This window comes from Curcuma longa, chromosome 4, assembly GCF_044706935.1.
Source record: "Curcuma longa cultivar G26 ecotype Majalengka, Jawa Barat chromosome 4, ITB_CL_G26_1.1, whole genome shotgun sequence".
Classification (NCBI taxonomy): Eukaryota; Viridiplantae; Streptophyta; class Magnoliopsida; order Zingiberales; family Zingiberaceae; genus Curcuma; species Curcuma longa.
In genome coordinates this window covers 18,649,049-18,719,841 of record NC_133864.1, presented here as the reverse complement: position 1 = coordinate 18,719,841, position 70,793 = coordinate 18,649,049, and the positions used below count along the sequence as shown (strand labels likewise).

The window sequence follows — 70,793 nt, the reverse complement described above, 5'->3', positions numbered from 1 at the left end:
TGTCACTGATGGTGATGTCACACCACCTAGTGAATATGACATATTAGGAATTAGAAATTTTGCATTAGCTGGAGCCTAGGTAGATGATGATGAGGTACTTTTTTGGAGGTGACAACCTCACCCTTAGCCTTAGCCCCAGCCACCACCAGCAACAGTCGTTGATGTAGATGATGATGATGATGATGATAGCCTAGATTTAGAGCTGCTCAAGCTTCCTACACCTCAGCCTCCACTTACCACTGATCAGCGACTAACCCGACTTGAGGAGACTGTCCAGGGTTTCCAGCAGACGATGCTCAATCGATTCGATGATCAAGACTCGAGGATTCTAGAGATAATGAACATGGTTAGGGCTTGGGGCATAGGTCATCCACCACCACCACCCCAGTAGACACACTTTTGGACATGATTCAAACTTATTGACATTTTGACTAGTGGCGTACCTTATGTACATATTATCATGGTTTACTTATGCATTCTAGACTTTGCATAGTTTATTTATGTGCATTTTTGAATATCCTAACTGTGCTGGGTAGAATAAGAAAAATTCAAGTTTTTAAAAACTCGTTTTTAAAAATCTACTATTATTATATAGTTTTTCAAAAGTTTTAAAAAGGTTTATTTTTTCTTTTAAAAACAAAAACTTATTTTCAAATTATTTTATTTCAAAAGTAAGGAAAGGAATGATTTAGCCTTAGACTAGAATCTTCCCCCTAGAAAGCATGTTTCTATAGATCTAGGTGGAGCATCTCACAAAGCACACTAGATACCTTAATTGTAATTGTGAAACTTAGAATGGTGTGAGAAGCATAGGATTCTAGCCTAAGTATCAGATGCTTATGTTAGTACATCAAACCTTACTTGGGCTTTAAACAACACATTAAATCAAATTAAGTATTCCTAAGCATAAGCTCAATGGAATGATACACTTACACTTGACTAACTGGATCAAGCTACTACTTTTTAGTAGTTAGCTAAAACCTAAGTTGGGCACTCGCCCCTCGAATAATATTTGTTTGTCTAAGTATTTTATATATTATTAACATGCTTGGACTCAAACCCTTTAATTATTTTTTTGATTATGTCAAAGGGGGAGAGAATTATGAGATTTCAAGTCTTTAATTATTATGAGATTTCAAGTCTTCAATTTAATTTTTTTCTCTTCTTTAAAAATTTAAAGTTTAAATATAGTTTTTAAAATAAGATATTTTTGAACTTAAGTTCCAAAATTTAAATTTTTTAAAAAGCTTAAAAGTTTTCAAAGTTCTCAAAGTTCTCAAAAAGTTCAAAACTTTTTACAAGGACGGGAATAATTTTGCTTCAATTTGATCAAAACTAGTTATGTCAAGTTCAGGGGGAGAGAACTAAAAATACTATTTTTCAAAACTCTACTTGTCTTTCAAATAAGTATAAATTCACAGGGAGCCCTGAAAGTAGGGAGAGTTAATGTTAACACAATGCATATCATGTTGCATTTGCATGAAAGATTATGTTGAACTTAAACTCTTGTTATTATAAAGTTATTTTCTTAACTTGAAACTCGAGTTGTCATAATCAAAAAGGGGGAGATTGTTAGTGTGGGAAGAACCAGATGATCGAACTTTGATTTTGATAATGGCACGAGATTCAAATTAAGTGTGGGGTTGGACTAACAAGTTGATCTAGTGTGCAAGGAGCACAGGAAAGTCCTAGTTGCGGCTAGGTAAAGCAAAATCCTAGTTGCGGCTAGACAAGGGCAAGTCCTGGTCTGGAGGATCAGGTTGAAGACTTAGCAGGTCAAGTGCACCAGGTGCAAGTCCAGGCAGCATCAGGAGGACCGAAAGAATGGTGAAATCCAAGCAAGTTAGGAGGATCAAGGCTTGGTGGAAGTCTAGGCGGTCAGGAGGACCGGGAGCCTAGTAGTAAATTCTTGGGGGTCGAGGACCACAGCTAAGCAGGAAGTCCAACAAGTTCGGAGGACTTGCTGGCAACTCAGGTGAATTCTCTCGAGGGGAGTGGGTAAAGACGTGTTTCCGGAGTGGAACTATAGACGTCGGTCTAACCCAATGTTTCATTGAAAACTTGAAGTTAAGACCAATTAATAGTTCTTCGAACTGTTATCCAATCTATTTTTTTTTAATTTTGGGACTAACTTGTAATGCAGATTGGAGAGGCAAGGGTTTTGACTCCAAGCGACTCTATCTGGAATCCAGTCGATCGGACGGTCCAGGCGCCTGGAAGGTGGAATCCAGGCGACTCGGGTTTAGATAATCACAGTAGAAGTCAAAGTCCATCCATATCCTCCACATCAGCACGAAGTCGACCGGAAGGGGAATCCAGGCGACTGAAAAGACGAGTCAACCTCAAAGATGGCGGATCAGCGATCTATGTGGAGTCGCCTGGAATGGAAATCTAGACGACTAAAAGGCCTTATAAAAAGCACGTCGAATAGAGGGTTCGAAACATCAATTTAAGATATTCAAGAGCAAGCCGACGGCACCCTGAGTGAGAAGGAACACCCGAGCAACTGTCGTAACGCCGAAGTCGCGCTGAAAAGAACAACGTCTTCATCTTCGGTCTTGGGTAACTGTTTACATTATTGTATTGTTTAATTACGATAAGAGTTTTTATCATATTGGCTTTTATAATCGTTACAACTCTTTTCTGTAAGGAAAAGAGTTCAATAGTGGATTGTCCATACGAAAATGATCAAAGATTGTGGACCTTGGAGTAGCAGCTATTGGCTGTGAGCCAAGTAAAAATAAAGTGTGCTTTTATGTGTTTGTCTTAAGTTTATTTTTATCATTTCCGCTGCAAATTAGTTACTTTGATTTACGAACGAGCACAATTGACCAGTTTCAAATCCGGGGGAAAACCGCTAAAAGATTGCGTTATTCACCCTCCTCTAGCGCTTATTCGATTCTACAATTCCCAACAGTGCTCAAAAGGTTTTTAAAGTTTCAGATTTTGTGTCAATTGGCACAAACTCATAACTTCATTTACAAGGCTCAGAACCAGGGTTGCACACCATATCTATCTTCTCCACACTTATATTTTCCATTTCATAGTCATTTTTCATAAATTCAAATCCCCTAAATCCATTAATGAGTTTCAGTCAAAACTTATTAATCGACTTAGCAAGCTCCGATCGGACCCATTCCATGTCCAGCAGGTTTCTGCAATGTCTCGTAGTCCAAATATGCCCTGAGTTATCAACTTGAAGGCATTCCTAACACCACAATGGTTCTGCAGTGCTCAAATGGTTTATAAAGTTTCAGACTTTGGTTCAGTTCTTCAAATAACAACACCACAATAGGGTTGATCCTTAGAAATCAACACCACTATTTTTTATTTTTGGAAACATTGGTTCTAATTTTGCAAAACTAGCACCATCGTTTAAAAAATTTCATCATGCGTGTCAATTGACACAAACCCATAACTTCATGTAGGGGGCTCAAAATCAGGGTTACACATCATATCTATCTTTTCCACACTCAACTCTTCCATTCCATATTTCAGAATTTCAAATCCTCTAGATCCATCAATAGGTTTCTGTCCTTTGTCAGCTCAGATGGGAACAAATCTAAGTCCTATAAGTTTATGCAGTGCTCCTCAATGTCATTGTGTCTTAAAGTCTCAGATTCAAGTTCTTCATAGCCCTGTACAGTATGTTTTCAAAAATTCATTCTGGGACCCATAACTTGTATAAGGATAAGAACTATAGTTATACATCATCTCTACCCTAGTCTATGTCATTGTTACGATTACAAAAAAAAGTCAGGGAAGATTGCAAATGAATTTCTCTCATTTTTTGAACATTAAATCAATTTTGGAAGAGAGACAGCAAGCCACTCAACAATCCATAAATGCCTCCCCAAGTAATATTTCACGTTCTTTTAGGTATACTAATGTGGGGAACAGAAATAGAAATACAAGTAATTTGATATTTGATCTAAATGAAGAAGCAAATATATTAGAAGATTAGATATCAAGTACTAGTATCGTATTTTGAGAATATTTTGAGCCAACATGGAGTCAACAGGAAGATCATGATATTTGGATTGCACAACAATTAAAATGCAATACAGATTCAGAAGAATTTTTAGCTAATGAATCCAATTTGACCAAGTTAATTTTAATCTAGATTAGTACAGTGACTTAGAGGAGTTCCCAATAGCTGATGATCCATATGTTATAAATTCACGTTTAATACAAAAGACAATTGTAGATGCAACAAATGTTGGAATTTTGCAATTTTCCTAATGTCGAGAAATCTCAACGTATGCATCGTCTATCCAATTCTTAAGAAACAACAAGAAGGAAAAATTCGGAAGCGTACCGGAATCCATCGCTAGCAGTCGAGGATGATCTTCCAAAAGGGCAGAGTTCTTTAGGTTTCCTTAGTTTCTCTGACGATGGAGATTCAGCGAAAGATTTTTTTTCGCTCTGCCTTTTGGGGACCATAACCCATTATAAGGATTGACATATTTCTAATTTGGCCCCTCATCAAATTAGAAATATTACAAATGATATCCACATTTATAATTCATAACAATTATGCCCTTTAAGTCAAATTTCAAATAAAATTTAGATCACAAAATTGACTTAATTTATTTGATGATCATATATATTCATTTAATTATATAATTGTCCCATTAGATGCTAACGATCTCCCACTGGACATATATATAATTAAAATGAATGATATATCCTTAATGTGCACAATATTGTCATCAAATTCGAGGACATTCCTAACAATCTCGTCCATTAGTCATATTAACATAGGATCAAAGCGGTCTTCGTTGTATCAATCACAACTAAACCTATCAATGGTCACATACATCAACATAACTAAATGACATAGATCAATCATGAATTTAGTGGCATGAAAATTACATGCAAGGTGATCTGTTCATGTCAATTTTCAACTGGTCCAACTTTAACTTTAGTGAGATCAAACTTTAACTCAATTGTACAAAGTGTAATGAACTGAATGATGCTTTAGTACTGATCAGAATAACAAATACATGAGTATCTATAAAACAAACTGAAAAACAATCATAATTATAAACTCCCACTCAACCTAGAGATCATCCATCTCTAAAACTCTCATACGAGCAGTATGCTCAAGAAAGACATTAGGTGGCAAACTCTTTGTCAGAGGGTCAGCTACCATGGAGTTTGTACCCAAGTGTTCTATAGAAATCTGTCCACTTTGTACCCTTTCCTTCACAACTAGGAACTTGATGTCGATATGCTTTGACTTCGTTGAGCTCCTATTGTTGTTAGAATATAATACAGCTGATTTGTTGTCACAAAATAATCTAAGGGGTCTTTCAATCCCTTCTAGAATGCGCAGCTCCGTGACAAGACTCTTCAGCCATATTGCATGATTTGATGCCTCATAACATGCTACAAATTCTGCTGCCATGGTGGAGGAAACTGTGAGTCCCTGTTTGGAACTCCTCCAAGAAATGGCTCCACCAGCCAACATGAAGACATAGCCCGAAGTGGATCTCAAACTATCTTGGCATCCTCCAAAATCAGAGTCAGAATACCCAATGATCTCAAGACTATCTGACCTCTAATACGTGAGCATGTAACCTCTAGTTCTCTTCAGATATCTCATAACCCTTTTAGCTGCTTTCCAGTGATCCATACCTGGGTTGCTTAAATATCTTCCTAATACGCCAACTATGTACGCAATATCCGGACGCGTACAAACCTGAGCATACATAAGACTTCCAACTGCCGAAGCATATGGAATCTTTTGCATTTCCTGAATTTCAAGATTTCCTTTAGGGCATTGTTTGAGACTAAATTTGTCTCCCTTAACGACCGGGGTGTTTCCTGGTTTACAATCTTGCATGCCATATCTTTTTAGTACTTTATCGATATAGTTCATTTGTGACAATCTAAGAATACCTCGAGAACGATCCCGATGTATCTGAATTCCTAATACAAATGAGGCCTCACCAAGATCTTTCATCTCGAAATTTCTTGACAAAAAATTCTTGGTTTGGTGCAATAAGCCTATATCATTTGTGGCAAGCAAAATGTCATCCACATATAAAACCAAATATATGTGTTTACTCCCACTGAATTTGTGATACACACAATCATCAATTAAATTCGCTCCAAAACCAAATGAGAGAATTACCTCATGAAATTTATGGTACCACTGACGAGACGCTTGCTTAAGCCCATAGATGGATTTCTTTAATTTGCAAACCATATTCTTTGGATCTCCTGACACAAAGTTTTCTGGTTGCACCATATAGATTGTTTCATCAATGTCTCCATTGAGAAACGCCGTCTTTACATCCATCTGATGTAGCTCCATATCAAAATGTGCAACAAGTGCCATGATTGTCCTAAAAGAGTCTTTGGTTGAAACCGGAGAAAAAGTCTCTTTATAGTCAATCCCATATTTTTGAGTAAAGCCTTTTGCCACAAGACGAGCTTTATACTTTTCCACATTACCTCTTGAATCCCTTTTGGTTTTAAAAATTCATTTACAACCAATAGGTTTCATATCTTCGGGTAATGGAACAAGTTCCCAAACTTTATTGTCTTGCATAGACTTATACTCTTCATTCATTGCATCAATCCACTTTTCTGAAATGGAACTATCCATGGCTTGACGAAAATTGATGGGATCATCTTCCGTCATACCAGGATCATCCTCATGTTCCTGAAGAAATACATAGTCATCCGACATAGTGCTTCTCCTTTCTCTTGTAGATCGTCGTAATAACACTTATTCCTCAATAACTTCTTCTTGAGATTGTTGAGTTTGAACCTCTGGAAGATTAACATTGTCTTGATTTTCTGGAATTATTCCGATATTTTCAATGACCGGATGAGAATCCTGATCATTGTCTAAAGAAATTGGAATAGGAATCAACTCCTCGTTAACCGAAGTAGAAGTTGATTCTTCCTCAAAGACAAAATCCTTTATTTGATTCTTCCCCCCAAACTCAATATCCTCAAAAAATACAGCTGTACCTGTCTCGAAAATCGACTTTAAGTTGGGATCATAAAATTTATAGCCCCTCGATCGCTCAGAATAGCCAATAAAATAGCTGCTAACTGTTTTGGGGTCCAATTTATCCGTATGAGGTTTATAAGGCCTTGCTTCAGCTGGACATCCCCAAACATGGAAATGCTTTAGGCTGGGTTTTCGCCCTAACCAAAGCTCATAAGGTGTTTTAGCAGCTGCTTTTGTTGGTACTCTATTTAGAATGTATGCTGCAGTTTTTAATGCCTCACCCCAGAGTGACTTTGGTAATGAAGAATGGCTAACCATACTCCTTACCATATCCTGTAGAGTGCGGTTTCGTCTTTCCGCTACACCATTCATGCTTGGAGAGCCCGACATGGTGTATTGTGGAACGATACCACACTCCTCTAGGTATTTGGCAAAAGGCCCTGGACGTTGTTCACCTGAACCGTCATACCGACCATAGTATTCACCACCACGATCGGACTTTACTTTCTTTATCTTTCTGTTAAGTTGATTTTCAACTTCAGCCTTAAATGACTTGAACACGTCCAAAGTTTGAGCCTTTTCCTGAATAAGAAAAATGTATGCATATCTAGAGAAATCGTCTATGAATGATACGAAATAGCGTTAACCATTCCAAGAAGGAATTGGAAATGACCCACATACATCCGTATGTATCAACTCAAGGACTTCCGTAGCTCTATATGCATTCAATTTTCTATCTTTGGTTTGTTTTCCTTTAATGCATTCAACACAGACATTAAAGTCCGTGAAATCAATGGAATTCAGGATCCCATCTGACACAAGACGTTCAACTCTATTTCTAGATATGTGACCTAGACGTTTGTGCCATAATGCACTCGAAGTATTATCATTTAGTTTTCGTTTAGTACCTCTTGATTCAATGTTTAGGGTTTCATTATATGAAGCATTTGTATTAAGTAAATATAGATTGTCATATTGCATTAATGAACCAGTTCCAACAATTGAATTACCAATAGATAACTGAAACTGATTGTTTCCAAATGAACAAGAGTAACCAGATTTGTCCAAATAACAAACAGAAATTAAATTCCGTCTAAAAGACGGTACCACAAAAGTATCTATTAAGTCCAAATATTAACCAGTACTAAGCAACAATCTAAAGTGCCCTATTGCTTCAACTTCTACCGATTTTTCATCGCCCACAAAAATGCGTCTTTCAGCATCACTTGGCTTTCGGTAGTTTAGACAACCCTGCATTGAAATACTGATGTTAATAGTAGCACCGGAGTCTAACCACCAAGTATTTCCAAGTACTGAAGCTAAATTTACTTCAGAACAAACAAAATTAAGAAACATACCCTTTTTCTCGCGCCATGCACGATATTTGGTACATTCCTTCTTTATGTGTCCAGCCTTATTGCAAAAGAAACAATCTCCTTTGTTTTGTTTCTTTGCACTTGGACCTGCAACATCCACATTCTTCCTTTTCTTGCTCTTATCCTTAGAGGTGCTTGCTAGATGAGCACTTTCAATCTTTTCTTGCTTCAATCTCTCTTCCTCTTGAACACAATGAGAGATCAGTTCATTCAAATTCCACGTTTCCTTTTGACAGTTAAAACTGACCTTAAAGTGGTTGAATTGAACTGGAAGAGAAATCAGAATGAGATGCACAAGTAACTCCTCATGCAAATCAAGCTTTAATGCTTTAAGTTTTGAAGCAAGATTGGACATCTCCATGATGTACTCCCTTATATTACCATTGCCCTTATACTTCATTGAAATCAAGCTCTTAAGAATAGTGCTTGTTTCAGCCTTATCACTTTTGGCAAAGCGCTTTTCAAGTTCTGCAAGGTAATCTTTAGCATTGGTGGTGTCCTTAGACACTGCACCCCTGAACACCTCCGGAATTGCACGCTTAATGATCATTATACTCATGCGGTTAGAGCGTTCCCACTTCTCAAATTTAGCTTTCTCTTCAAGAGAGCTAGCTACCGTAGGAGTAGGGGGTTGCTCTGTCCGTATCGCAAGGTCCATGTCCATGCATCCGAGAACTATCTGAATGTTCTCCTTCCAGTCCTTAAAGTTGGAACCATTAAGGACCGGTATTGAATTTAAGTTGGCAGAGATATTTGCAACATTAACTGAAAAGAGAACATAAAATAAACTGTAAATAACATGCACACTACTTTAATTTTTCAATTTAGTTCAAAATAATTAGCAAACCCATCCAAGATATCTAATGCACCATTAATTTCAAGTCTTTGGACAGTAAAATTAACTGCTAGTAATATCCTTGTTGTAATAATCAAACACTAACAATAATGCACGACAAATAACAAACCCCTCTTTGGATTGATTTGCTATTTTCATGTGAAATCCTTATAATTGTTACGTGTTTACTATCACAGGTAATTTATGTACTTCGGTCAACCATTGACCGTCCTTTGGGTCGATCAAATGATCACATGGAAATACACAATTACAAACATTCAAAATTTAAAATTAAATAAACCAAATTAGAGAGGTCACTTTGGCAACATCATAATTTAACTTATTTAATTTGAATAAAGAACTAATTGCTAATTAAAGAACAAGATTTAAAAATGAAAGTTAAAAAATTGAAGAACTCTTTAAACTAAGTAATTCACAATCCATATAATCCATTTAAAATTTAAATCTATATTATAAAATAAGTTAATTAAATTATTTTATCAAAATAATTTAATTAAATTATTTTATTTAACTAATTAAATTTAATGGATTAATGTCTGTTTAATCCTGCAATGGCACGTCTCTTTCCTTTAATTAACCAACTGTCCATTTAAAAAAAAAATGCCACGTTGCCACACGTTGCCAAAACCGATGCAACGTCTGGTGGTTTTTTTTTAATCAAAATTCAAAATTTAAAAAAAACTAAATGTGGTTGTCAGTTTCAAACCAAACCACGAACATGCCCATATCCTTTGAAACTGACGCCACGACTCCACATCTATACATTTAATTTATGTTATTATTATTATTCTTAATTCCAAAATTCCCAAAATAGTTTGAGACGAGATCGACCGACGCAACTTTTCACAGCCCCCATCCCTTCGGCTGCGCCTTCAAACGAAGGTTTCTGCCGCCGCTAGCTTCGACCAATCGAAGCATCACGAGCCGACACCAAGTTGCGACTGTTCATCTCCTTCAAACAAACGACGCAGATTATCATTCCTTTCGGTGAAACCACTGCGACGTTCCGACGATCCATTTCCAACGGATTAATTAACTTATTTTAAAACCCACGTTCTCTGCCCTAATTGAGAAACGAGCGTCACGAGACGTGGACAGTGCCGGTGCGCTGCCGTGTTCGTCGTCGGCCAAACTCGCAGAGAAATCGTGAAAAACAGAACAACAAGGTGTTCGGGAAGGAAAAATTAGAACAACACAGTAGAATTTCTTAAGAACTGAGATAACTTGGCTCTGATAGGAATTTTGTAATTTTCCTAATGTCGAGAAATCTCAACGTATGCATCGTCTATCCAATTCTTAAGAAACAACAAGAAGGAAAAATTCGGAAGCGTACCGGAATCCATCGCTAGCAGTCGAGGATGATCTTCCAAAAGGGCAGAGTTCTTTAGATTTCCTTAGTTTCTCTGACGATGGGGATTCAGCGAAAGATTTTTTTCGCTCTGCCTTTTGGGAACCATAACCCCTTATAAGGATTGACATATTTCTAATTTGGCCCCTCATCAAATTAGAAATATTACAAATGATATCCACATTTATAATTCATAACAATTATGCCCTTTAAGTCAAATTTCAAATAAAATTTAGATCACAAAATTGACTTAATTTATTTGATAACCATATATATTCATTTAATTATATAATTGTCCCATTAGATGCTAACAACAAATACAAATGAACGTTTTATTAGACAAGTTTATCCCTCCTAACAAGAGTTCAAGGATGCACTTCTAAAGCATGTTACGTTGAAAAACTTCAAATACAATCCAGTTGACACCCGGCTAAATAGAATTAAAACTATTTGCTTCAATCAATCATGTACATGGAGAGTAGTTGCTTGGGGAAATGCAAAGTTCACCGTTACAAAATATATACAGGAACACCAATGTGGCACCGTTAGGAAAACACCTAATCACCAATGTTTCTTCAAAACAGTACAACCAAGGATGATTCAAAGAGATATAAAAGCTAGATTTGGTGTTTGCATATCATATAAGAAAGCATACGTAGCACGGGAGAAAGCATTCAAGAAAGTGATTGGTGATTATGATTAGGCTTATAGAGATATTCCAATGTATTTACGTGATTTAAGAGTGAGAGACCCTCATACTTATGTGGCATTACACAGAATTGGTGATAATAAATTCCAATGTTGCTTTTGAGCTTTTGGTGTGTGTGGAAGACTATTTAGGTCCTATCTAGAGAAATTGATTGGAATTGATGTTACACATCTTAATGACAAGTATCCTGGTGTGTTATTGATGGCAACAACAATCGATGGTAACGACAACATCATCCCAGTTGGCTTTGGAGTTGTTGAAATTGAATGTGTGTCTGCCAGAGAGTGATTTTTTAGATCATCTAAAAAATTTCTTACTATCGATCCATAGTTACTGAGCATTGTATCAGATAAATATTGAGACATTATATCAACAGATAGAAAAGTTTACCCAACTACCCATCATGTTTTCTGTTGTTGCTACTAACATGATAATAGATATTCGGGATAGACATGCTTTAGGCTTGTTTTGGGTGACAGTAAGAGCTAATATAACATTCTAATATGACTGAGTAATGCAATCTATACTTGAAACGCATCCAGATGCGTATCTACAAAACATTGATCCTTAAAGATTGACTAATGCATACTTTACTAGAAGAAGATACATAATGTTAATCACTAATTATTCAGAGAGTTTCAATGTTTTATTCAAGGATACATGTGAACTTCTCATTAACAGTTTAATTGATAATACTAGAAAAAGGTAGTTCTTTGATTGTAGGGAGGAAGCTTCAAAATTTTGTGGTGTTTTAATTTGACACCTTATACCATGAAAGAAATTGATTTAAGGAGATAATATGTAGTCTTCCCATACTCCCAAACTAAAATAGAAGTACAAACATCGGATGCTTCCTACATTATTGATTTGGAAAGAAATAGTTACAACTGCGAGGAGTTTCAAATTTCATAACCTTACTAGCTCACATGTTATCGCTGTCATTACACACCGGAACCTGGATCCACAACATTATTCTGAGAATTATTTTGTATAAAAAAATTGGAAGGACACTTACATGGATCATATTTTTCCATGCCGAAACAAGAAATTTTGGACTAATGGTTTACACAATATTCTAGTTCTACCGCTCCATAGCCTTGTGTAGCTAGGTAGGAGAAAGAAAGCATGCATTGAGTCCAAACATAATGGGAAGGTAAAAAATAAATGCAGCAGACGCAAACAACTTGGCCATAATAAAAATCTTATAGAATGTAACTAGCTAGCTATTGGTTCTTGAATTATTGCTGTTATATATATATATGTAAGTAGCAATATTTTACTTGATTTATTATTGTTGTAAGCCAAATTGTAAAAATTAATGCAAGTGTATTACAACAAACATTTAAAATTATAGATATGAGGTTGGTGGTCATAGGTGTTGAGTGTAGACATTGCATCTGTGATAATCTTCATATTCTATTTTTAACATATGTGTTGTAACACCCGTATTATTTTCCCTATTTTTAGACTTTGATTAGATTTAGCATAGGAGGAATTTCATTTGGTAATTATGTTATATATGTGGCGAAAAGATTCGTCTCGCGAACACGAATCCAACAAAACTAGTTTGGATCAAATCGGAGGTCGTTTGGTTAGTGAACCAAGCGAACCAAAATTGAACCCGGTTCGCTACAGTAATAGATTCAATTGGTTAATAAACCGAGGTTTTAATTGGGTTAATTGGGTTTAGCCGGTAATTTAGATTTAATCGGGAGGTTACTGTACACTCCTCATTAATTAAGCCCGCGCCACTCGCTCCTTCCGCGCCCGCGAGACTCCGTCCGCGTGACTGCGCCCGGCCCGCCGTCGCCCGATTCCGCCGGCGAAAAACTCGGAACAGAGAGGGCTATAAGAGGAGGCCGAGATCCCAAACCCTAGCCAAACCCTCCGCCGCGCCCTTCGCCGCCGGCCGCGTGGAGAAGCAGAGCAGGGGGAGCAGCCGACGCCGATCCCCTGTTATGCCCTGCTCGTGTGAGAAGACCCGCGTCATCCCCGGCGCTGCGTGAAGAGAAGCGGAGCCGCCGCCGTCGCCGCCTCCTCTCTGTTTTCCCCTCTACACAGTCTGGTCGCGTCCCTCCCTCCGCCGACGCCATTGCCGCTGCTTTCCTTAGCCGGAGAAGAAGGAAGCAACGCCCGATCGCCCTGCTGCTTTGCCCTCTCCTCTGTCGAAGCCACCGCCCGCGCCGTTGTCCACCGCCGACGGCCTCCGCCGGTGCCCAACCGCGCCCCCGCCCGTGACCTGCTGCCCTGTCCGCGTAGAGAAGACAAAGCAGAGTTTTAATTAACTAGGTTAATTAAATACGGTAAGTGATTAATTAAAGGGTTTTAATTAGAGTAATTAATTAAAATCAAGTTGATTAATTAAGAGTATTAGTGGATTAACTTAAATGGTAATCAGATTTGATTAATTATGGTTAGGTTGACTAATTAAGGGCTTACTTAATGATTTATCTAGTTTAATTAAGTTAATTGCATACTAATTAGTACTTCATTAGGTTAATCAGCTTAATACTTAGTATCTGATTAATCAAGTTTACGAATTAGCAATTAGTAAATAATTATGATTTAATCAGTAATTAATAGTTTGATTAGTAATTTGTTTGTAATAACTAATAGTTCATTGCCTTAATAAGTTTAGTAATTAATTAGTATATATTTAAGGGTTAAGCTAAATAATTGATTAATAATTAATTAAAGTATTGAAATTTAAATAATTAATGGACAATTAATTGAAGGATTAGCTTAGGTTAATGATTTGGATTAAGCTGTAGTTATGATTTCTTTTGTTAAGGTCGCGCGAGGAAGGTGCTAGAGCATCTCGGAGAAGGTCTTCGATTTCACAACCTTAGCATTTAAAATCCCGTGAGTCGACAAGATAAGGTAAGTGCATCTCTCACCTGCAGTATGAGTAGTTCCGTTGTTTCTGTTTTTCCATAGTATGATTTTATTAAAGTATATGCATGATTTTGTTAAAGCATATGTAAATGGTAGAATTGCATGATATAAGAAGTATAAGAAAGGTATTTTACTTTTAAGAGGCGGGTATCGGGCACAAGGTTCGCCCATAAGAAATGCAAGGCATAAGGGATTCCGAGCACAAGGTTCGCCCACAAGGAAAGGAATCCAGGGCACAAGGTTCGCCCATAATGAATTCCGGGCACAAGGTTCGCCCATAAGAAAAGGAATTCAAGGCACAAGGTTCGCCTATATAAGAGATGTCTGCATTGATACCTCGCTGGGCTCAAAGAAGGATGTTTATTTATTTTCACTTATATATAGTATAAGTTTTCCCCTATCATTTACCAGCATTTTCTTTCATATAATAGCATATGTTATGACGAAGTTTTCTATGATTTTTGTGAGTTAGATGATGTACTTACTAAGCATTGCTTATAGTTTGCATTCCTCATATTGCAGATAAATGAAAGGAAAAGTTTTAGGAAAGAGGAGGCAGCTGGAAAAGTGTTTGATGTGTGGTGTCGGCGGAACCACGGAATAAGATCAAGAATTATATAAATGTTTACTTTACGTCCAAGAAGTTTATTTTTATTTCTTTTGCTTCCGCATGCTAGAAAAAAAAGATTTATCGAGTTATTTTCATTTAATAAGTAAAAGTAATGAAAAAGTTTAAGTACGTAACGTCTTCCTATTAGTATAAGAAAGAAGGGGGTTGTTACATGTGTTTACTTGTAAATGGTGATCATTTCATTGTATCTCTACAAATCTTCATATTCTGTTCTTAGCATCTCTGTTTACTTGTATTTATATATTGTGTTTTACACTATAGAGGCTCTATTTGAGATTTACTTAGATTTCACATTTTTTTAGTTATGGTTAGTTGTTTTACAAAGGACGTGTTTTTATTTTTAATAACCGCTCTGTGTTTTACTAACTTCTATCTTTAAAAGTAAGGTGGTGCTGGGTTTTGAAATTCAGGACCATTATAGTGCTGATTTTCTAGAAACAAAATCACACTCCTTTGACTTCCCTGTCTTCAAAAATAGGGTCATGTTGGTTTTTGAAATGCAACACCATAGTGGTACTGGTTTTTCAGAAACAAAACAACAGTGCTCTAACTTATGTCTTTAAAAAATAAGGTGCTGTTGATTTTTGAAATCCTATAGCTGATTTTCCAAAAACAGAACCATGTTGCATTGACTAGTGGTGCTGATTTTAAAAATAGTGGTGCTGATTTTAAAAATGCAACACCACAGTCAGTGGCGGATCCAAGGGGGGCGAGGGGGGGCTTGAGCCCCCCCTGAGATCGCGGTAGCTCCCTCCTGGAGCCTGGAGGTCCACTGGCGCCGGAGAAGGGCAGCGGCGGATCCCTCCGCTTAAGCACGTATTTGCCTTCCCCCTACTTGTTGCTGCAACAGAGAATTAGCTTCGATGCCTGATTCCGAAAATGGCAAGTGGTGATAGAGAAACTACCTTGAGATTCTGATAGAAGCGAGCGCAATGTATGCCGAGCGGCGGCCGGCGGCAGCGTCGTGGATCCTATCGAAATCTCCAAGTTTAGGGCTTCAAGACGGGAGCCGGTGGCTCAGTGGGTATTCCTAAAAGACCAAAATACCTTCGTATTTGAGTGAGATTTAATTAAGTGATAGGAGTATTTTGGTAATACCGATAAGGTTTTGGACACACACGGCCACTCTCACTGTCACTCACTCACTCGGATCACGAGGATAGAAAAATTGTCGATTTTGCCCTCAAAATTTTAGTTTTTTAGAAGAGGTTTTCATTTTACCCCAAGATTTATCTTATTTCTTAAAATACATTTTTTTCCATTAAAAAAATTATTATAAAAATTAATAAACTCATTTCTTCTGGTGGAATCCGTCACCTTAGTGGTCCCACACGATCAACCCCACACGATCGGCCTCACGAATAAACTCACTTCACTCCTAGGGTAAACTAGCCTAACGGAAATAAAATATGTGCTATTTAAGATTATTTGATAAGATAACTGAATTAAATCAAGTTGAATCTAAAATGAATTCATTCATTGAAATTGTTATTTAAACTTGATTAATTTTTAAGTTTAATTTGAAATTAATTCGCTAAGACGAGCTCTTTAATCTGATTGTTTCAAACTTTAATATTTTTTCAGTCGTTTACTTAGTTAATGAACTACAATCTACATTTAAATATAATTCAATATTATTCATAAATAATTTATAATATTTATTTATAAATATTAACAAACTGAATCTACATTTTAATCTTCTTTCTACTGAAATCAAGCAGGTTCACTGCGATGCAACTATTGTCTTCCCCCTACTTGTTGCTGCAACATTTGCAAGGAAGATTCACGAAATAGCCAACATCGAATTATAATTCGGTTTGATTTCCTTTCGACGATATACTTACGGAATCTGAATATCTGGAGTTGGGAGACTATTCAAGGTTGTTCAAATTTTTCGAGCATCCGCAAGGATCGGAAGCTCGAAAAATTTTGCAGTCGGTCTGGTTGAAAAAATTGAGCCCCGGTTGAAAAATTAGTCTGGATCCGCCACTGACCACAGTGGTGCTGCACTTACTTCTCCGTCTTTAGCAATAGGGTGGTGATGATTTTTAAAATGCAGCACCATAGTGGTATTAGTTTTTCAGAAATAGAACCACGTTGTTATGACTTCTCTGCCTTTAAAAATTGAGTGGTGTTGGTTTTTGAAATGTAGTACTAAAGTAGTGTTGGCTTTTTAAATGCAACACCATAGTGATATTGATTTTTGAAATCCAAAATCACTTTGTTCTGAATACCTGATAGGAGGCATAAGGTGGTGTTGTTCATTGAAATTCAAGACCAAAGTGGTGTTGGTTTTTGAAAAATAGCACCACAATGGTGCTCATTTTTGAAATCTAGAACTACATTATTCTGAATACATGATAGCAACCATAGGGTGGTGTTGTTCTTTAAAATCTAGCACCAAAACGGTAATGATAACTTCAAGTAAACCCGACCTAAACATGACCCATTAACTTTAAATCACTCTTCCCCTCTCCTTCTTAGGTTTGCCACCCTCGAAGTTGGTGCTTGTCTATCTTCCCTTTCGAGTTTTTGTTTAGCGATCTTTGCCCTGACCATCTCTTTTAACCGACCATAAGTGATGATCGAGTGGTTGTAATAGTGATTACACATATCTGACTATTTGACTTTTACCATGTAATTAGCTACTTATTAAAAATGTAGATTAAAGGGTAAATGATATATTTTGTATACTTAGAATACTTATTACAATATTGTTTCTGTGAAAAATTGAAAATCTAGTTTGGTTTGATAATGTTGTTTGGAATCTCTTTATGTAGATGTTGTGGAACCACATTGTAACTAAGAAGCACTGTAGAAACCCACACGATGAATTTGGTCCCATCAACTATGGCTAGGTTGTCAATGGATTTTAGACGAAATTTATTGATGGACCAAGGCTATTCGGATTTCACATATATGGATATCTACTGCAAGATGGGTGTGTGGAGAAAGTAGAGATGATGTACAAAGGGTTCTGAATCTCCGACACAAAATTATGGAGCAGTCACGATGAGGGACGAAACATTACTAGGGAAAACATAGTTTCATCACTAACGAAAAGGAAAGGAACATGTTAACAACAAAAAAAAAACTGATTAGGATATGCCACGGTGGCAGGTGTCCACAAGCACGCATATATGGGTGAGCAGCATATCATCGCTCGATATATATAATATATTTTATACATTATTTATATTTTATATAATATATTTATTTAATATATTATTATTTAAATTTATATATAATTTTTTTATAAATAATAATTGATAAAATATAATTGAAATTTTATAAAATTTAAAAAGAATCAATACAATATTAAACAATGAATTCTTATAAATCATTCATGAAATACAATGTAAAATAATTAAATATATTATAATTAATAAATTATTTTTTCACTAATTACGATTATAGCGTGCCCAAATATGCTCAATCAAGTCGGCTCATAGATGATAATGCAGTTGACTATCACGTAGTTCGTAATTTCTCCAGAAGTAATTTTGTAATTTTTGAATGGAATCCTGAAATATTTGTGACAAAGGATCTCATTCATTATCCGACCAATTGACTATTGCATCCCCTCATCCTTAATAATCATGTTATATAAAATAATGTATATATACATGATGTCCTTTAAGTTATCCTTGTACTAAAATCATCCTAGACCTCTGATCATTGTCCATCAAAATTGAAACACCCCAAATGTCCACTCGACATCGTTTCTCGCGGCCTCCTATCGTTCCTTGAACATCTTTCTCTTGAGATCTTGAGGGTACAAAAAGCTCTTGACGAAAATAGCTCATTCTGGATAGATCTCATCGGTTATACAGTAGCATTTTGTATATTGTGTATTATAAAATTAACCTCTAGTACATTTCCTTGTAAAATTAATCATACAATTAAGCATGTCGATATCATTATGTGACCTTGCAATCCAAAAAAAGACATGTCAGACCCACAAGTCCACAGATGCGACCGCTTCAAGCACAATTGTCGGGACGCTAGGATCACCTCAAGTAAATTGGCCTTTCCAAGAAGTAACATGGCAAAATTTCCATTGCCAATGCATGCAATCAAGATTACCCAACATGCCAAAGGAAGTCATGTCTCTGCTCATGCATTTCAAGCAAGTGTTGGATGTCAGTAGCATCGGGTCTTTTTAAGTATTGGGTCCCAAACACTTGAATCACACATCGACAATAGTTGAACAAGCATTCAATAGCAATTGTTTCAGCAACTCATAAGTATTTATCGTAATGGTCGGTAAAGACTCCGTACGCCAATTGACGGTAGTCGTCGTGCATCTCTAAAGTGCCAACAACCCTTTTTTTCCCATGGCATCGACCCATTGAAAATATTCAAAATGATTTTTCAAGGCATTGCTTATGCAAAGGAATAAGCCTCTTTGCATTCTGAATGACATCGGAATACATCATCAGGATATACAAGTTCATCGGAGAAGTAATCATTGAAAAAATGATCGTCTTCGCCTTCATGATCCCAGTTCAAATACCTTCTCCTCTATGTTCTGCTAGAAGAAGTTTTAGCTATTTGACTCAGCATGTGCCATTGCTCATATAACCGGAGCATGATTTGTTCATCTATATCCTCTGCATCTTCCATCAATTCATTTCTCTAGAATTCACAAATCATGAATCTTTTAGATCGATCTAGATTTTCAGATATTTAGAATAAATGAAGATATTTGTGTGGTTGAGAAGACATTATTTGTAGAATACAGGATTCTAGTTTCCTTACTTGTATATATAAGTTAGTTTGTACGGTTAGTTTGTAACGGCTAATATATATATAACGTCTAGTTTGTACTGACTACTTTATAACAGTTATTTTATAATGACTATTTTTAACGGTTGGTTTATTAAATTCATATAATTACAAGTATTGAATGACATTAATAATTAAAAAGTGGATTACATAAATGTTGCAATACATCCAATAAAAAATAAAAATTATAACAATATCTAAAGATCAACTTAAACACATCTACATCAGGTTATGCCTCTGTTTAATTTTTTCAACTATTTTCTCATGTATACAAAGTTGTCCCGGTGTCATCTCACTAGTATCCTTCATAATAATTTCATAATCCTTATGAAGTACCTTGGCTTCCCGTAAAATTATTTTTTTCATTTGATATTCTTTAATATCTTGCAAATTTGTGTCCATGCTTTGTTCCATTTTATCACTCTCTCTAACTTTGGATTTGCCCTTCCTCTCCATCACCTTTTGCCCTATTGGATGAATACGGACTTCATAGTCGTCCACGTCAACACTCATATCCAGATTTGATGTGGAAGTGTGTCCCTCCTAATTTGGATGTCCTTACTTTCTTACTAGAGTGATGACTGATTGTAGAGCATATTTCTCATACTCTTTGAGAACCCTTTACACATGCATATACTTAAAGTTCTTGTTATTATTATTGACTTTCCACATATTCAATTTGTTCTCTAACACATTCTCGTCACTCCAACTACTTTGATGATAAGTATAAAAATTATTATAATTTGTAGAAAATTCATTCACAATCGACGTGAACTTATAAACATGATTTTAGTCGCTTTTAAATTCTTAGTACAGTTTCAACGGGTTGATGCTTGTTGTAGTAATCAACAATAAATTTTTAAAAAGTTTGATCTTTCTGTTCATTATCAATGACTGTGTCGATGCTGATAGGACACATGACTTCATAAGAACCACATCTTCATCGGAAAACCAAACTATTCATTTCGAGTCTTCTATCTCTGGTTCGTATCCACGCTCTATGTGTGATGAGTATGGTGGTCATTGAGTTCCTAGAACAGATGATGACATTACAGCTTCTTTGTTACTAATAAATGCATGGACACTAACCCTTTTTGATTCGTTTGAAGGCATGACCAATGGTTGAGAAGGAGAAAATACGTATGACAGAGCAAACATTCTAAATTGACTGCCCATAGCTGACTAATCTTGGGGTGAATATATACAAAACAACACTAGGGCGGTGTTTTTCGGATTTGTCAAAAAATTTTGAAAACTTTGAAAATTTGGAGGATATGGTGGAACATATGAAATATTTTAGAAATTTGAGGGTATTTGGATAAATGCGAGTATTTTGGGAAGATGTGTTTTCTTCCACATTTAAAGAATTCAAAAGATAGCCTTGAAATTTTCATCAATCTGGAATAAAAACACAAATATATAATGAAAGGAATAAGAAAAAAAGAAGTAGAAAATGGTAGGATGAATGAAAAAATAAAATATTAAAGATGCATTTATAAGAAAAAATTTAAAAATTAAAAAATTAGAAGTTCAACAATGACTAATTTTTATATTTTATAGATTTTATTTCATTTTTAAAAAAGTCATTATCAAATTATAAAATAATTTAGTTTTTTTTAAATAAAAAGGAAATGGGGAGCCGCTCCCAACATTAATAAAATTAAACGAGCTCCCTCCTATTATGAGAAGAAGCTCGTTCTATTTGACTTGTCATCTATAGTGGGAGCTCAAGTGCTCAAAGGCTCCGCAACTTATTGCTGATAATTAGGATTTTTTACTAAAACAACTAACATTGATTACATATTTGCTAGATTTATTAGATAAAAATAATAAATTAAATTTTTTTACATCACATTAATTTATCAGTATTTATAATAAATATCATTTGAAAAATTGAAATTGATTCCTAATTTCACAATCTAGGTTTTATATTTTTTTAAAAAAAATGATTAAACTAGAAACACTCTGTAAAATTGTATTAGATCTATCTTTTGAAATGTTGAAGTCAATTCCTAATTTCACAAATTAGATTTTTAGTTTTAGAATTTTGATTAAATTAGGGACACTTTTAAAAATTGTAATCTAAGGTATATCTTAATCTACCGTACTTGTTTAAAATTAGAAAATTAAATTCTTAAAAATGGGGAAAATGTTGTATCTTAGAACTTAATGCCGGAGTTGCAATGAATTGATATAGTGAATAAGAGGACAAGTTTAAGATTTTGAAACTTAAATTGCATTGGAATTGTAGTTTGCTAGTTCATTTAATGGTCCCTTCACATAACATGAGGATGCAATGTGAGGGACGAGATGAACGTAATCATCTGTTACTACAATAGATGGAGATTGACTTTTCACATTGGTTCAAATTAAGGTCGAACGTTATTGACATTTGAAAATTTTATGACCTAACTGAGTTTGAATTTGATTTCCCTTTCCCATTAAGTTACAACTTATAATTTTTTATTTTGAGATATGACCATATTGGAGATATCACTATTAAAAGTGTCTAGTAAAGTGAACTCGATGATAAGGAACCTAAAGACAAGCATCTTTGAGCAAATTGTAAAGTCCTTAAGGTAAGAAATCTTTCGGCTAAAAACATAAAGACCTAGAGGCGAAAGTCTTTGGACAACATCATTGAGAATGATGTAGAAGTTAAAAAATTCTACAAGTTGTGTGAGTTATAAGAGATTATGGGTGAATTACAAGATATGAATAAGGAAGAAGAAGAACTAGATATTGCTAGAATTCTTTTAAAATAAAATTAATTTTGAAAAGGTTTATAAGATATGAATAATAAAGAAGAAGAACTAGAGCTCTTATACCTCTTAAGATCCTTAGAAGAACTTAGTCCGAATATAAAGTTTAAAGGGAGTTTGTTCAAAGCACATGATGATGGTTTTAGGACATTTTCAACACATGATAGTTTCGAGTCATCTGCAATGTACATAGGTAGTGTGATGCATTGCACGACATGTGGATGCACATATGCTAGGGTCACTTATGTTAATAGGGTTGAATTCAACCCAAGCAACTGACTCAACATGTTTGGGGTTAATCAATGATTCAAACTTGTGTGATCTCAATTATTCAAGTGATGCAATGACCTAGAATAAACCTAGATATGCGTTAGCTAGGAGTGAATTGGACAAAACGACTTCCAATTCATAGCAACTAGCAAGCACCTTCTTTTCCCTTAGCAAGGACCTTCTTCTTCCTATAGATAAACCTTCGACCACTAAATATTCGACGATCTTATCTCACATAAGCTCATCCTCAACAATGCAAGTATAAAAGAGTAGATATTCTTATCATATCTTAAAGGAAAGGAAATTTATGGAGGAGCAAATGAAGCCCTAAAAAAAATTGACTAAGGAGCAACTTACTTCTAATTGGTGGGATTTGCTTGATTGATGTTGACAAAAAGATACATACCAATTTATAGTTTTAGTTGAATTAAAACTGACCTAATTGAATCCTTCCCAATTGGATTATATTCAATGCCAACTAATTAATAAAATAAATAAGCCACCTTTTCCCACCAACTGTAGTTGTTGTGCAAGAGAGGTAGATTTTAGGACAAAAATATTGAAAGAAGACAAGCACCAACTTGTTGATTCAGTGAGACATACAGTAGGATCTTAACTCAAATTTGTTATCATTGATGAAGGACACCAAAAAGGGCAAAAATCCAAATATAAATAGTACCTAATAAAAGCTTGCATGGATACATATCTTTATCTAATTTGAGCTTCCAATAAAGGTGAATATTATTAGAGCAAGTTGATTCAATTTAGGTTGAGAATAGAAGAGACATGGATGGAAGATCTTTGGATGAGTAGGCAAATAGCATGCATATGGTGAAACTAAAGGTAATGTTGAGGATTCAAGATATTTGATAAAATCTTATGTCTATTTCTTCTTCTTCTTTTTTTTAATCTTAACTGAGAGATAAAAGATATTATAGATAACCTAATTATTAGTAGATCTCTAATAACTTCTATTATGTCTATAACTTTGTTATGGATAAAAATTTATGTTAATATACCCTCATGTCACACATACATTGGCTAAATTTTCACCTTAGCGTCTAGGGATTTCATAGTAAGATTAATTGTGATCTAATATGTTCTTTCTCATGAGTTTCATACATTATAATCAATTATAAAGAGATGAAAAAAATATCTTCTACCTAATAAATTAATACAATTATGAGTACAACTAATCCTAAAAGTAGATGGTCTTTCCTTCTAATTGACCTATCAAATAAATTTAGAATGTTTATACACAATTAAAAATCAACTTCTAAAATATTCATTTATAATAAGATTCAAACTTCAATCTCCATATTCTATCCTAATAATACATTTCAACATTTCTTTTTTTTTTTTTCATCTTCACAATTTAGTCTTTGTAGTTGTCTCTAATAACTCAATCTTTTCTTAAATCTCTTGAGCAACTCATAAACTAGGGTTTATGATCTTTATCTTCTGTAAAAGGTGGATAACATCACCCCAGCGGTCTCACACGATTAGTTTCACGATCATTTGTATTTGTAAGGAAGTAAATCGAAAAGTTACAGTTACTACAATAGAGAAGGATATTGTGTCAAACTCTTACACTCTTCTGTAATTCTACTATAGACCAACTCAGTTACGTCCCGAAATAGATTTATGATCTCCTATCAAATATTATGATGCAACACTCAATGTTAAATCATAAGAATAATAACTCAGTATAAAAGGAGGAGCAGGAGCAGCACAGAAAGGGTAGGCCACAAAAGCCAGAAGGAGCGAGCGAACAAGATTCAGCAGCTGCAGTAGAGAAGCAGGGGCGGAAAGCGAGGTAGAAACAAGGAAGAACATAAACGAAGAAGAAGATCTTGAGCCTTGTCCTCCTCCTTCAAAATGGATAGAGAAAGAGAAGCTTCCTCTTCTTCCGCTGCTGTTGCTGTTGGGCTCCGGCCATGGGTCACTGTTCTCCTCTTCTCCCTTCTCATTCTCCTCTTCCTTCCCTCCTCCTTCCGCGGCTTCCGCCTATTCGCTATCAGGAACGGTTGGGACACTCTTAACGTCCTCCTCGTCCTTTTCGCCATTCTCTGCGGCGTCCTCAGCCGCCGCCGCGGCACCGATGACGGAGACAGGCTCCCCCGCCCGGCTGAGCATGGGGACTGGCACCGAGCGCACTCTGGATACCCCCGCGCCGTGGAGGCCTCTCCGGCGGCTGGAGGTCTTCGGATGCATAATGGCGGCGGTTCCTGCCCTGTTCTGAGGCCGTCCCTGGACGCCGGTGCCGAGGAGTGGCGTTTCTACGGTGATGTCCAGCATTATCGGCAGGATTCGGAGTCCGGGGCGTGGAAAAGGGGAAAGTTTGGGGATTCAGAGGCGAAAACGATAGCCGTGGACACATATGTTGAGCGAAGATCTAGATCTCCGCCGAGTCCGCCGCCACCGACGCAGTGGCTGCTGGGGAGTAGGGCGTTGAACGAACTTCCTGAGAGGCACGGGCAGAAAGATGAGATCTTTGAGCCGGAAAGGCCCCACCCGCCCTCCCCGCTCCCGCCTGAGCGCCAATCGCGGATGACCAGGCGGAAGAGAGTTGGGAAGGTTGCGGAGGAAAAGGAGGTGGAGCAAAATGAGATCTTTGGGCAGGAGAACTACCATCAGTGGTTGTCGTCGCCGTCGCCGCCTCCAAGGCACCGCCAGCCGAGGAGGAGCTTGAAGAAGTTTCGGAAGAGCAATGTGGGACAAAATGCAATATCCGAGGCGACGATGACCGGCATTCCCCTACCAGCGCCAACGAAATCGCGGCATCGGAGGAGGAGAAGCGTCCGTGATGTTCCGCAGTGGGAGGCCGAACAAAATCCTAACTTTCTTGTTGAGAAGCCTCATACGCCGCTGCTGGATCCGCCACCGAGACTTCCGTCTCCGCCACAGCTGCAGGAGTACGGGGAAGAGGAGGCGGAGATGATGGTAGAGAAGACGAGCCATAAGAAGCGAAGAGGCAGCGGTGCGAAGGACATCGCGGCAGCCATAGCTTTGTCCCATCCAAAGAGGAAAGGGAGCAAGACGAAGATATCTTCAAACGACACAACATTTCCATCCGAGGAACCTGCCTCCTCCGCTCCGCCGCTGCCGCCCCCTCTTCCTTCCTCTGTCTCTCACCACCTGTTCTACCAAAAGAAAGGAGGAAGCAACACCCGGCGGATACACTCGGAGTCAGCAGCACCTCCACCGCCGCCCCCGATGCCTCCGCCGCCAGAACGACAATCCACGCAGCAAGCTATGCAACCTCCACCTCCGGGATCAGCTCCTCCGTCACATAACTGGCATCACAAGGGAAAGGAAAAAGCTTATCTTTACGAGTCACCTCTGCCGCCGCTTCCACCGGCTCCGCCATCACGGTCAGAAAAATCCAATCTTTCGAAGCGCACTGACTGCGCTTCCTCTCCCATGTCGCCATTACCCCCGCCTACGCCTCCCCGGACACCTTCTCATTTCCATCAAATGGTCACCGACGAGGAGGTGGTGCTGGTTAACCACAATCTGAACAGAAGAGTCGTCGAGGGACAAGCGACGAAAGCGAAGGAAAGAGAAGCCGTGGCAGTGTCCTGCCCGAACCCGAACCCGAACCCGAACCCGAACGTGGACAGCAAGGCCGACCTCTTCATCGCCCAATGTCATTTGAACTGGAAGCTCGAGAAGCAGAACTCCATACGCGAGAAGGAGCGCCGCAAACAACGAAGGCAACAGGAAGCGGAGATGGGACGCGCTTAATCTTCAATCCAGGCACCGCCGCCGGCGACGTGATCTCCGGCAAGGTGCACAAAAACTGATTCTTGACAGCTGAACCATTGGATCAGTTGAGGACATTGGTTGATTAAAATTCGCAGCCCGCTACAATCCCAGCACGAGAAATTTCAGAACCGGTGAAAATTTCCAGATAAGCTTTTGGGGGCTCAAGCCAAGTAGCCTTCTGGTCAAGAAAGCTTTTCGATAATGGAAAGAACGGGCTTTGGAATGAATTTATGAAAAAAATATATGCATTTTTTAGACCTCTGATCGGTTCTACCTAACAATTAGACTTGTTCGATCAGATCAGACTTCCCTCTGGTTCTTGATTATGACGCATTCGGTGCATCACCTGCAGATAATCCTTCCTTTTACAAGAGGTAATAAATCGAGGTTAGCACCTTGAAGAATAATGTCTCTTCGCCAAACCAATGAGATTTTACAAGCTCTTTGTAAGCATGATTCTAGTTGAGATTTCATTCACAAACAAACAAATTCTGACCTCTGCCTGAGAGATGAAAGTGAAAGACTAGGGAATTATCAAGAGATCTCGAAGGAGATGTCGAAATCTTCAACCTAGAACCAGACTCTTAGATTCTTTTGGGCACCTGATATTGATCAACGCATAAAATTTAAATATTGAATGCGTTAAGGATACAAAAGCTCTTTAAAAACATATACATCCAAGGCTGACCTTTTTATGCCTCTAGTCGATATTGGACAACTCCAATCTAAATGTTGGACTCCAATATTTATATCACAAGTCAATTAAAACCCTCGCTTAACTGACCGGCAACCATTCAATTGATCATCAATCCTCGGCCAATCGACTAGTACTTAGACAACTCATAGTGAGCCTCTACAATATCAAAGACTTTAGTCTATTAACAACATAACTTGAAAACACTCCCAAGGCCACAAAGCTACAACAGCCAAATCTTAGGTAGCTCACCCACTACCTAAGCAATCATTCATTTTACAAATCACTAATTGTTCTCCCACCACAGTGAAACTAGCTATGGCATGTGTTTAAAGGTCTTATTCAACTTGTAAAATGCTTTGCTGCTATTCCGAGCTCCAAACAAAGTCTTCCAACTTGAGGCCGTTCTATCTGTTGCTCCAAGTTCTCCAAGGATGATCGGGCACAGACCCTTGCTGGCTTCGATGATGCCGAATTCTTGTTCTCGGATACCTTCCCCTTGAAGCATTCACAACAGACAGTTAGCTTGATATTTTTTTAATGTCACCCCAAAACTTCCTTCTTCTGGTAGCAATATACCTATTGCAGCTATTCATTTTGTTCAAAGGTCCTGCAAACTTGCACAGCACAGATGCACCTCTAACTCACAAAGAACTAACAGTTTGCTTGACCTTGTTAAGGCAACAAATATAAAGAACTAACAGTTTGACTCATATCCTGCATAGAACGAGTTTAAAGCGAACAAATAAGTAGATGAAAGGGTTCCCATCTCAGTTTCTAATCGCCCAACAAGAACAATTATTACATGCCAAATTCTAAGTGGAAAGCCAAATGCACTCTTTGAGTAGCCAAAACAATTTCAAGCAAAAACTGAGCAAGTCAAGATGATGCAACCATCATGAGTTCCTCAACTTCAATCAGCGTACTAAATTTGAAATCACAGGCCGAGAGTCCCATGTCAAGGCTTGAGCAACAAGGACAATCCAACCTTGGAGCTCTTATCGATGGCCTTGGTGTCCACCTCCCCCGAAATGGTCAGGAATGACTTTGGCTTCCATTCATGCTGAATGAGAGCACTGGCCTTCCCGTAACTGTCGAATCGTGTCTTCACTAAGGTCAAGGGGTCCAATGCATGCTGAGTCCCGAAGGAGAGGATGTTCTCATTAGCTGAAAAGCTGCGAGTGAACTCTGCACCAACTGCTGTGTTTGACAATGGGCTGACCAAGTGGTAATATGACGCGCTCAAGCTATCACCTTTGTTGTTCCTGCATCCAAATCAAGTGTCTCAAATCACGCTCAGATCAACACTTTAGGGCATCTAAATATCTGAGATTACTCTGAGAAACTGCTCACAAAGTCAACGAAGCAATAAGATCAGCATTGACGAAGCTTAACCCAGCATTGTACTTGGTGAAATTACTAGATGCTGTATCATAGGCTACATCAGCACCAACCGCAAGAGTTTTAGTACCAACTACACCTGAGAGATTGACAACAGGATTGGCATTCAACCCAATGCTGGCATTAACCCCTGTATAATCATGCAGATATTGAAGTTCAACCTGCAACACCAGTATAATGAAAACGTAGTTGGAATTACAAAATGACATGTTCGAAAACCAACTCAACCCTCATGCAACCATGAGAAAGAGCAGACACTTCCTTACCTTTCCAGACCTTTGATCTGGAACAACAAAGCTAAAAATTGTCTTTAAACCAGGTACAGTGAATTCATCGATTGTAACTGTTGTTGTAACCTAACATAAATTGCAAAATAAGCATTAACATCGAAGGAAAAAAAAGAAACTTCACATTGAAAGGATATAAAGATTGTATAACCAAGATAAATGCCAGAAAAACAACTTGATAAAAAATAAAAGACAATAACAGGTACATGGCCCATCATACACATTATCAAAAGGCAATCAACTGGAGAAAAACAGTAACTGATAAATTAAAGGGAAAATATGTCAACAAGAAGTGTTTACATTTGAGTCCGACTTTGCCTTCACGTCGAATGTGACATTTTTGTTCTTTATCTGCGACTGAATCTCCCCAAAAATCAAATCACTTTTCTTAGTTCCAGAAGCAGTGATCGCCTGCAGCAGCAAAAGAAAAGAACATTGTTATAATTACTAAACTGCAAAATAGCACAGTTAACATACAGTCAAAGCACAGGAATGCTCATGTAAAAGTATAAATAAGAATCAAATAGCAATGGCCTAATTGTTTGGGCTATTATCAAGTAAGATAGGTTGTAGCCAAGATATTTGGTGATAGTGTCATTGCCAAACTTAAAGTCATTGCCATGTTAATATTGGTACAGATTTTTACTTGTGTAAACACGACTTATCATTACTAGATGATGTCGAATATAATTTGCTTAGTGTGTTACAGTTGATCATCCAAGCAACACATTGTAGTCGTTGGAGCTGAAAAACTTCTATTTCCATTGGCTTAAAATATATTTCCTACCTTTTCGGACATGGAAATTCTAACCAACAATGTTATTAATGTTATTAATGTTATTATGCTTCCTTTAATTCTAATGCACATATGTATCTCCTTCACCATTCAAGAGCAAAAAAGGGCCTAACACAACAATGACAAACCCATAATGCTAGTATCAAATGATGTGATCCATATAAACAAATAGCATGGGTTCAATGAGATAAAATAAAATAAATATAAATAAAAAAAAGAAAATGTTGCAGGCTAAAAATACATAAGATATTCAGTGCAAAATGGAACTTCCCTCTGCACATATTTCATTTTTAAAACTTTAATTTGCAAAAAAACATCAACACAGAACAACCAGCAGATTGTCCTAAAAATACATGACAACAACATATCTTGATTACATCCACTAAAGTATCTACAAAAAAAAAATCCGGAGCTTCTTGAAAAGTTACTAAAAGACCACAAGGGATCTAATCCACCTATGAATCAAATATCCGCTACAAAAGAACAACCAAGCCCAAAAAGGAATAAAAAAGACAGCCCAGAAACTAACAAATTAATAGGCTTAATCACTCACAACGCCGGTCGAGGTGTATGTCGTGACTGTAAACTTGTGATCTGTCTGGTAATCCTTGTACAGAAGATCTGTGTCAACAAATAAGGGAAAAAATATATTAAAAAAATCAAAAAAGGTACTAAAAAAATCCACCAGCGAGAGAGAGATAGGCACCCCTAGTCCTCTTGCCAATGTCGGAGTAGAGACCTGGAGCCATCGCTTCGCTCGATCGGGATACCAGAGGCGGCGCTGCGTGGAACCAAAGACGACCGAAGGAAGCAGCTCTTTCGATGCCTATAAAGAAACCCCACACGCTGTTAGGTCTCATTTATTCCCGTTATATTCGAATGTATGGGGTAGATGGAGCGACAGGCTTGATTCTGGTCGAGTGTCAATTATGAACCGTTCGATCGTCTAAGGTTTCTACCGTTACGTTATATGTGCGTTCGCATAACGTAACGGAGAAGGGAGTGGCTATTTTGGTTTGCGGAGGACAGGGTGAGGAGCAAGGCACGTGGGCATCTAAAATGTTTTAAACATGTTTAATTAATTTTATAACATATAACAGAAAAAATATTTTACCTTTTATTTTAAATATTTTTCCCCTTCCCTTTAATATTATTAATTTGATTTCATTAATGTTCAAGAATGAATAATCTATAAATGCAAATATATTGTCCCTGGGGCAATGGTACAACGGTAGGACATCCGGGTTGTGACTTAAGGACCCGCGGTTCGATCCCCAGCTACGACGTATTTGCATGAATTTTCCTCCAAATGGGGAACGCAATCAAAGGATGCTGGACATCTCGGATTGGCCGCCGTATGCACTTCTCGATTTACCCTGATAGTCGGTGGGAAACTTCCGTGGGACCGGACCGGCCACCCCCAGGGATTGAGTCCATGAGACTGACTGGGAACTTATCTAAATTTGTGTAGTTTGTTTTTGTCATGACCAACTACAACTTCTTGATTTACCCTTTCATAGATGATAATGAAATCGATCGTATGGAATTGTGGGAATGACGAATTCTATCTTCTTGATTGCTTTTAGAGCTTCTCTAATGCAAAACCTCAAAAGTGAATTTTTTTTTATGTTTTCCTCAGTCATCCCACTAGTACCTTTTGTAATTCATATTATCTCATGCATGCTTTTGCATCTCAATTCTCTCTCTTTGTAATTCTTCCATTTTTATCATCTATTACACATCATTAGTATCTCTAGCTTTAGATTTGTCATTCTTCTTCATCGTCTTTTACCCCATTGGATGATCACGGACTTCATAATCGTCCATGTTGATAAGAGCATCTGGATTGGATGAGGATGGTGCCCCTTTCATTCGAAGATCTTGGACTGTTTGTTAGTATGATAACCAACTTTCTGTAAAGCATATTTCTCACCATCTCTAGCAACTCATCAAATATGTTTATAGTTGAACTTGTTATCATGATTTTCCTACCATATTTTATGTGCTCTCATGAGCACATCCTCGTCACTCCACTCACTTTCATGATATGTATAAAAGTTATTGTATATGACTTCAAATTCATTTACCAGCAGATAGAGCCTATAGAAATGTAATTTTAATTTCGCCCGAGGTTGCTCCACGCATCCATCAACTCGATACTTAGATTGGATCGGTGCTAATATTTATCCATGTCTTTACAAGGTGTATCTCTTAGTCCATTGACTACTTTGCTCGTTTGGTGTCATGCACACTCAAACTCGCTTCATTGCCCAATTTTGGAATCTCATATGGTGTTATTAGTTCTTTCACTACAAGAATATCGAGCGCTAGCAACAAAATATTTCATCGCTAATCGGTTGTTATTTGTAAATAGTGATCGATTAGCGACCGATTTATCTCATCTCTAAAAAATCGATCAATGATATCATTTAATGACAAATTTAAATTTCCATTGCTATTTAATTCTCCTCACTAATAGTAACAACAGAGTTAAATAGCAGTCGCTAATATTAGCAACGGATAATTAAATTTGTTGCTAATGTTAGTGACGGATATGAAATATATCGTCGCTAATTAGCAATAAAAATTTAAATTTGTCGCTAAGATCGTACGCGAATGCATTGTTTCGTCTCTAATCTATCGACAAATGTTTAATTTCGTTGCTAATTAGTAGCAATGGAAATAACGGAAATGAAAAGTCCGTTGCTAATTAACGATAAAATATTTAATATTTTGTTACTAATTAGCGACAAACTATTTAATATTCCATCACTAATTAGCAACGGACATCGCTAATTTCCATAAAAAATTTTACAGAACCTTTCAGTTTTCACATTTTCCTTGTTTATATTTATATAATCGATCATAAACTATCATAAATGATGGTTTTCATAATACAATTACAATCCAATATACAACAATACGAATCACAAATCAATCTAACAAATTAACTACCAAGATACAATAAATTAACCAACACTACAAAAAAATAGCTAAATTTAGGATGAATATCAGCGACGAAAAATACTCATCACAAAATTACATCAAATTTTATGACGAAAGTTATTTTCGTCGTAAATTTATGATAAATTTTGCGAGGAAAATAACTTTGTTAGCAGAATTAGCAATAAATTAGATTCATCGCTAATTTCATTGTGAAAAATATTTTCATCGCCAATTAACGATGAAAATATGTTTCGTCGCTAATTTATGATGAATAAAATATTTATCACAAATTTAGCGATAAAAAATAAATTTGTTGGTAATTTGGAGATGAAAAATAAATTCGTGGGTAATTTGGCAACGAAAATATTTTTCGTCGCCAAATTTAGGGCATAACCCTAAATCCCCCGATCTTATTTTCTTTCTCTCCCATTTTGCAACCTCTCCTCTCCGGATCCCTGCACCCCATCGTTGCGCCATCGCCATCGTCGCCTCTCCACTCCCAGTGTCGGATCTCTCGAACGAGTGAAGGTCATCGTTGCTTTAGGTATTCTCCCTCTCCTCTCCCTGCCACATCTCTCCCGTCGATGAGCTGCCCCTCCCCGCATGATGTCGATGGCCCACCGTGGGTTAGGTGTCGAGGGCCGGCCCCGGCTAGCTAGGGGCCACGAGCTGCAGCCCGGTTGCCATTGGCCAGGGGTCATGGCCCGCAGCCCGTTAGCCGTTGGCCAGGGGTCGTGGGCCGCAACTCGACGACTGCTGGTAGGTCCCGCACGCCCAATCGGGACCCGACAATCGTTGGTAAGGGGTCGCGGGTCATAGCTCGACAACCGTGAGCCATAGCCCAATGATCGGTGGCCAGGTCTCGACGACCGCTAGTCAGGGGTCGCTCGCTCGATGGGGACTTGGCGATCACTAGCTAGGGGTTGCATGCTCAACTGGAGCCTGGCGGTTGCTGGCCATGGGCTACAGGCCACAGCCTATCAGCCGCTGGCTAGTGGCCACCTGCCGCAGCCCGACAGCCACTAGCTAGTGGCCACCTACTGCAGGTCGATGGGTGGCAGCCATTGGCTAAGGGTGACCCCTGCAGTCGGTGTTGGCACCTACCGTAGCTAGGTCGATGGGTGGCGGTCGCTGGTTGTGGTCGACGCTGGTCATTGATTGTGGTTGGTGTTGCTACTGGCTGATAGTCGCAGGCGATGGTCGTTGCGGTCAATGGTCGTGGCGGTCGGTGGTCGCTGGGTGTAGTCGGTGGTCACTAGTCGTAAGCTCGGTTGGTCGACTGATTGCAAGCTTGTCTGTTTACGTGTTCATCCCTCGCCATGAGTTTTGTTAGCTTTGAACTAATTAAACTCTGAGTAGCTTTAAGACTTATATTTTTTTAGGATATTAATTTAGTTTATTAAAAGTATTTCTTTGTGCACATTATATTTATAATTGTTGGTTTTGTAATGTTGTTTGTGCATATCTATAATTTACGTGGACTTAAAGTAATTAGAAAGATACTTATCTTTGTTTACTGACTTTAGTATATTTACAATTATAGTTATTTTTGAATAGTGAAAGTATTTAGTATTTAGTAATAACAGTGGTTATTTGAATATTAATTTTTGTTATTATATTTTAGTAGGAATTAATTATGTTTATGTAATTGATGAGGAGGTTATACTAGTTTTAATTTAGTATAAATTAATTATATTTTAAAATTTTAAAATTTATGGATTTAGAAAAAATATAGAAAGAAAGATGTATAAAAAGAACTTACCTGAGCGTAGGAGTTTAACTGATGAATTTATTGTTGTGTTATAATAATTTTTGGATTTTACTTTAAGTAATGTTAAGTTTATGGATGAAGATAAGATAAGATGTTCATGTAGAAAGTGTTAAATTAGTATGATAAAGTTCGAGAACATTAATAGTGGCTTTTTGACGGGATAATTTAGGGTTATATTGTATTATTTTGATTATTTTTTATATCATAAATTGTGTTTCTAGTCTATTTCTTTAACTTGGATTAATTTCATGTCTTCATTCTATTTCTTATTAATTTGAGGTAATTTACGTGTATTAATTTATAGTATTTAATTTTATAGAAAATTAGGATGAAGATAATAATTTTTGGATAAGTGTAATCAAGCCCAATTAAAAGAATTGAAATCAGCCTAAGAAAATCAATTTAGAAAATCCACGAACATGCCTAATTTGGAGAAAATCAAGTCGGGTTTGGGTCTAATTCAATTTGAGTCCGAATCTGGTTCAATTCTAGCTCAATCTGGCTCAACCCGATTTAATTTCTGATTTAAACCAACCAGTTCAACACTGGCTTAAAAGGCCAGTTTGGTTCAGTGAATAAAGGGGGGCTCACCCAGATTAGGTTTCATCTGTGCAAAATTGCATGTCCTTGTAGCCTATCATTTCTTCTTCATCGTGATTTCCACCGTTGAGTTCCCCTGCATCGCCTCCTTCTCCGATCATCTTCTTCTTCTCGATTAGCAACAAAGCGACGATTGACGTCCACAAAGGTCGATGAGTGCCAATGCAACTGTAGGAGACCTTGTCGTGAGCGATTTGCTCCGGTGAATGACTTCTTCACCCTCGTCGATCATGGATTTGTCGTCGTGGGTGGATCATCTCCGACGATTGGCGACCGACGACATTCCGCATAGCAGGGACGCGCTGTCATGAGCGGTTTGCTCTGGCGGAGCTCCCTATCCATCGCATCCACCGGAGTTTAGCAAGGGACGCCCTACTTAGCTCTGACTGTTAGATTTGAAGGGTGTCCTAAGGTAATCGCCTTATGGTTATCCTATTTATTGGATAAATAACAATTCACTATTTGAGTGCACATTCGATATGTGTTTGATTGAATCTTAAATTCAAATACTGAATATCCGCAATACAATTCATAGCATGAGAGAATTTATTATTGGATCACAACTCGTGAGCATATCTACATGTGTAATTATGAATGTATTAAAATTATACCTAGTCGAGGAACATGATGAGCACGGACGTCATCGATTCTGTTGAGACTAGCACGTTTAGACTCCTTGGTTAACCAAGTAGTCGATCTCACTACTGGAGACATTGGATGTTGAAAGTTAAATGTGGATGCTGGTTAAAGGTAACCATTTCATTAGAGTGACCTGCCTTGAGATTTCATATGGTTCTATACATATGTCAATGAAAATCTCAGTGCAGCTTAAGTGCGAGTTTCCTTTGACTCGCGATATTCAAGTCATCTTGGTCATGGAGGCTTATACTTTAACATTTTAAGCAAGCATCTCCGAGGAGGTGTGAACCCGAGATAATTGGGTATAAGTTAAAATGCCCGAAGGTGTTTGAATAGCCCTTAGAGGATTCACCGCTCCTTGAAAAAGGAGGCGTATACCTTACGACCGCTTGTTAGGATTGTTACTAAAAATCTTTGGCCAAAGCATTACATGTCAAGAGTACGGTACTCTTGGACACATGTACAAGTAACTTGAATCCACAGGACAAGCAAGCAGCTTGAGCTAGGTGTGACGTAGTCAGCCTAGTGGAGACTGACACATATACCATATCCTGAACCAAGTAGGTATAAGACGGTGAAGGAACAAAGCACATTTAATTGGAGCTGTTGAAGGGTTTAGAAGATGTTTTAGAATCAATCATTGATTTTTTGATCAATTAGGGATCATGATGTACTACTAGGTATCACTCATGATCGTTTCGTAATTAATGGTTAATTATAGACGACTCACATAACCGAAAACCTATTGGGTCACACACACAACAAGTTCTCAGAAGGACTTAAAATAAATTTGAGAATTGAATTCTCAAAATGAGAGAAATAAAGTATGATTGGATTAGACAATGGATAAAATGATGAAATTCGTCTTACGAAGATGAAATGAATGAAATTGATTTCGTTTAAATCAGAGGTTGTTTGGTTAGTGAACCAAATGATTCAGTTTTGAATTAAATTGAATTAACTTAGTTTGGTTCATGGTGGAAGAAGTTTTGGTAGAATGGATGTGATGAAAAGCTTCGTCTTGAGAAGACGAAATGAACAAAACTGATTTGGATCAAATCAGAGGTCGTTTGATTAGTGAACCAAGCGATTTAGCTTTGAACCAAAATTGAACTCGGTTCGGTTCGCTACAGTTCCGGTCCAATTTAAATAGTTTTCGAGTCATTGGGTTTTCAGGTTTATTCTTCTTCACCTCACGATTTAAGGGCAGATTGCGATTATCTCCTATTGATGGTCTCCCCTGTTGAGCGCGGCGCCAAAGCTTTTCTTCCCGTGGGAGCACTATTGTCGCCGACCGCGATTCTTCCTCCCCGCCGGCCATGATCGAGCCTCCCGTTTGCCTGCGATCGAGCCCTCCAATCCGACCGCGATCCAGCCTCCCGCAGGCACGATAAAAATAGAGGAATCACGATTTCTCCCCGACAGTTCTTCCCCTTCTCAATCGCGTGGCGTTGGAGAAGGAAACCGTAAAAGTTCACTGTCGCGATCTCTTGCTCCTTCTCTTTGTTTATTGCAGCAAAGGTCATCGGCCTGTGAGAGAGGGAGAGGAACCCTAAACGCTCGATCGCCCCTTCCCTGATCACGCGAGTGTTTTTATCTGAATCGCGGTTTTAATCTGTTGTTGGCGATGTTGGTTTTGGGTTTCATGGTTTTTCATCTTTCTCCTGAACCCTTTCCTTGGCATGGGCAGGGCCGCCCATTCCCTATTTTTCAATCACGTGGGAGAGAAGGAGAAGACACTGAAAAGGTTTTATCGTCGGTACAGTCGTCAGAAATTGTTTGGACAGGTTATCCGATCGTTGTCTATCAATTCCGATCGTCTGACGACTATCCGTCATCTTCTCAAAAACTTATGAAGTTTCAAGAGAATTTTCCATCAACGTTAGAAAGATTTCAACCAATTTATCCTAAATAGTTGGTTAATGTTTGATCACCGAAACTACATCAGAAATATGATTTTTGGTGATAGTTAGAAAGTCCCGGAACGATCATGATAAACGTTATTGTGCAGTTTCCAGAATAAGGCTTCTCTTGATTCGATCGTCATCGATTATCGACTAGCACCGAAGACGATGACGCAACTCGTGGTTTCCGAAGCTGTCTGGACGAGAGCTTGACGTGGATCACCAGTAGAGGCGTGACTCCAATGAGGACCGCTCGATTGATGCCAACACCACTCAACGTCATCATCCACGAGGTATGCGCTTAGAATAATCTTTATTCTGAAAATTTTAATTTCCTATCATGCATTATACATGTTATTTCCTGCTATGCATGTGTGTGTTGTGATAATAATTAGTTTAATTATTTGTTTATTTCTGCTGCGCACGTTTACTAAATGTGTAAACACGCGCATTGCACCGGGACGATCTTAACAGTGGTATCAGAGCTTGATAATGCAAGGCCCACGCGGTATCAGAGCCTGATAATGCAAGGCCCACGCATAAAATGATTTTACATGTAGTAGTTAGTCGTGAATCTAATTTAAAAAATTTTAAGATTTAATTTAGAATTTTTAATTATAGAAATTTCATAATTGGTTAGGAGATTTCGTATTAGGAAATTTATTTCCTAATTAATTAGATTTTCTTAATTAAGAATTTTATTTCCTAAAAAAAAGGAATATATTTAGATTTAATTTAGAATTTCTAATTATAAAATTTCTTAATTTGTTAGGAAATTTAGATTAGGAAATTTATTTCCTAATTAATTAGATTCTGTTAATTAAAGATTATTTTCTTAAAAATAAAATATGTGATTAGATATAGAAATTTATTTCCTAATCTAATTAAAGAATCTTGATTTGTAAAATCAGATTCTTAATTATATTTTATTAAATAAGATTTACGATAACTATGATTAAAAATAGTCATAATTAGTTACTTTAATTATGTCATGTCATGTCATTTGTCATGATTAATTGAATTAATTATGTCATGTCATGTCATTTGCCATGATTAGTTGCATTAATTATGTCATGTCATTTATTATCATGTCATGTAGATAATTTATTATTTGTATGAAAAGAGGATGAGACTTGAAAATCTCTTACAAAATTATTAAAAGTAACACCTTTCGCTAATATGATTAGAACCGGAGTTTAATTTCTTGTTTGGGTTGTTGGACTCTCTCCAAATCCGGTTTAAAATTAAACTTGTTAGAACCATCGAGATATGATCTCACGATTAGTGGGTTGGCTTTAACTTGAAGCGTTGATTTGTTGGACTTTCTCCAAAGTCAATGCGGATAGAGATGAAGTCGAGTGTTATACATATGATGTATATGTGTTAATGTGTTAACAACTCGATGTTTATGCGAACATTCAATTAGTTGATAGCATAATGTAATAGTTATATATACGTGATATATAATCGGTATATGATACCTACCATTGTAGCTAAGAATTGCTTGTTGGACTCTTTTCAAGGTTGTTCTTATTTATATATGGATATCAACTCATTTTGAGAATACCTACAATCTTTCAGATTCAAAGTAAGAGCTTTTAAATTTGTAAGAAAAATGGGATTAATTAATGTATGTAAATACATTGCAAATCACTTCTCTTATTTACTTGATTGTATATCTAGATTTAATTGATTATGCATGTTATCTTTTGTTGTACATAATTTAGGAAACCAACAATTTGACTGACCCTAAACTTTAGGTCGTATAGAAATTTGAGAATTGTTCTCAAAATCTTAAATGGTAAGTTTTATCTTGAGTCTGTAAAAGGAAAATAAGCATGTGATGTCTCTTCTGCTTGTGGTAATTTCAAAATTGAATATCATATTATTTCCTCGTCCACTCGGGTATTGGATACTGAGTGAGGCTCTTATATATGTGATAATATAGAGCCTAAGGAATAGTAAAAGACTTGTTTGAAAATTATTACTGATCCAGCAGGGATAATTAGTGATTACGTGGACTTTGGGTACGATGAGAGATACAGAAAAAAATAAGCAAAAATAAGCATTCATCAATTTAGGAAGCCCTGATCTCTCTCTCTGACCTCAGTATAGGTCCTTAAGCATTGTGTCGAGCTCTCTCAGGTCTCAGAATGTGACCTTAAGCATTGTGCCGAGCTCTCTTGGGTCTCGATATGCGACCTTAAGCATTGTGCCGAACTCTCTTTGATCTCAGTATGCTTCTTCAAGCATGCACCGAGCTCTCTCTGGCTACAACCGATCTCTTTAAGCGAACACCGAGCTCTTGCCACAATCTTTACATATCTCCCACTTCATGCGTCGACATCAGAATTTGGTCCCAACATCGCGTGCTAACCTCATAATTCGATCCCCACTTTATATACCGACCTCATGACCTGGTCTCGACACGATCTTTACAGATCAATTTCCTACATGCGATATTTATTGAAGACAGGGTCATTCCACCTAATTCGAAGAGGATATAACTGTTTTTTCCGTAAAAATAAGAACACTCTCTCAAATATTTAGCAACAGACAGAATCTTCCAAAACTGAACGAGTATATGAGAATATTTCTAACGGATGCTAATATTTTGAAGATCAACTACTATAAAAAAGGAACTCATGCCCATGGGTAGAGGTACACACACACATATGCCCTACTTTCTTCAAGCCTTTGATTCCTTCCTCTTTTGCGCCGAACCCTAACTTAAGTGTTGAAGTGGCTTACCGGGACCCAACCTCGGCGCCGTTCTAACTCTCTTTGTTGAGTGCTTTTCAGGACCTCTTATGTCTTCAAGCAATTCTCTCCAAGGAATGTGCACGTTGGCCGAACCTTGAACCAGCATTTGTACCATCCATGGTGTATCGGCTAGAACAAATTGACGCCGTTTGTGGAAAAACTGAGCCGAGACAACATGATGGTAAACACTAGAGGAATAGGCGGCAAGCACGATTTTGTCGAAAATAGTTACGACGACAAGACGATGGTTACCCCTGAAAAGATTAATGAATTAGTTTCACAGACTATGATAAAGGTATTACAACAACACTCGTTGTTACCTCCTTCAAGAATTCCAACACCTCTGTCGGAAGACCTTTCTCCTCATCGAAGATGACCCACGTTAAGGGAGGAGAGCGTGCCCCTTCGTAGGGAGGATGTCTTTCTGGAAGAAAACTCGCATGAATCTAGAGCCGACCTATGTCGGCCTGACTACAAAAATAAGACAGTCATAGAAGACGTGTTACGTCCTGAGAGATAGCTGTCCAAAAAATTTCGACAACATCTCCCCTGTAACAAGCCAACTATTCCTGATACATAATAACATAATAGGCCCACACGGCCAATACAGATATAATACCTATCCAACCACACATCCATACATACACATAATGATGAAATACTACGATAATGCGACAAGCCACGATAAAACATACTCCACCAACCCATGACAACGAAAAACTACATGACCAAGATTTAATAAAGACCTTGTCCATCACATACAGGAAAAATAACAACTAGTCTACAGTAGATAAGGAAACAAGGCACATAGATAAGCACATAATTCCAAACCCGACAATACGAAAAGAACCACAACTAAACAGTCTATAAAACCATGTGAAGAAGAGACAACAACTAAACCCTGCTGTGAGATGATGGAGCAGTCTGGCCTCTCTCCAAGCTTCAACCAACATTCTATTTGCTACCTGGGGAGAAATAAGGGAAACCCCAAGGTCTGGGTGGTGAGTATACAATACTCAGTGGATACAGAAATGAAAGTACACAACATATAGGATTGAACAACAAGATATCAGCATAATGAATAGAATCAAGGCAACAACTATATATATCACACAAGTACAATAAGTATCAATGCAATACATAAACCACAACAAATGCATGTGCATTTGATATGCATAGTCGCTGTCTACACTCGTCATCCCCAGACACTCACCCAGTGCAGTGTACTGGGGTGCACGACAAGAAACTGCACACGCTCCAACAACAAAACCACTACTAATCAAGTGGGGAGCGGGCAGGATCAGGAGGGCTATCTAGCCAGTCCTGGTTGCACCCAACTTAGCGCAACAATAAACCTACTTCTATCATGTATATGTCATGATACTTCATACAACAGTTATGCATATATCATCTAATTAGGCATATTTAACAGTTCATACAACGATATCAAAGAAACAACTAGATCAGAGTATCAACCGTAAGTATCAACGATGAGTGTCATATATCAAGCATTCAAAGAACTAAGATTCAAGTATCAAATAATGACCTATAGGAAAAGACTGTACTGACCAGGTACAGGGATACCCACCTGATATGATGACCGTCAATAAAAAGAACCCCCAATATAAGCTCCAGGTATAATAGGATCAAGATCCTCTGATTGAAGCCCTGAGAACCTGCACACCGGCAAGGGAAGCGGCGGCTAGGTCTTCTTCAAGCTTCTCCACGCGAGCCGACACCAATAGAGAAATCGCACGCCTAGGGTTTGCTCTCTGGTGGAAATGCTTCCTCTCGACTCTTTATCCCCTCTCCCGTAGCCCGTCTCCTGTGTTTCCAGCCAACGAAACTGCCTGCGTGAAGGAGATGCAGGCGTTACCGTGCGAGAAAGAGGTTTCGGCCTGGTAGCTGAACTGGAGTTTGGGGCTGAACCAGCTGAACCGAACCAAAATTAACCCACTCTCATTGGGCTTAGGGTTTAGGGCTGGTTAACTAGGCTTTAGGGTTGGCCCATATCTTACAAGACGAGGTAAACATGTCACGTATGCCGTTTTCTAAGAAAATCCTAGAGCAGGAACTATCTCGGCACTTTTGACAACCCCAACTAGAAGAATATACCAGATCCACATATCTGAAAGATCATATGTGCCGTTTTGAGAATGCTGCTCTGCTACACCTATTACTTGATGAGTGATTTTCTTGATTCACTCACTATTTGTGATTACTGAAGCAAACCATAAAGTTTATACATCACTGAAATCTCTTGGAAGCTTGTCTAATACACATACATACAATCCTTATTAGCTCTTGCAGTCTCATTGGTTCATGAAAGATCAACCACAGCAACTATAGAACGATTTCATTTTTATTTCGAACAAGCTTTGTGTTATAATGTTATTTTGCAGATATAGATATGTCCTGATCAGGCAGCAGCACCCGGTGGCCGGACTGTTTTGCGAGTTGTTGGAGGGTGGTAAGTATTGGTGTTATTAGTACTTTTTAATTCATAAATAATTTTATGATATATGTCTAACATTTATATGTTTTATAATGCAGTTTTACCCAAGATGGTCACAAAGTTGCAGCCTATATATCTAGTAAGTTTCACGAGAGAGTATGTCGTTCAGGTCATACTTGGAGGCATGTCGACCAGGACATGCGAAGCTTTTACTACGATGAGTTTTTGGTAAGTCATTTTAATTAACAATGAAGTTGTTTTTGTTTCTACTAATTGAATTTTTTTTTCTTGCAGAAAAAGTATACTTGTGAGCCAGGGCACGAGCAGGAATTTAAAGAAACCTGGAATGCTGCTTGTGCCAAATTGTACAAAGATCTGCTTTATAAATGCAGAAAAAAGGGCACCAGACCATCTTTCATCCCAACTGAGATTTGGGATGCATGGCAAGCCATCTGGGCTGCAGAAAGATGGCAGACAAATTCAGCGACAGCTCGATCCAACAGAAACACCGAGCTGGCTGGCCCTAGCACCGGATCCACAAAGCATACAGCTGGATCCCGTTCCATTGTGGAGCATACCTTGGACTTGGTAAGTTTACAATTAATATATTTGTATTAGAATTATTTAATTAGTAATGATTTGATTTTGATTTAATTGTATTTTTTAATTTTCAGGAGCACGAGTTACAACGCCCTCCTACTTGTTGGGAGATTTTTACGAAGACATACAAGTCCAAGGATGACACATTTATCGATCCTCGCTCGTAGGCATTAGACGTAAGATAATAACTTTTAAATTTATTTAACATTTCAGTATTGTAATTATTTTTTCTAATCCTAAATTTTATATTAATTTATTTTTAAACAGGCTGAAATGTCTGCTAGAGTTGCACAGGCGTCTGCGCCTGCTGTTGAGGGAGGTGAGAGACAGGATCTCTCAACCGACCAGTTGAATGAGATATACTATGATGTGGTCTATGGGAGGAAGAAGAGCTCCACCCTCTACGGTCTAGGGTCCCAAGCAAGAGTCGTATATGATCGTGTGATGGCCCCTAGAGCCAGGGGTCGTCCCAGCGGATCATCTGCTGCGATAGAAGCCCTACAACAAGAAAATCAAGAATTAAAGAATTGACTCTCCGCATTAGAGGCTTCAGCAGATGGAATACCAGCAGCTTGGCGCGACAGATGAAGGACTTCATGGATGCCATGGGTCCGACGCCAGCTTTTCCACATTATTGGACTCAAGATGCGGAGACTCAGGACCCTAATGCCCCTGATGAGTAGCTGCCTGCGAGGTATGTTAACATTTCTATTGCTTCTAATTTTTTTAGTTATGACTTGTAAACATGCACTTTCCAAATACCTTGCTTGTTATCATTAATTTATTACTAACCTATCTTATTGTCTTTTTTGTAGGATTGGATATTTTGGCTCGGTTAGTTTAGATATTTTTCTGATCAGTTATTGTATTTAAACATTTGATACAGTATCAGTGTATTCAGATATTTATATTAGGGTTATTGTACTCAGACTAAATTGCAGTGTATTCAGATATTTGTACTTGTGTTTTGTATTCAGATATTGTAGTAGTGTGGTTGAATGATATATTTTTGCTTGTGTGTTTGTATTCAGATTGGATTGTATCTTATTGATTCTAATGTAAACAGGAAATTTAGAAAAATAAATAAAATATTTTTTTAAAAAAAATATTAGCGACGGAATTATAAATTTCGTCGTTAATTAGCGAATTTATATATATCCATCGCTAATTTTTTTTTTTAAATTTTTAAAAACGAGCGACAAAAATTTAAATTTCACGCAAATATATGTTCCGTTGCTAAAATAGCGACGGGGAGAAAGTCCGTCGCTATATAGCGACGGAATTTTATTTCCGTCATTAATCTGATGTCACCGACCCAATAAAAAGCGACGAAAATAATCCGTCGGTAATCAGTCGTTAATATAGATTAACGACCGATTAGCGACGAAATATTCCATCACTAACCCCTATTTTTTTGTAGTGGTGGGTAAGGATCGAATCAACTACAACTTCTCGATTTACCTCCTCACATATGATCGTGAAACTGATCATATGAGGTCGTTGAGGTGGCGGATTCCACCTAAAGCCATAGGAGTCGTTCTATATTTTTATTTTTTAATTTTTGCTATTATAAATTTAAAATGTGATTCTATCTTTAAAAGATAGTCTCAATCCAGTAAGATGGTTTATAATGTTCATCCCTTCGACACTAGATAGTACCACTATACAAATTGCTAGTCAATCACAATTATAGGATGAGACACATTGTGAACAAGAGAAAACTTATCAATCTATCACATTAAAAATTCATATTAGGATAATGAGAAAATGTCTTGTGAGCTCGTGGAAAGGACAAGTATGACGATAAAAGTTAACTTGATAAATTTTTATGTAGATGTAGAGGATAAAGATATGGTCTATGCGGATACAAGGAGAATCACTCAAATGCCATGGATTTCACTAAAAAGAGTTTAATGCACACACAACTTGCGCATAATCTCGAAGTTTAATGCACGCACAACTTGCGCATAATCTCAAAATTTAATGCACATGCAACTTGCAATAATTATGTCTGATTGATGAACATTGAGTTTGATTGCTAATATATTAAGAATATCTTCTCCAATATAATTAAATCTTCTAGAACAATGACTATCAATATGATGATATATTTGATATGATTTTGAACTTTATCTTTGATGGAAAAAAAGACTACAATTTTTTATAGCTGCAATGTACTAGAGCAGAAGAGGAAAAAAAATGTATTGCTATGTGTTGAGCAAAACTCGAAAAAATATTTATTGTGTGATATTCTTTGGGAACAATTGCCACAGATGCAATAGGTGAGATTTGAGAAGGCAGAAACAAAAGGAAGCTAGTTGGAAATGGCCCAAAATCGTGATCTAGATCCCAAAACCTTTCTTCATTAGTCTTGATTTCCCTCTAACAAAGACAGAGAGAGAGGTTAACGAGGAGAACAAGACTATGCACAATGCGAAAGCCATGAAGAAGATGCATGTGCTGATAGACGTGGACACCAGAAGGCCATGAAGGAGATGCATGCGCAGATAGATGCGGACACCCGAAGGCCATGAAGAAGGTGTGCGTGCGGATAGACGTGGACACCAAAGAACCATGAAGAAGATGCCCGTGCAGATAAACGTGGACACCGAAATGCCATGAAGTAGGTGTGCGTGTGGATAGACGTGGACACCAGAAAGCCATGAAGAAGGTGCCCATACAGATAGACGTGGACACCGAAAGGCTATGAAGAAGGTGTGTGCGTGGATAGATGCGAACACCAAGGAAAGGCCAAGGTAGTGAAATCAAAGTTGGAGGTACTGGAGAAGTCAAATGCACAACATCGGCTGGTGCCCAGTTGCAAGTTGGGGTCCTCCTCCGACCAGATGTAGATGGCGGTGGAAAAGATGTTGATGATCCAAATGATGACGACATTGTGGAACCCCATAGTTTGGAAGAGTACCAACGCATAGTACATGAGGACATTGATATCGATGAACTGCTAGCATATTTGAAGGTGGTGCTAATGGTGTGACAGGTGGAGCAGATTCGGGTTGGGAAGAGCTCTGTCGACAACATGAAGGTGGTGTTATTGGGGTTGAAGTTGGAGAAAAAGAAATTGAGAGTGAAGAGGGTAGTGTTATGGTTGCGCAAGTAGCCATATTGGATGCCCGTGATCATCATGAACAGGGACATCATGAAGAAGTCGATGAGTTGGATCAAATACCTTCTAACCCTTTCGATGTAGTAGATGGTGAGCCAATAGCCGAGGAAGGTATTGAACATCGCGACAATAGTCATGACTTGCTAAATCTCAAACACCTCCTTGAGCATGTTCACATCCTTCGTTGGACTCATAAGGTTGATCGCCTGGAAGATGCCCTTCTGTGTCAAGTTCTGGCTGCACACGATGTCAAGGAAGAACCACATCGTTGTTGTCCCCACCAAGTGCCACCTATGTCGGCAAAGGAACACCGTCAATAGCATCATCAACACCAGTCCTACGAAGAACGCCTCGGTGATGGAGTAAGATGCTTATGGATTATGTCAGCACCATGGCAAGCATCATGAAGCTGAGAAGGAAGCAAACCTGGAAGTCATTGATTAGTTGGCAATCGGGGATCCTCTATAGCAATCGACGCATCATCGGTCGAACACAAACGAAGCAGAAGTTCATGAAGGCAACCCTAGAGAGGAGGATTTAGAGGGACGACAACTCCGAGAGGTCAAGCGTGAGGGTGAAGAGGGTCCACATGATGGCGTTGTTAGCCATGGTGGCGGAGATGAACATGTGACCAATCTTTGAGTTGAGTAGTTTGGTCTTAACGAGGATTTGGGCAAGGATGGGGCAAGCCATGACGGAGTTGAGAAAGAGCAATCACAATATTCGTTTCATACCTTGCGAGAAGAAGCTCCGTAGGGCGAGGACGGTGGCAGAGCTGATGCCAAGGTGAGGATGGTGCTGATTGTTTTAATGATGATGACCGTCTGTCCTGACCTTTGCATCACTTCATTGTCCTGATGCCGACGAGGAAGATGACGGATTCATCAAACATAGCAAAGAAATTTGTTGGAGTCCAACTTGCTTAAATTGATGGGCATTCTTTATGGCAATCCGTGGGTCGATGGTGGTTGGAAAAAAAGGGAAGAAGTGATCTAATACCATGCTGAAATTGTTAGGACCGATGGAATAAATATATCTCCACAATGAAGAATATTGTCTACTTTGGATCTAAGTCCTCATGTAAAATACCGAAACCTAAAAGGGGTTATTTGTAATTAAATAATAATAATAATAATAATAATAAGGAATAAATAAAACAAAAGGGATGAAAAGATTCGTCTCGTGAAGACGAATCCAACGAAACTGGTTTGAGTCAAATCGGAGATCGTTTGGTTAGTAAACCAAGCGAACCAAGATTGAACCTGATTTGCTACAGTAACCGGTTCAGTCGTATAATAAACCCTAGGTTTCTAGCGGTTCAGCCCAAATTGCGCCGATGATTACCAAAACCTGATAAACACTGTAGCTCCTCATTAAAACAGAAACTCGCGATATCCCTTCTCCCGTGCCGCGCCTCATCCGCGATCCCCATCCTCGCCAGCCGACGCCCGAGGCCGCCTCCTCACCTTGCCAGCCGCACGCCGCCGTCCGACTGCCAGCGCTCCTCCGCCGTCAAGCCACCAGCGCACCCTCCTTCCGATCGCCACCTCCGGCCTCTCCCGCCCTTTCAGCGCCTTGCTGCCTTCAACACCAGCCTCCTCTTCCCAAAATCGCGAACACAGCCCGCCACTCCTCTCCTCGCTCGGCCACCATCTCCACCCAGCACCGCTGGGACGCCGACGCTCGACATCGGACGCCGCCTCCTTTCCTTCGAAGCCACCTCCGCCGCTTGGGTTTCTCCTTCGTCCACAGCCAACACCGGAGCGGGGGAAGCCGAGATCTTCTTCATTCTCAAGTTGCGGCATCATCGAAGCCGGCGACCGCAGGGGAGAGTTGAGGGGATTGCTGGTCTTCGGTTGGGCAGTGAATCGGAGAAGAAGAAATCGAAAGGTAAGGGAAAGGTAGTTAGGTTACTGCTTCAGTCTTGAGTTAAGCTAGTTGGAAGATTTTCAATCTTCTTGGACCTTGATAAGTTGCGTTTCCACAGTTGAGGGCTGGCCGATTGGAGCTTGAAGAAGCTTCGGCAGCAAGCAAGAGGAAGGAGAAGAGAAACAGGATCTAGGGCTTGATTGGGCTTCAATCTGAGGTAAGCTGTGAATCCAATCGGAGGTAAAATCTAGTTGATTCTAGTTGATTATTACAGATAAACCATGAATGTAAATTGGTTTAGATTACTATTGGGTTGATGATAGCTGGTTTATGTGGGATTAAGCAGGATGCTACTTGATTGGTTTAGATAGGGGTTTGATTCATGGTGATCAGAAATTGATTAGGGTTGCTTGTGGTGGTTATTATTTTGTTGATGGATCTAGTTATGTTGGATTTATTAGCTTACTGTTAGATTGGATTAAGTTGGGTTTGACCTATGCTAAGGTTAGGATCGGTTGTTCAGTTTATTGAATTGACCTATGTTAAGGTTAGGATCGATTGTTGAGTTTATTGTAGACTCCATTGTTTAGATCTGTTGATTTTAATGGACCCTTAAATTGAGTGTTGATAAAGGGATGGGTTGGATTAAATTATAGAGTTTAATTACTGTATTATTGAATACGGTATTGTTTATTAAACGTTGTTTTATTGTTTAATTTCAGGACCTTGAGGATTGGTCCTATAATTGCGGGAGTGTTATTTTACGGTCGTCTAATTCAGGTGGGTATTGTGCTTGGTCAACACAGGTTCTCCTTTCGTAGTGCATGATTACTTTATTATTATTCTTATCGTAGTCGTTGCTTGATTCATAGCTTGATACTTATCTTTGACCTTAATATGATCTCTTGTATGTTGCTTTGCATCTATCTTGTCAATACTCTTGTTACTGATGATGCTTATCTTGTTGATACCTTGTGATACCTGTTGCTTGCTACTTGCTAGTTGACCCTTGATATGATCTAATAACTATCCTGTTGCTAATGTTAACCTAGCTGACCTTTGATGACCTAGTTGACCTTTGACATGATCTAATGCTATTCTGTTGCTACTTCATGACCTTGTGATGCTCTCTGATTCCTATCATGTTGATACCTTTATAATCATGTCAGTTACTCTGTTGATACTAGTGTTAGATGTTGATTGACACACGTTATCTGACCCTGATTTATTTATCCATAGTTAGACCAGTATTCCTACTGTATTCTCGACATATGTTGACCTTCATAAATTCCTGTTGAGCATGCTAATTAATTAGCTATTACATGTTGGGATGATCATCATGCATCCATAGTAGTTGTAGGTGTTGTTTGTTGTTGGATCTTACCTGCATCGCGTTGTGGTGCCACATAGGTAAGAGGTTGCACTACAGTTGGGTGCGACCAGGACTGGCTACATTGCCCTCCTGCCACACTGCCCCTCCCCACTTATTTTTAGTGGTCAGTTGTCGGAGCTGTGCAGTATGTCCTGTCTTGCCCCCATTTCACTGAGCTCTGGGAGAGTGACTGGGACGACGAGTGCGGACAGTGACGGATATTTTGGTTGCGTTGATTGATGCATATTACATGCATTTGTTGGTAGGACTATTACATAGTTTACTTTATTCATATGCTTGTGGATTGTTGCATTTATTTGCTATGATTGTTGCACTTGTATGACATTACATACATGCTTACATGTACATGATTTCTATACCTGTTGCACAGTTTGATCTTTTCGTATCATCAGTTGATATACCCTGTTTGATCAGTTGATACTTTTGATACTCTGTTGATATCTACTGCCATGTATATCTTGTTTCTTCTATACTTGATTATCTTAGTTATTATATCCTTGTTATCCTTTCTGATATCTCTACATGCACTATTTCCTGGTATCCACTGAGCATCTAATGCTCACTACCCAGACCCTGGGGATTATTTTATTTTCTCCCCAGGTAACAGATAGGTACTTGGAGCTTGGAGATTTGGGTCGGCTGCTGCTATCTCACCTCGGAAGTTTTTTTGTTGGTTTGCGTTTGGTCTGTCATTGTCTCTAGTTATATTTTATATTTTGTGGACATGTAGTTATGGTTTGGATTTGTTATGACTGTAGTGTGTTGGATTTATACCTGTTATCGGATGTTGAGAGATTTCGATGTTTTGCTTAGTATGTGTTGTTTTTTGTCGCATATTTGTTATGGTGCATGTGATTATGGTTGTGTGGCCGTGTAGGCCTTATAATTGCATATGTTGTGTGTGTTGTGATGTTATTGGACGTATTGTCCTTACTCCAGCCGCCTGTGGCTGCGTATGCATGCATGTATTCAGGGGAATTGTCATAGTTTACTGGGGAGATGCTGCCGAATTTTTTTGGACGGCCTTCTCGAGGTGTGACAATTTAGTGGTATCAGAGCGAGGTTAGTTCATTTCGGAATTGTCGTAGTTTGGAGTCTACCGGAGCATGGTTTTCTGATCCGTATGTAGTTTGTCGGATTTGTCGTTGCATTTTTGAACCTGTCTGATACCAATTTAGTGGTATCAGAGCAGGTTAGTTCATTTCGGATTTGTCGTTTCGGATTTATCGATGCATTGTTGAATATATCTGATACCAATTTAGTAGTATCATAACAGGTTAGGTTTTGTCAGATTTTCTGTTGCATTTGAGTCGATTTTTGGTGTCTGTCGAAATTATTGTTGCGTTTTTATCCGTTTTTGTTGTCGGAAGGATTTGTTGTCGGATTTATTTCGTATTCGTAGTCTCCGTGACTTATCATTTCACCTGTAAATTTATTAGGTCAAGCATTTAGGTTATAGGGTCCATATTTGACTAAGCATTAGGTTATTCAGGAGTTTCATTGTATTAGTTTAGGGTTTAAAGTTGTTTCTCATCGAACTTGTTGTCATATCGATTTTATCGAGTTTTTGGTGTACTCGATCCAAGATGTGAGATGGACAGACAACGGCACGAATTCTCCAAACAATCATAAGTAAAATTTCTAGCATTTTTATTATTGATGTTAGGAATTTATTAGAGTTATTTATATAAATACCAGATAATAGTATGACCCCTGGAAATCGGTCAATCCTCGAAATGACTAGTTGAGACAGCAGAGCCGGAGACTTCCAAGCATGTTGTGGATAGTCCGGAGATATCGTTGGCGGACCCGTTATCGGTTACTTCTAGCAAGACGGTGAACAAGAGCCAGAGATCATTGTTGGCAACATCCATTAAGGATAGATTGACTTTATCCCATGGGGGATCTGACCCATGGCTTACCTGTTTTTGGTGGGAGAACTTGAATGATACCTTTGCGTATATCTCTGGCATTGAGGTAGAGCAAGTAAGTTAGCAGTGTACCACCTTCGTGATTAGGTCGTCACGAGGTGGAAGACGCGGAGGGCTGTACTCGGAGAGCTCAGCTGGAGCGCACGGATACTTCTGCCTCTGGAGGACGATCTTCTCAGCCAGGACATCGGAGGGTACCATCGAGATTCAGAGCACCTCAGCCGTAGAGATCTCTACCTGCTACAGGACGGATGTATCAGATCTAAGAGAGGGAGTATATGTTATTACCGTTATTGATACCTTGATAGATACGAATAGTTTATATTCATTCATGTCTAGATTATTTTTAGGAAGAGTTAGATAAATTTCGGTGATTAGGTCGTATAGTTTGGTAGTATCTTTACCTTCGAGTAAAGTGCTGATTACAGATCAGGAGATTAGGGGATGTCCGTTGGATTTCGACGGTTATACTCTTACGGTGGATCAGTTGGCTTTAGTGGAGAAGATTAAGTCGACACCGTCTAGCAACCAACATATTCGGTTTATCTACAGTAGGATGGATTTCGAACAACAGTTAGGGTTTTATTGTAACGCAGATGGAAAAGTTTGTTTCGAGAACGACTTTGTGTTCTAGAACAGCATTCGATTAAGGATGAGTTGTTGTAGGAGGCATACCCTTTTAGGGTTGTGATACATCTAGTTGATACTTTGTAGATATTGGGATCTTAAGCGTCCATATTGGTAGAACGACATGAAGTGAGATCGCAGACTTTGTTGCACGATGTTTAGTGTGTCAGCAGATGAAGGTTGAATGACATAAACCAGTTAGGTTTCTTCCGGAGATATCGATACTAGATGGAAATGAGAGTATATTAATACAGTGTTTCTACACTATAGTATAAGATAGTAAATTTGGGGATCAAATTTTTATTAGTGGGGGAGAATGTAAAATACCAAAACCTAAAAGGGGTTATTTGTAATTAAATAATAATAATAATAAGGAATAAATAAAACAAAAGGGATGAAAAGATTCGTCTCGTGAAGATGAATCCAACAAAACTGATTTGAGTCAAATCGGAGGTCGTTTGATTAGTAAACCGAGCGAACCAAGATTGAACTTGGCTTGCTACAGTAACCGGTTCGGTCGTATAATAAACCCTAGGTTTCTAGCGGTTCAGACAACCAAATTGCGCCGATGATTACCTAAACATTTATAAACACTGTAGCTCCTCGTTAAAATAGAAACTCGCGATATCCCTTCTCCCGTGCCGTGCCTCATCCGCAATCCCCATCCTTGCCAGCCGATGCCCGAGGCCGCCTCCTCATCCTCGCCAACCGCACATCGTCGTCCGACTGCCAGCGCTCCTCTGCCGTCAAGCCACCGGCACAACCAGCGGGATCCCTCCCTCCACCGTCGCTTCTCCATCGTCCTTTTGCCGCCTTGCTGCCCAACACCGCCGCCTTCGTCGCCCATAGCACGGAGAAGAAGCCTTCTCTTCCTCCTCGCTGCCAGCGAGATCTCCTCCCCAAGCCGCATGCCTAGCTCGACGCCGCCGCGCCTCCCTCTCCGCCGCCCGACGCCGCCTGTTGCTCCCAACCCCATAGGACATAGCCGGACCGGAGAGGTAAAGGGGAAGTTAGCCGGGTTTCATGGATTTCGTTGGTTTTGGCCTTGGATTTTGATTGCTCTGTTCTCACAGCTCGTGAGGGGGCTGATTTGGTTGTTGTTTCGGGATTGGCTCAAGAACGAAGAAAGGGGAACATATTTAGGGCAAAAGAATTAGATCTAGAGGTAAGTCTTCTTTATTCTAATCTAAATGTCTTTGATTAGCTATGGGTTTGGGGTACTGTGTGATTGGTTGGTGGTTTCAGATGGCAGGAAAGGAAGAAGAGAGGAAAAGGAATCTAGGGTTTGATTGGGCTTCAATCTGAGGTAAGCTGTGAATCCAATCTGAGGTAAAATCTGGTTGATTCTAGTTGATTATTAGAGATAAACCATGAATGTAAATTGGATTTAGATTACTGTTGGGTTGATGATATTTGGGTTATGTGGGATTAAGCAGGATGTTGCTTGATTGGTTTAGTTAGGAAATTCTGATGTATTGATCAGAAATTGATTAGGATTGCTTGTGGTGGTTATTATTTTATTGATGGATCTAGTTATATTGGATCTATTAGCTTACTGTTGGATTGGATTAATTGGGCTTGATCTATATTAAGGTTAGGATTGGTTGTTGAGTTTATTGTGGACTCCATTAATTTAGATCTGTTAGATTTTAATAAGACCCAACTGATTAAGTTGATCATAAACCTTGGGTTAGGTTTAATGGAATGAGTGGGATTAAATTATAGAATTTAATACTGTGATTGCTACAGTATTGTGGTATTAAACGTTGTATTGTCGTTTATTGCAGGACCTTGACTTGATTGGTCCTATACAAGTCTTGATATTTTCTGGGGTTCTTATTTTACCTCCGTCGGATTCAGGTGGGTACTCCTGTGCTTGGTCAACACAGGTTCTCCTTTCGTAGTGCACGATTACTTTATTACTATTCTTATCATAGTCGTTGCTTGATTCATGGCTTGATACTTATCTTTGACCTTAATATGATCTCTTGTATGTTGCTTTTATCTATCTTGTCGATACTCTTGTTACTGATGATGCTTATCTTGTTGATACCTTGTGATACCTGTTGCTTGCTACTTGCTAGTTGACCCTTGATATGATCTAATAACTATCCTGTTGCTCCTGCTGTTAACTTAGCTGACCTTTGATGACCTAGTTGACCTTTGACATGATCTAATGCTATTCTGTTGCTACTTCTGTTGACCTTGTGATGCTTTGATTCCTATCATGTTGATACCTTTGCTAATCATGTCAGTTACTCTGTTGATACTAGTGTTAGATGTTGATTGACACACGTTATCTGACCCTGATTTATTTATCCACTGTTAGACCAGTATTCCTACTGTATTCTCGACATATGTTGACCTTCATAAATTCCTGTTGAGCATGCTAATTAATTAGCTATTACATGTTGGGATGATCATCATGCATCCATAGTAGTTGTAGGTGTTGTTTGTTGTTGGATCTTACCTGCACCATGTTGTGGTGCCACATAGGTAAGAGGTTGCACTACAGTTGGGTGCGACCAGGACTGGCTACATTGCCCTCCTGCCACACTGCCCCTCCCCACTTATCTTTAGTGGCCAGTTGTCGGAGCTGTGCAGTATGTCATGTCTTGCCCCCAGTTCACTGAGCTCTGGGAGAGTGACTGGGACGACGAGTGCGGACAGTGACGGATATTTTGGTTGCGTTGATTGATGCATATTACATGCATTTGTTGGTAGGACTATTACATAGTTTACTTTATTCATATGCTTGTGGATTGTTGCATTTACTTGCTATGATTGTTGCACTTGTATGACATTACATACATGCTTACATGTACCTGATTTCTATACCTGTTGCACAGTTGATCTTTTCGTATCGTCTCAGTTGATATACCCTATTTGATCAGTTGATACTTTTGATACTCTGTTGATACCTGCTGCCATGTATATCTTGTTTCTTCTATACTTGATTATCCTGGTTATTATATCCTTGTTATCCTTTCTGATATCTCTACATGCACTATTTTCTGTACCCACTGAGCATCTAATGCTCACTACCCAGACCCTGGGGATTATTTTGTTTTCTCCCCAGGTAACAGATAGGTACTTGGAGCTTGGAGATTTGGGTCGGCTGCTGCTATCTCACCTCGGAAGGTTTTCTTGTTGGTTTGTGTTTGGTCTGTCGTTGTCTCCGGTTATATTTTATATTTCGTGGACATGTAGTTATGGTTTGGATTTGGTTATGACTGTAGTGTGTTGGATTTATACCTGTTATCGGATGTTGATTCGGATTTCGATGTTTCCGCTTAGTATGTGTTGTTTTTGTCGCATATTTGTTTAGCCGTGCATGTGATTATGGTTGTGTGGCCGTGTAGGCCTTATAATTGCATATGTTGTGTGTGTTGTGATGTTATTGGACGTGTTGTCCTTACTCCAGCCGCCTGTGGCTGCGTATGCATGTATGTATTAGGGGAATTGTCACAGTTACTGGGGAGATGCTGTCGAAATTTTTCGGACGGCCTTCTCGGGGCGTGACAAAGAAACCCTCTCATAACGATAACTTTGGCGTTGTCATAAGAAAATGATCATTCTGGAGAAACTTCACATATGCTGAAACAACGTTCCAACGAACTTAAATTTGTTGCAAGAGAAGTTCCAAATTAACTATGATAAAAATGTAAGAGAAATCTGTGAAATGTGTCTTATTGCAAGAGTTATGAGGATAGTTTCGACCCAATCAACTTCCTACAAAAATCTATACTAAGATCTGTATTCTTCATTATGGTTTTCTGATCATTGGGAATATTTTGATGATTTCTGATAGTATTCTCCAATGCAGAAGTATCAACATCTTCCTCGAAGAGATAACAAAAACTAAGTTGTTGTCCGGAGGAATTACTGATGAAGTGGATATCTCATGTTCAATGTTATCATCAACTAATAGGATATCTTTTATTATTTCTTCATCCTTGTCATATATTGACTCGCTAGTTGACTTGGTGTCATCTTTGTCATGTTGAAAAATTGGGACGTTGAGTCAATGCAAGGTGATACAATGGAGACTGGAGCTTCATCGATAGATAAACTAGGTTGTTGATTGTCGTTGGACAAAGTGGGTTTCTAGTCTTCAATCAATACTTTATCTTAGTCTATCTCCTCTTCGTCAACTCATCATAAACTAGATCATCAAATATTTCGATTTTGTCATTGTTTCCATCGCCTCCTGTGTTTAGATGATCAAGAAAATAGGATTGATTGTATTCAATGTTGTCAAGGTTTGCATCCTCATGGTTGTCTCTGTCACAGGAGGAAGGGGGAACGTAGAGGGGTTGTGGGGTCGATATTTTCTCGAAGTTGTAGGTGGCGGAGTGGTTGATCTGGTATTCCTCGAAACTAAACTTGCGCTTCGACATCTCTCCTTGATTAGAAATTAATAATTTTTTAAAAGAAAAATAAAGGAACTTACGACCTTTACGATCTTGCATTGTTAGACGTTGGAATAACTTTGCGACTTGTCTCTATAGATTATGAAGTTTCTCGTCTTAAGTGCTACGATCACAGTACGAGACTTCCTCAGCCGGAACTTGCCTGTCACGATCATGATCACGACCACGACGACGATCCATCAGATTTGAGAGTTGACTTTTATAATCTTGTGTCACTACACTGGGATAACTTTGTAACTTATCTTTGTAGATCTTGAAATATCTTGTCTCGAGTGCTACGATCACGATGCAAGGCTTTCTCAGTCGGAACTTACCTATCACGACTATGATCACGACCACAACGACAATCCATCGGATCCGAGAGCTCTGATACCAACTGACGCCGAGTGGAATAGCGATTATCCTACGGGCAATATTGATATTCCAACTGACACCGGAGGGATATCGATTATCCTGCGGACAGTATTGATTCCATTGATCGATTGCGATCATTGAAAATTAATCTTTTAAAATATGTTAATTTACAAGAATATTAGGAGATAGAAAAATAAATGACACTGTTGAAAAATATTATTAATAAAAAATTTTCCTCCTTAAACATCAACTCATATGTTTATATAAACTCAAAATCTAAAAAAATTCTAATAAAAAGAAAAATTTTTTAACAGACTCAAAATTCTAAAAAATCTAAATGGACTTAAAGTCCTCAAATATAAAATCCTAATAAAAAATCCTAAACGGATTTAAAATCCTCAAATATAAAAAAATAAAAATTTTCAAAATTACTATAAATATCAAAAAACATTAAAATTACTAAAAGTAAAATATTATAAAAATTAATAATAAAAATCTTCATATCCGTTTATATCAAATTCTATCAATTTATTCTTTCTAATAAAATTATATAGATTTATCTAAAACTTTCCGTGACAATAACCTAGATCAACCTAGATTTCTTTAATGGCATGCCCTTTGTGATCAAGCTAGCTCGACATGAACAATGGCTGGTATCATCAGTGATGCAATTGGGTGAGTCAGTTTAACACTTGCTACACTTCTTCATCCCACTAAATGATGTATGACAATTGCAATCGCCTATACGCTATAGTTCAAGTGCAATGACTGTATCATTGGCAATAGGCACAAGACAGCCTCATCAAGAGAGACACTGACTGCCCACCTATCAATGGCAATCACCTATAGTTCTTTTTGGCCTCTAGAAATAGATAATTGGCTATCCTCCTTCAAGTCCAACTCCGATATATCTTGCCCACACAACCATCCTCCGGATGAGCGCAAGGCATTTTAATTTCCCCATCGATTCACAAACTTCGCCAACATGCATGATTGCATGGACAACAGCCTACCTTGCTCTGCTCCTTCAAGCGAAGCCCTTACCCCTGCCCCCTCATTTTAATGGGAATTTGTAAAGAGAGAAGTAATACGCATGCACTTACCTTCTCCTGCGACCGAGTGAGGATTGATCTGTTCTTTATCCGAGGAAGCGTCTGACACACTACCACCCAGCCAAGATATGCCTGCCCCAAGCCCAAGATGAGTGAACGATTACTATCTTAAACGATAACAGCGCAAACATTACAAGAACGTATTTTTTATTGAAATAATTAAAAAACTGTTTTTTTTATTTATTATCAAAATATCATTCCATCACACTTCAATGCATTTTTATTTTTGATATTATTATAATAACTACAAAATCATATATTAAATATTTTAACTTCAATCAATATTATAATAGTTATAGTTCATAATTATTATAGTAGGAGCATTTCATCTCTGTCAATATTATATTATTCTATGAATCATAATTTTATTTTTGATTAATATTAATAAATATTATATTATAATAGTAACAAGATTGTAATTACTGTTATAATTATAGTTGTAGCAATAGTAGCTATAAAATCATAAATATAATTATATAGTTATAGCAGTAATGAAATCATAACTGTTATACAGTTATTTTAGTTACGATCTTGTAATTATTATAAAATTATAATAGTTACGATTTCGTTATACATTAATAAAGATATTTCTAAAAAACAAAAATAGATTGAGATTTATTTTAATAATAGTATTTTCTTAACGGTTATAAAATTATCAAAAATAAAAATAATTTCAAAAATAAAAATAAATCAAGATAGAATAAGATATTATTTTAATAATAAATAAAAAAAGATGCTTTAATTCCAATAAAAAGGGGATATTTAGACTTTTTATCCAATATGATAATGAAGAATAAATTAAAGAAATGACAAACAAGCTTACTTTCATCGCAAAAAACCGTAGTCGCATAGTCGATGCGTGACCACTCCAGTTGGTGTGCGTCTTCTTCCGCCATGCCTGCATGCACTTGATGCTATGATCGACCAATCATAAGGACATAATATTGGAAACTAGATTCGTTGCAATTAAATCCGTACGGAGCAAAATTGTCTTCTGATATTTCTAAAAAATAAAATATATTGAGATTTATTTTAATAATATTATTTTCTTAACGGTTATAAAATTATCAAAAATAAAAATAATTTCAAAAATAAAAATAAATCAAGACAGAATAAGATATTATTTTAATAATAAATAAAAAATGCTTTAATTCCAATAAAAAGGGGATATTTTGACTTTTTATCCAATATGATAATGAAGAATAAATTAAAGAAATGACAAACAAGCTTACTTTCAGCGCAAAGAACCGTAGTCGAATAGCCGATGCGTGGCCGCTCCAGTTGGTATGCGTCTTCTTCCGCCATGCCTGCATGCACTTGATGCTATGATCAACCAATCATAAGGACATAATATTGGAAAGTAGATTCGTTGCGATTAAACCCGTACGGAGCAAAATGGTCTTCTGGTCCATCATAAATTTATAGTTGATGGGAGGCATATTTAACCTTTTTAATTCCATGTGATGTGTAATTTCCGTGGGACCGAACCGACCATTTCAGGGATTGAATCCATGAAACTGACTAAGATTTATCATTTTTTTTTTGTGTACTATGATTGAAAACGGCATTCTTCAACTGTTTTTAGGCCGTGTATATTCAAGAGAAAACTCAAAGATCCTTTATATATCGTCAAAGTCATAAAAAATGATATTCCCAATAAATTTGAGACAACTTTTTATAAAAAGTTATTTGTCACTTTAAAGAAGCCCTGCCAAAATTTGAGGATGGTTATGGAGTTTGTTTCGAAAGAAAAAAAAATGATGCAAAACATGAGAAGAAAACCCTAAAATGTGAACACATGACTCTGAGTCCTCCCATTTTATAGGTTAGGTACTAGAAACAACCTAGATTCTATCAATTTATTCTTTCTAATAAAATTAAATAGATTTATCTAAAACTTTCAATGACAATAACCTATATTTCTTAATGGCATGCCGGCATGTCCTTTGTTATGGAGCTGCTTGACATGAACAATGGTTGGTGTCATCAGTGATGCAATTGGCTGGTGTCTCAGTTCGGCCGGGTAAATGTAGTAAATAATCTGTATTCGGTCATTTAATACTATCAAAGATGGGTGCTCCTATATAAGGAGACTATGATCTTCAACAGAGAGGTAGACGTAGAATCCATCCACCTTTGTTCGTTCCCCTCATTCATCCTCTTTGTCGTGCACTCTGCTCAATAATTCTTTTGGTGATAGCATTTGGATACTCACTCAGTTCGCCATGAGCAACTAATGTTTAGTTGTGTATCTAATTGTGTCGTTATATCATGGAAAATAAACGTCCAACATGACTTCGAAATACCACAGGAGGAAATAAATCTATTTTAAGGATTGTATCAAACATAGGACTTGACGCTCAGTGACTCGACGACTCAACCCACTCAGAAGCTCGACACTCGGCCTAGCTTTGCACTCGGTAGCTCGACACTCAATGAGCTTGGCACTCAGCAATTCAATGAGCTCGACAATTCAAGCACTTGGCAGATTGGGCACTCGGCAGCTCAGCTCGGTCATATAAGGTAGCTCATTTATTTCAAGCAGCTCATCCTTCCCTGTTTGGCATATCAGATTATTAATTTAAGTCATTTCGATAGATAAATCTGAATTTTTTTCAACAAATTTGAAATTCAGATTTTTTTCCCTTTAACTCCAATAAATATCTCTAACAATTTTTGAAGGAAGATTGCTTAAAACAAAGAGATTGTCCAAGAATCTTAAAATAGATTATGTTATGAGAAACAGGATGCTCAACTTGTGGTGGCCCTCTTGCCCCCGATTGAAAATATTTCAACCAATAATGGGGGAAAGAAAGAGAAGTTCACTGTATTAAATTTCAAACAGTGGTAACAGAAAATGTTCTTCTACCTTACCACGCTAAACTTGACTCAATTTTTTATCGAGGAATTGTTGATGTAGGGAGCATTAGAATCAAACCTATATTTTGATGTTGATAAAGGTTAGGTTAAGTATTGTTTGTGAACTGATAAACTGATCTAAGTGTGTAGGTAGCACAACAGACAAATCCTAGATGGAGGTTAGACAAGGAAAGTTCTAGTTGAAGACTAGATAAGACAAGCTCTAGTTGGATGCTAGGTAAGACAGTCCTAGTCGGAAGGATTGGCCAGAAATCTTAGCAGATCAAGGACACCAAGTGGAGGGACTTGATGAGATCTGAAGGACCAAAATTGAGTTGGACCAAAGCTTGAGAGTTAGAGAATCGGATGCTGAGTAGGAAGTCCAAATAGTTCTGGAGTACTCGATGTTTGGCAGGCAGGTAAAATCTTTTGAGAGAAATAGGTGAGGACGCGTTCCCGTGGAAGGGAATAGTAAACGTCGGTCTGACCTAAGATTTTACTGAAAATCTAAAGTCAAGACCAAATAGTTATAAAACTGTCAAGACTTAATTTTCTACATGTTGCTTGTATTGTTTTAACTCTGTGATGCAGGTAAGTCAACTTAAAGGAAAATAAAAAAAAAAAGAGATTTCGGACACCCCTATTGGATCCTGATGCCTAGATGGTCTGGGCGTCCCTATTTGATCTAATGCCCAAATAAGAGTATTTTGGATCAGCAAAGCAGATGAGGTGGCAAGTGCGGATTGGCCAGGACACCTCCGCCTCCAAGCGCCTGAAAGCAATCTAGGTGCCCAGGGATGGATAAGTCACGATCGGATACAAATTAGATACGCTTCGCTAGCTCTCGCTACGTCAGCAGTTCAGGTGCCCGAAGTAAAAAGAAAATGAGTCTTTTCTTTTGTATTTCTATTTTCTACTACATCTTTTAAAAATGAAAAAATACAAACACTATTTATCCTCTTCTAACACGCTTTCAATATAACACTTACTGTCACACTTCTTCATCCCACTATATCATGTATGACAAATGCAATCACCCATAAGCTATAGTTCAAGTGCAATGACAGTATCATTGGCAATAGTTGCAAGACAAACTCGATTAACAAAGACACTGACTGCCCCACCTATCAATGGCAATCACCTATAGTTCTTTTTTGGCCTCTAGAAATAGATAAGTAGCTATCCTCCTTCCAAGTCCAACTTCAATCTTGCCCACACAACCATCCTCCAGATGAGCATAAGGCATTTTCGTCATCATCCCCGAGATATAGTTGAATCAGTTACGATGGAATAGAATTGCTGAAATAGATAAGGATTGAATCTCGATAAAGCCGAGGTAATGCCCTCCTTCATCGTGACCAACTACAACTTCTCGATTTATATCCTTACAGATGATCGTAGGACTGACCGTGTGAGACCGTTAAAATAACGAATTCCACCTTTTTACTTAAGCAAGGCATTTTCACCATCGATTCACAAACTTCGCCAACATGATTGCATGAACAACAGTTTACCTTGCTTTGCTCCTTCAAGTGAAGCCCCTTCCCTTGCCCCCTCGTTTTACTGGGAATTTGTAAAGAGAGAAGTAATACGCATGCACTTACCTTCTCCTGCGACCGAGTGAGGATTGCTCTGTTCTTCATCCGAGGAAGCGTCTGACACACTATCACCCAGCCAAGGTAATCCTGCCCCAAGCCCAAGATGCACAATTAGTATCTTAAACGATAACAGCGCAAACATTACCAGAACTATTTTTTTATTGAAATAGTAAACATGATTTTTTAAAAATTTATTATCAAAATATTATTCTATCTCATCGTAAGTATATTTTTTATTTTTGATAACAATTCCGGGATCATTGTGAATATTTTAATTTTGATCAATATTATAATAATTAAAGTTCATAATTATTATAATATAAATATTTTATTTTTATCAATATTATATTATTTTATGAATCGTAATTTTAATTTTGATCAATATTAAAAAATATTATATTGTAGTAGTCATGAGATGGTTATTACTATTATAATTGTAGTTGAATAGTAGTAGTTATAGAATTATAACTATTAAATTATATAATTGTAGCAGTTATGAAATCTTAACTATTACACAGTTGTAATTGTTATGATCCCGTAATTATTATAGAGTTGTAGTAATGATAATTTCATAACTATTACAACATCATCCAAAATAAAAATAGATTGAGGCATGATAAAATATTATTTTAATAATAATAAAAAAAAATACTCTTTTTGATGATTCAAATAAAAGAATATTTAAAAACTCTAATATATATTTCCAATCAATACTGATCATATTATATTACAATAATTATAAGATCGTAACTATTATAATTATATTGTTATAATAATTATGAAATCATAATTATTACAACTGACCGCTATAAGATCATAACTGTTGTAAAATTATAATAGCTATTTAATTAGTTATTAGACAATTATAATAGTTTTGATCTCCTAATTGCTATATAATTGTAGTAGCTATGATTTTATATATAACTGTTATAATATTATTGAAAATGAAAATATTTTTTAAAAAAAATCAATTGAGATAGAATAAAATATTATTTTAATAATAAATAATTTTTTCAATGATTTTAATAAAATAAAATACCTTCTAACTTTTGCCCAAGATAATAATCAAGGATAAACTAAAAGAAAGGGCAAACAAGCTGACCTGGAGCGACCACAGGCACGGGCTGTCGACGCACTCTAATCCTTTCTGTAAAATACGATAGCAAATAACTGATAATTGACACAAAAATCCTTTTCGGCAAAGAACCCATCGTTGGCGGATCTGAGGAAGTCTCCGGCGGCTGACGTTGTCCGACGGTGTGCGACAGTCCACCATTAATGTGCGGCAGCTCAAGTTCATGGGCGTCTTCTTTCGCCATGCCTGCATGCACTTGATGCCCTGCCGGTGAGGTGCTCTGTTCATCAGCTTCTCTATGATTGATCAATTATAAGGACATAATATAGGAAACTAAATTCGTTACGATTTAACCCGTACGGAGTAAAATAGTATTCTCGTCCATCGTAAATTTATAGTTAATGGGATGCATATCAACCTTTTTAATTCCATGTGATGCGTAATTTTGTATACTATTTGATGGTTGAGAAAGCATTCTTCAACTGTTTTTAGACCATTTATATTCAAGTGAAAAATCAAATATCCTTTATCGTCGAAGTCATAAAAAACGATATCCCAACAAGTTTGACCCAACTTAAAAAAAAGAGGGTTATTTGTCACTTTAAAGTACACGTAGTCTGCAAAATGCACAGTTTGGGACGGAGCCCACAAAAGGCCGACCAACACATGTTCTCCCACCGTCTGGAACGTCCCATGCAGTTCCAAAACCCTAGATGCCAAAACCAAACGTACCATAGGGATTCATAGGCCGTCCAATTCCACATTTGCCTCTCCACTGCCTCGCCGATAGTCAGTACGTAGTTCGTGAAGCATTTGAGCTCGAGCATTGTTTAAAAAGTTTATGTTGTTTGCTTTACATGACGGAAAGGCATCAAAGCAATTCAATATCATTCATTTAATACTCAAATCTAAGAACACCTTGATTGATTTTGTCACTCAAAGTGTTAGCCAATACAGGATTCCATTGAACTTGGAATCCATTACAATCCAAAAACTGTGGAAGTAAGAAATTGGAGGTTGTTAGAGCTGTCCTAATATGTTGTTAATTATCTTTAGAAAATTGTGGGTCGTGTATGATCACAAAAATTTAGTGGATGTAAATTAGGGATGGCAATGTGATGAGGTGGGGCTGATCTTTCAATTCTCATCCCTACCTCATATTGGAAGTGGGGTGGGATATGGGATGAATTCTTCTCCCTTCCTATCTTGCTGTTCCGGGAATAACCCATGGGGGTCCCTGGTTTGACTCGAGTCCGATCCTGGTCCCTCCCGCAAGTCCGGTCAGCCACAACCACAGTCTCGATTGACCCGGTTCTCTCCCCCTACTTAAAAAAAAAGCCGAATCACCCCTCCGTCTCCTTCATGGCCGAATAGCTCATTCGGCCATTCGGCCATTCGGCCATTCGGCCACTCGGTCATTCGGCCACTCGGCCACTCGGTCATTCGACCACTCGGTCACTCGACCACTCGGCCATTCGGCCACTCGGCCACTCTGCCACTCAGCCCACTCAGCAGCTCAGCTCTGCCACTCAGCCCACTCAGCAGCTCAACTCTGCCACTCAACCCACTCAGCAGCTCAGCTCTGCCACTCAATCCTGCCCATTCGGCTCGGCAGTCTAGCTCTGCCAGCTCCATTCAGAACTCAGGCCACTCGGCATTCAGGCCATTCGGTTCGACAGCCCCGTCATAAATGATCTCTCTAATAGCCAAACATCACTTGGGATGTGACTTGTCAGAAATTGTCTTCTCTCTGTTAAACATCTTTGTCAAGCATTAAATGAGGAAGTGATTTGTCAGAAAGGGTTCTCTCTCTCCGATAAATAATCTGATCAAGCATTAATGGGAGATGTGACATGACAGGATAATCTTCCCAAGACCATATCTTATCATACTTTTAAAATAACAACTAGCATTAATGGAGGTAGTCTTCTCGAGGCAGGGTCAATCCTTCAACAAAAAGAACTCCTCTTCGATCATGACAAGAGGGAGCTCCGAAGGTATAAAAAGGGAGGAAGAAGGAAAACAAGAGGGGGGCCGAGCTCTCTCTCTCTCTCTCTCTCTCTCTCTTCTCTCTCTCTCACTCTGATTATCTTTTTTGGGCTGAGCATTTCATTACAGTATTTTTCATTACTGTACTTCTTCTTCCTCCTGACTGGGCTGACTTGAGCGTCGGAGTGGCCGTCCGGGGACTCCCCGACGCCAGGATGACCTCTTTCTCCGGTGATGTTTCAGGGCCTCCAGGTGGCTGGTCTTCTCTCCTTCCTCGGTGTGGAGGCCCTCTCCGGCGGTTGCACCTTCCTCTCTTCCCCGGCAATTTGACGGGTCCGGTCCTGAAGTCCATGAAGCTCGCACCGCTCTCCTCCCCTCCTTCTGTTCCAATCTACAGCGAGTAAGATCCGGTGACATGTCCAGGAGCAGTTCTCAATCGGAACATAATTTGGCGCCGTCTGTGGGAAGACTTTAGCCCGAATTTGAGATGCTGATGGACGAACCTCCTCAACCTTGCCTCATCGCCATGACGCAGGAAGATTTTGACAGGGCGGTGGCCGCCGCCGTCTTGGCGGTCTCCCAGCAACAACAGCAAGCGCCGGCCGCCCCAGCATTACCTCGCTCCCCCTCCGCTGAAGCCCCACCAGCGCCGGCGCTGGCCCCCAGCACGCCAGTTGTTTGAGCCCACGAAGACCCATCAGGCCCAAGCCCATTAAACCCATGCCTCTCCGGCTCAGGCCCCCCATGCTCAAGCCCATCAGGCCCAAAGCCTACTAGGCTCCGGCTCCACCAGGCCCAGGTCCACCAGCCCTAGGTCCACCAGGCCCAGGTCCGCCAGCCCTAGGCCCATCAGGCCCCGGCCTACCAAGCCCCGGTCCACCAGGCTCAGGCTCAGGCCCCGGCCCGGCCCTGCATCGACGCTACGCATCTCTGGCCTTACCGCATTTAGCAGTCAAGAACACTAAGTGTCATGGCCCCCTCCACCACAGGGTCTCTCGGCCATCCACAACACTCTCCCGACTCGGACATAGTCGTGGATCGAGCCAACTTCCTCTGCTCAGGTCTCGGACCTACTCCATTGATTCGGCATTAGGTCTCGGACCTACTCCAACGACAAGCTAAGAGGTAAGTTAACACTTGCCTTTCTTCTTTATTTTTTGAGGCGCCTTCCCGCTACAGAAGCGGCAGCCATCACCGGTGCCATCCCAACATGGAAGCATCTGTCAACGCCAGCACCTGTATCAACCCAAAGCAGTTGCCGACACTCTATACTTCCGTATCGTCCGCAAGCACGGACACTCTATTTCCGAATCGTCCGCAAGCACGGACACCTCACACTTCCGCATCGTCCGCAAGCACGGACACTCTATTTCCGCATCGTCCGCAAGCACGGACACTCTATTTCCGAATCGTCCGCAAGTACGGACACTCTCACACTTCCGCATCGTCCGCAAGCACGGATACTCTATTTCCGCATCGTCCGCAAGCACGGACACTCTATTTCCGAATCGTCCGCAAGCACGGACACCTCACACTTCCGCATCGTCCGCAAGCACGGACACTCTATTTCCGAATCGTCCGCAAGCACGGACACCTCACACTTCCGCATCGTCCGCAAGCATGGACACTCTATTTCCGCATCGTCCGCAAGCACGGACACTCTATTTCCGAATCGTCCGTAAGCACGGACACCTCACACTTCCGCTCGTTCGCAAGCACGGACACTCTATTTCCGCATCGTTCGCAAGCACGAACACTCTATTTCCGAATCATCCGCAAGCACGGACACCTCACACTTTTGCATCGTCTGCAAGCACGGACACTCTATTTCCGCATCGTCCGCAAGCACGAACACTCTATTTCCGAATCGTCCGCAAGCACGAACACCTTACACTTCCGCATCGTCCGTAAGCACGGACACTCTATTTCCGCATCGTCCGCAAGCACGGACACTCTATTTCCGAATCGTCTGCAAGCACGGACACCTCACACTTCCGCATCGTCTGCAAGCACAGACACTCTATTTCCGCATCGTCCGCAAGCACGGACACTTTATTTCTGAATCGTCTACAAGCACGGACACTCTACACTTCTGAATCGTCCGCAAGCACGGACACTCTACACTTCCGAATCGTCCGCAAGCACGGACAATTTACACTTCCGAATCGTCCGCAAGCACGGACACTCTATACTTCCGCCTTCCCATCGTCCGCAAGCACGGACACTCAGGTGTGACTTCCTTCCTCAGTTTGATTGTATTTATTTTATAGTTTTCCTTCCACATGATGCGGATCCCGCTTGCCGGAAGGAGAACTCAGCAAGATACCCTCTTATTCTCACTCAACTCAGTCATTATTCTCAACTTTCTCAGTACCTGAGCACTCAGCCGCTCTCTCAGCCCAATCGACTAGGTTCAGCGCTCAGCTCGACCGCTTATCCTGGTCACTCAGCTCAACCGCTACTTCTCCACTTATCATGATTACCCAGCTATTCGAGTCACTAAACCGGACTTTGATACGGATCAGACTCGAGCAATGACTCGGGTCTAGTCAGTCCGACTTATGCTCCCTTCGACTAGACTAGCGGGGAGACTTATGTTCCGGGAATAACCCATGGGGGCCCCTGGTTTGACTCGAGTCCGATTCTGGTCCCTCCCGCAAGTCCGGTCAACCACAACCACAGTCTCGATTGACCCGGTTCTCTCCCCCTACTTAAAAAAAAGCCGAATCACCCCTCCGTCTCCTTCATGGCCGAATAGCCCATTCGGTCACTCGGCCACTCGGTCATTCGGCCATTCGGCCATTCGGCCACTCGGCCACTCGGTCACTCGGCCATTCGGCCACTCGGCCACTCGGTCATTCGGCCACTCGGCCACCCTTTTTTTTTGCCACTCTGCCACTCAGCCCACTCAACCCACTCAGCTCACTCAGCAGCTCAGCTCTGCCACTCAGCCCACTCAGCAGCTCAGCTCTGCCACTCAGCCCACTCAGCAGCTCAGCTCTGCCACTCAATCCTGCCCATTCGGCTCGGCAGTCCAGCTCTGCCAGCTCCATTCAGCACTCAGGCCACTCGACATTCAGCCCATTCGGTTCGACAGCCCCGTCATAAATGATCTCTCTAATAGTCAAACATCACTTGGGATGTGACTTGTCAGGAATTGTCTTCTCTCTGTTAAACATCTTTGTCAAGCATTAAATGAGGAAGTGACTTGTCAGAAAGGGTTCTCTCTCTCCAATAAATAATCTGATCAAGCATTAATGGGAGATGTGACATGACAGGATAATCTTCCCAAGACCATATCTTATCATACTTTTAAAAGAACAACTAGCATTAATGGAGGTGGTCTTCTCGAGGCAGGGTCAATCCTTCAACAAAAAGAACTCCTCTTCGATCATGACAAGAGGGAGCTCCGAAGGTATAAAAAGGGAGGAAGAAGGAAAACAAAAGAGGGGGGGTCCGGCTCTCTCTCTCTCTCTCTCTCTCTCTCTCTCTCTCGCTCTTATTATCTTTTTTGGGCTGAGCATTTCATTACAGTATTTTTCATTATTGTACTTCTTCTTCCTCCTGACTAGGCTGACTTGAGCGTCGGAGTGGCCGTCCGGGGACTCCCCGGTGCCAGGATGACCTCTTTCTCCGGTGATGTTTCAGGGCCTCCAGGTGGCTGGTCTTCTCTCCTTCCTCGGTGTGGAGGCCCTCTCCAGCGGTTACACCTTCCTCTCTTCCCCGGCAAGTTGACGGGTCCGGTCCTGAAGCCCTTGAAGCTCGCACCGCTTTCCTCCCCTCCTTCTGTTCCAATCCACGACGAGCAAGGTCCGGTGACATGTCCAGGAGCAGTTCTCAACCGGAACATAATTTGGCGCCGTCTGTGGGAAGACTTTAGCCCGAATTTGAGATGCCGATGGGCGAACCTCCTCAACCTCGCCTCATCGCCATGACGCAGGAAGATTTTGACAAGGCGGTGGCCGCCGTCGTCTTGGCGGTCTCCCAGCAACAACAGCAAGCGCCGGCCGCCCCTGCATTACCTCGCTCCCCCTCCGCTGAAGCCCCACCAGCGCCGGCACTGGCCCCAGCACGCCGGTTGTTTGAGCCCACGGAGACCCATCAGGCCCAAGCCCATCAAACCCAGGCCTCTCCGGCTCAGGCCCCCCATGCTCAAGCCCATCAGGCCCAAGCCTACTAGGCTCCGGCCCACCAGGCTCAGGCCCAGGCCCGGCCCTACATCGACGCTACGCATCTCTGGCCTTACCGAACACTTTAGCATTTTAAGAACACTAAGTGTCATGGGTCTCTCGGTCATCCACAACACTCTCCCGACTCGGACATAGTCGAGGATCGAGCCAACTTAGGTCTCGGACCTACTCCACCGACATAATTAGGTCTCGGACCTACTCCATCGACTCGGCATTAGGTCTCAGACCTACTCCAACGACAAGCTAAGAGGTAAGTTAACACTTGCCTTCCTTCTTCATTTTTTAAGCGCCTTCCCACGACGGAAGCGACAGCCATCACCTGTGCCTTCCCAACATGGAAGCATCTGTCAACGCCAACACCTGTATCAACCCAAGGCAGTCGCCAACACAAGCACACTTCCGAATCGTCCGCAAGCACGGACACTATACACTTCCGAATCGTCCGCAAGCACGGACACTATACACTTCCGAATTGTCCGCAAGCACGGACACTCTACACTTCCGAATCGTCCGCAAGCACGGACACTATACACTTCCGAATCGTCCGCAAGCACGGACACTCTACACTTCCGAATCATCCGCAAGCACGGACACTCTACACTTCCGAATCGTCCGCAAGCAGAAGGCCTCCCGGACCGGCATATATGGCCTCGTCTGATCACCCGTGGATAATTTCCCGATCAGGATTCGGACTCATCCTACTCAGCCCAATCGACTAGGTTCGGCGCTCAGCTCGGCCGCTCATCCTGGTCACTCTCAACCGCTACTTCTCCACTTATCATGATTACCCAGCTATTCGAGTCACTAAACCGGACTTTGATACGGATCAGACTCGAGCAATGACTCGGGTCTAGTCAAAACCGACTTATGCTCCCTTCGACTAGACTAGCGGGAGGCTCTGTTCCGGGAATAACCCATGGGGGCCCCTGGTTTGACTCGAGTCCGATCCTGGTCCCTCCCGCAAGTCCGGTCAGCCACAACCACAGTCTCAATTGACCCGGTTCTCTCCC

General features: G+C 39.3%; 2 protein-coding genes, 1 long non-coding RNA gene and 1 pseudogene across 3 annotated transcripts; 2 read left to right on the top strand and 2 right to left on the bottom strand.

The window, feature by feature from the left end:
- Positions 1-19,792: 19,792 nt before the first annotated feature.
- On the bottom strand, positions 19,793-22,552 carry LOC141827223 (uncharacterized; annotated as a pseudogene).
- Positions 22,553-24,383: 1,831 nt separating this feature from the next.
- LOC141828697 (uncharacterized) lies at positions 24,384-26,558 on the top strand. Its single transcript, XM_074716155.1, has one exon. The coding sequence runs from the start codon at positions 24,484-24,486 to the stop codon at positions 26,350-26,352; it is 1,869 nt and encodes a 622-aa protein (XP_074572256.1). The 5' UTR covers positions 24,384-24,483; the 3' UTR covers positions 26,353-26,558.
- Positions 26,559-27,757: 1,199 nt separating this feature from the next.
- LOC141827799 (mitochondrial outer membrane protein porin 1-like) lies at positions 27,758-30,372 on the bottom strand. Its single transcript, XM_074715127.1, has 6 exons — positions 30,258-30,372; positions 30,105-30,172; positions 29,056-29,166; positions 28,735-28,824; positions 28,421-28,629; positions 27,758-28,332 (listed from the first exon to the last, which is right to left on the bottom strand). The coding sequence occupies exons 1-6, from the start codon at positions 30,298-30,300 to the stop codon at positions 28,026-28,028; spliced, it is 828 nt and encodes a 275-aa protein (XP_074571228.1). The 5' UTR covers positions 30,301-30,372; the 3' UTR covers positions 27,758-28,025.
- A 22,716-nt stretch (positions 30,373-53,088) lies between these two features.
- On the top strand, positions 53,089-53,480 carry LOC141828584 (uncharacterized). Its single transcript, XR_012601780.1, has 3 exons — positions 53,089-53,171; positions 53,247-53,338; positions 53,419-53,480. It is a non-coding gene; the product is annotated as an uncharacterized LOC141828584 (long non-coding RNA).
- Positions 53,481-70,793: the final 17,313 nt, after the last annotated feature.

What these genes read in the sequence shown, in the direction of transcription:
- LOC141828697 (XM_074716155.1), top strand. Translation starts at nt 24,484, where the DNA reads ATGGATAGAGAAAGAGAAGCTTCCTCTTCTTCCGCTGCTGTTGCTGTT.
- LOC141827799 (XM_074715127.1), bottom strand. Translation starts at nt 30,300, where the DNA reads ATGGCTCCAGGTCTCTACTCCGACATTGGCAAGAGGACTAGGG. An exon ending in CATTGGCAAGAGGACTAGGG is followed by an intron (nt 30,173 to 30,257) that starts GTGCCTATCTCT and finishes TTGTTGACACAG; the next exon opens with ATCTTCTGTACAAGGATTAC. An exon ending in CAGATCAAAGGTCTGGAAAG is followed by an intron (nt 28,630 to 28,734) that starts GTAAGGAAGTGT and finishes CTGGTGTTGCAG; the next exon opens with GTTGAACTTCAATATCTGCA.